The sequence below is a fragment of the Candoia aspera genome, chromosome 2, assembly GCF_035149785.1.
Source record: "Candoia aspera isolate rCanAsp1 chromosome 2, rCanAsp1.hap2, whole genome shotgun sequence".
In the NCBI taxonomy this organism is placed as follows: domain Eukaryota; kingdom Metazoa; phylum Chordata; class Lepidosauria; order Squamata; family Boidae; genus Candoia; species Candoia aspera.
Genome location: NC_086154.1, coordinates 134,805,746 through 134,866,693, shown reverse-complemented (window position 1 = coordinate 134,866,693; position 60,948 = coordinate 134,805,746). Strand labels below are relative to the sequence as shown.

The 60,948-nt window shown below is 41.6% G+C and overlaps 3 protein-coding genes across 3 annotated transcripts; 1 reads left to right on the top strand and 2 right to left on the bottom strand.

The window, feature by feature from the left end:
• Positions 1–7,649: 7,649 nt before the first annotated feature.
• Positions 7,650–18,986, top strand: ETAA1 (ETAA1 activator of ATR kinase). The gene is made up of 6 exons (XM_063293757.1): positions 7,650–7,889; positions 9,315–9,452; positions 11,760–11,836; positions 14,084–14,202; positions 15,442–17,333; positions 18,211–18,986. Exons 1-6 carry the CDS (start codon positions 7,742–7,744, stop codon positions 18,318–18,320), a joined length of 2,484 nt encoding a protein of 827 aa, XP_063149827.1. The 5' UTR covers positions 7,650–7,741; the 3' UTR covers positions 18,321–18,986.
• Positions 18,987–20,981: 1,995 nt separating this feature from the next.
• Positions 20,982–28,370, bottom strand: LOC134490080 (keratin, type II cytoskeletal 5-like). The gene is made up of 9 exons (XM_063292964.1): positions 27,846–28,370; positions 25,929–26,143; positions 25,341–25,401; positions 25,034–25,129; positions 23,439–23,603; positions 22,765–22,890; positions 21,674–21,894; positions 21,300–21,334; positions 20,982–21,178 (listed from the first exon to the last, which is right to left on the bottom strand). Exons 1-9 carry the CDS (start codon positions 28,359–28,361, stop codon positions 20,982–20,984), a joined length of 1,632 nt encoding a protein of 543 aa, XP_063149034.1. The 5' UTR covers positions 28,362–28,370.
• Positions 28,371–48,169: 19,799 nt separating this feature from the next.
• Positions 48,170–59,841, bottom strand: LOC134490603 (keratin, type II cytoskeletal 5-like). Its single transcript, XM_063293758.1, has 9 exons — positions 59,178–59,841; positions 57,692–57,906; positions 55,095–55,155; positions 54,877–54,972; positions 54,039–54,203; positions 52,659–52,784; positions 50,740–50,960; positions 49,678–49,709; positions 48,170–49,561 (listed from the first exon to the last, which is right to left on the bottom strand). Exons 1-9 carry the CDS (start codon positions 59,736–59,738, stop codon positions 49,254–49,256), a joined length of 1,785 nt encoding a protein of 594 aa, XP_063149828.1. The 5' UTR covers positions 59,739–59,841; the 3' UTR covers positions 48,170–49,253.
• Positions 59,842–60,948: the final 1,107 nt, after the last annotated feature.

The following is a 60,948-nucleotide window of genomic DNA, read 5'->3' as shown; positions in this document are numbered from 1 at the left end:
CTTGGATGAGAATGCTGACATTTCCTGAGATTGCACGATGAAGTTGCTGAAATCTTGTGAGATTAAGGCCATTTTCTTTCTACAAAATCACATTTTGGGGGTCCTACAGCTGCCATCTGAGATTGTCACAGATGACACAGAATTTTCATCTACCTGATATGAACACATATTGTAGTGGGGAGCAGCTGTCCCCTCAGAGAACAAACCAGCCTTATATGCCCAGAGGGAGTCACCTGACCCCTGAGAGCCAATCAGGGAAAAGAAGGGGGCCCTGTTGGGTGGGAAGAGATTTTGTGCGTGGGGGAGTTGCCTGGGGACCTGGATGAGGGGGTGACCTCAGGCAAGGCTGGAAGATGAGTTGTTTAGCTATAGCTGGAATCGCGTTAGGAGTGCATTTCATCTTTTTTTTAGAACTGTGCATTAGGTGTAACACCTGATCTTCTTTTGGAACCTTCAATAAAGTTGATTCTTGGTTAACTCCTGGAGTTGACTGGTGGCCTTCTGGCACCCGCCTCAGCTATTGATTCCCTGAAGTTTGGTTTGGTTCCCCTTCCCATAATTTAGCCAGACCCAAGGGGGTGGGTGAGGATTTCAGCCTCCTCCTAATGCCCCGGAGGGCTGGTGGGGGAGGGAGAAGCTGCCTTATTACAAAGGGGGTGGGGGTGGGGGGTGGCAGCCAGGGGACCTTTCCAGGCACTCTTCCTCCCCGGGTGGGGGTCGCCTCAGAGCCGGAGGGCCTCAGAGGAGGGGCTGGTTCGGGCCTGAGGGCACCTTTCCCCTCATTACACATGTAATGCTCAATTGTTAAGGGAAGTATATAGTTTGCGGCCCTATTTCTGTGCAGAAAAAAAGTTAATTTGGTTGTGACGACTTCTTCTTCTTCTTCTTCTTCTTCTTCTTCTTCTTCTTTTCCCACCTTTTTAATCTCTCTCCCTCTCTCTAAAGGCAGTGAACATACCTAATACTGTTGGGCAGTGTTCAGCTTCAGGGTTTACTGACTACGGTCTAGACAGCAGATTTCTAGACAGATACCAGCCATGGAAGCCTATACCAGTATACTTAATAATCCTCCCTTCTATTTTCCCCACAACAATGTATACAAAGGTAAGCAGATTATATAATTTATATTTATCTTATTCAAAATCATTGTTGCATGCAACCTGGAAAGAAGATTTTTACCCATCAGGCACTTATGTAACAAATTCAAAATCTGCCATTTTTCTTTAACTCCTATTTTTGGGGGCCCAATACACCCTATTTCCAATCTATAAATACTGGAGGGAAACATAACCAGAATATTTCTCAAAATCATATCTAAGCTTATCATATGTTTTAAAATCTTGTTTAATAGATCACAGAGTTAGAATAAACATTTGTTCCCATCCTGAAAAATCACTAACAACTTTAGCTGCTGTTAAATTCTATAGAATAATTCAGAAAATTTATGGGTTACAGAGTCCAGTATTAGTCTACATGTATACAACACTTCACCTCATAAAACAACTAATTGCCTAATAAAAATTATGCATCTTCTTTTCTGTCACAATAACACTTCTTCTAATTCAGAAACAAACAAATCGCAGTTTCTGGTTCATACATTGTAATAAACCCTTGGACACAGAATCTTCCAGGGTGACTTTCCCTCTCAGCCCAACCTACTACACAGTTGCTGAGGGGGGGGGGGGGAAATGGAGGCAGAAACGCTACATATGCACCCCTGAGCTCCTGAATGAAAGGCAGGATATAAATCTAATAAAGAAATCATAATTTGAATTAATTGGATTGAGCCCGTTGGCATGAGTAGCAAAGCAGAAACAATTCAGAAGGGTTCCCGAGCAGGTTGGGGCTCCCCAGTATGGAAGGAGGAGTTCCTCAACAGTCTTGCATACTGTTGCATTAGTTTCTATAGCAATACAAGGGTTATGATGCTCTCCAAAGGCATCATTTTAACTTTACTTCAGTTTTATTTTGAAGGTGCAGCCTATCTGTCTCTCATAAGAAAGAGTTTGGGGGCACGTGATAGGTTAACAAAATAAGCATTCATGGGCCACAGTTCATTTCATCAGATGCACAGAGTGGACTTTTTCTTGAAAAATCTAACATTTGAAAAAGAAACGGCAATGCTGTCAGATAGGAGAACTACAACTACCACACTATCTTTAAAATATGATCTTAATAAGCCTTTCGGAAATACACTTAATAAAACAGGATTATTTCTACTTTTGTATTGGGGGGGGCAGGTGGAATAGGAACACCTCAGACTTCATAATTGCATAGAGAGATAGCCTTAGTAGCTAGATGGCATACTGCAACTGAGAAAAAGTATAGAAAAGGAGAGCTTCAGATTAATATGTACGCCTAGCCCTCTCAGAATCCATAAAAGAGCACAACTATTTCAATAGCATCATTCTTTGGCTGAGAAGGTTTAAACCTTCCATATGAAAATGAGATGAGGCAAGGGCTCATCTAAGAGTTTGTGGCATAAGTGAAGATAGTTTCACAGTGTTGGCATCATGTTCTACAGAGAAACCTTTTGTTGCTGTTGCAGTTATCCAAGTCTCTTCCTCCTGTATCACACATCTTGTGCAGACATTTCAGCCATGTTTTACATCCCATGACATAGCAGTGTGTATGAGAGAGGGATATACAGGCAGTCCTTGCTTATCGACCACAATTGGGACCGGCAACTTCGTCACTAAGTGATGCAGACGTTAAGCGAGACATCACAAGACCACGACTTGTGATTTTATTGCTGGCTTCTCCATTGACTCTGCTTGTCAGAATCTGGCTGTGAAGCATGCAAATGGTGATCATGTGACTGCGGGATGTTGCAACGGTCGTTAACGCCCACTGATTGTGAAGCGCCTGAATCTCAATCACATGACTGAGGATGCTGTGACATTCATAAGTGCGAGGATCAGTTGTCAAGTTACTTTTTCAGGACTGTAACTTTGGTCACTAAACAGGACAGTTATTAAGTGAGGACTACCTGTATACACATACACCCCACCCCCCAAAGGGCAATCTGTAAACCTTAACTGCCTCCTCTCACAGTTAACAGCTATCATATAATAGTGCCATTATTAGAATGTTATAGACTGGTAATAAACATAATGATAGGGGATCATTTATGAACTAAGTTAAAAATGCTTCCCATTTGGAATTTTTCAGGCAGGATGATGTTCAGAGATCAAGGATCACAATCCAATACTTGAAATCCAGCAACAGCTCCTCCTACAGCAGCATCTGTGCATTCCTCACATGTCATTCATATGTCCTGGAACTTCACTATTCACCATCCTGAGACAACACAGGCATTGTTGGGACTAGATCAGGTTTACTAATTTGTCTTTTGTCCATCCTGAATCTCCTACAAGGTAGCATAAAACCACTTCCCTTCTGTGCTTTTATTGTAGCTGAATTCTGGGTAACTCACTGGAATATGCCATCTTGGGGAGTGGGGGGGAGGGAGGTACTTCTAATAATTTTTAAGATAGATAATTTAAGCAAGGGAGAAAATCGAATGTGCTGTCCTTTTCTCCCTGTACTCTGTGTGGAAAAGCACCTTATCTCTCAGTGTTAGTTAAAAGCTACTCCCATCTACATAGCATGAGAGAAAACTCAGAAAAGGGCCCTAGCTGATAGAATAAACTCACTGGAAAAAGATGAACAATAGGGAATCAAGAAGGCTAATAACTATGAGGGCAATATTGCATAAACTTCATTGCCAGTGGTTGCTATTTAAATTAATTGTACTTTTGAGGAAATATGCATAGAAAGGATTTTTGGGTTAAAATCCTGTGTAGAGTTGTGATTACTTAACTGTGCAATTCCATATAAGGTAATTCAGATATTAAGCCCTATTAATTTCACTGAAATACAAACTGAATCAAATCTCTTGGAAGTGTAATATCCACTCTAGCATTTATACGATACCTAATCTGGAACTCTTCAGCAAAGGATCGTTACCTTGTCGTGGTGCTGGAGCTTGAGCACCTCAATGACGCCATGAGCTAAACCGTGAAGGGCCACCCAAGACGGGAAGGTCATGACAGAGAGGTCAGACTAAATGCGATCCCTGGGGAAGGTAATGGCAACCCACCCCAGTATTCTTGCCGTGAAAACTAAATGGATCAGCACAACCAGAGATATGTCGGTATACCATCGGAAGATGAGACCCCCAGGTCGGAAGATGGTCAAAATGCTACTGGGGAGGAACAGAGGATGAGTTCAACTAGCCCCAGATGTGATGACGCAGCTAGCTCAAAGCCGAAAGGACGGCTAGCGGCCGACGGTGCTGGTGGTGAACGGCGAATCCGATGTTCTAAGGATCAACACACCACTGGAACCTGGAATGTAAGATCTATGAGCCAGGGCAAATTGGATGTGGTTATTGGTGAGATGTCAAGATTAAAGATAGACATTTTGGGCGTCAGTGAACTGAAATGGACTGGAATGGGCCACTTCACATCAAATGACCACCAGATCTACTACTGTGGACAAGAGGGCCACAGAAGAAATGGAGTAGCCTTCATAATTAATAGTAAAGTGGCTAAAGCAGTGCTTGGATACAATCCCAAAAACAATAGAATGATCTCAATTCGAATTCAGGGCAAGCCATTTAACATCACAGTGATCCAAATATACGCCCCAACCACAGATGCTGAAGAAGCTGAAGTAGAGCAGTTCTATGAGGATCTGCAGCATCTACTGGACAATACGCCTAAAAGAGATGTTGTTTTCATCACAGGAGACTGGAATGCTAAGGTGGGCAGTTAGATGACACCTGGAATTACAGGTAAGCATGGCCTGGGAGAACAAAACGAAGCAGGGCATAGGCTGATAGAATTTTGCCAAGACAACTCACTCTGCATAACAAACACTCTCTTCCAACAACCTAAGAGATGGCTTTATACATGGACTTCCCCAGATGGACAACACCGAAATCAGACTGACTACATCCTTTGCAGCCAAAGGTGGTGGACATCTATACAGTCGGTAAAAACAAGACCTGGAGCTGACTGTAGTTCTGATCACGAACTTCTTCTTGCACAATTTAGGATCAGACTAAAGAGATTAGGGAAGACCCACAGATCAGCTAGATATGAGCTCACTAATATTCCTAAGGAATATGCAGTGGAGGTGAAGAATTGATTTAAGGGACTGGACTTAGTAGATAGGGTCCCAGAAGAACTATGGAGAGAAGTCCGCAACATTGTTCAAGAGGTGGCAACAAAATACATCCCAAAGAAAGAGAAAACCAAGAAGGCAAAATGGCTGTCTGCTGAGACACTAGAAGTAGCCCAAGAAAGAATGAAAGCAAAAGGCAACAGTGAAAGGGGGATATATGCCCAATTAAATGCAAACTTCCAGAGGCTAGCCAGAAGAGATAAGGAATTATTTTTAAACAAGCAATGCGTGGAAGTGGAAGAAGACAATAGAATAGGAAGGACAAGAGATCTCTTCCAGAAAATTAGAAACATCGGAGGTAAATTCCAGGCCAAAATGGGTATGATCAAAAACAAAGATGGCAAGGACCTAACAGAAGAAGAAGAGATCAAGAAAAGGTGGCAAGAATATACGGAAGACCTGTATAGGAAGGATAACAATATCGGGGATAGCTTTGATGGTGTGGTCAGTGAGCTAGAGCCAGACATCCTGAAGAGTGAGGTTGAATGGGCCTTAAGAAGCATTGCTAATAACAAGGCAGCATGAGACGACGGCATCCCAGCTGAACTGTTCAAAATCTTGCAAGATGATGCTGTCAAGGTAATGCATGCTATATGCCAGCAAATTTGGAAAACACAAGAATGGCCATCCGATTGGAAAAAATCAACTTATATTCCCATATCAAAAAAGGGGAACACTAAAGAATGTTCAAACTATCGAACAGTGGCACTCATTTCACATGCCAGTAAGGCGATGCTCAAGATCCTGCAAGGTAGACTTCAGCAATTCATGGAGCGAGAATTGCCAGATGCACAAGTTGGGTTTAGAAAAGGCAGAGGAACTAGGGACCAAATTGCCAATATCCGCTGGATAATGGAAAAGGCCAGGGAGTTTCAGAAAAACATCTATTTCTGTTTTATTGACTATTCTAAAGCCTTTGACTGTGTGGACCATAACAAATTGTGGCAAGTTCTTAGCGGTATGGGGATACCAAGTCATCTTGTCTGCCTCCTGAAGAATCTGTATAACGACCAAGTAGCAACAGTAAGAACAGACCACGGAACAACGGACTGGTTTAAGATTGGGAAAGGAGTACGGCAGGGCTGTATACTCTCACCCTACCTATTCAACTTGTACGCAGAACACATCATGCGACATGCTGGGCTTGAGAAATCCAAGACTGGAGTTAAAATCGCTGGAAGAAACATTAACAATCTCAGACATGCAGATGAGACCACTTTGATGGCTGAAAGCGAAGAGGAACTGAGGAGCCTTATGATGAAGGTGAAAGAAGAAAGTGCAAAAGCTGGCTTGCAGCTAAACCTCAAAAAAACCAAGATTGTGGCAACCAGCCTGATTGATAACTGGCAAATAGAGGGAGAAAATGTAGAAGCAGTGAAAGACTTTGTATTCCTAGGTGCAAAGATTACTGCAGATGCTGACTGCAGTCAGGAAATCAGAAGACGCTTAATCCTCGGGAGAAGAGCAATGACAAATCTCGATAAAATAGTTAAGAGCAGAGACATCACACTGGCAACAAAGGCCCGCATAGTTAAAGCAATGGTGTTCCCCGTAGTAACATATGGCTGTGAGAGCTGGACCATGAGGAAGGCTGGGAGAAGGAAGATCGATGCTTTTGAACTGTGGTGTTGGAGGAAAATTCTGAGAGTGCCTTGGACTGCAGGAAGATCAAACCAGTCCATACTCCAGGGAATAAAGCCAGACTGCTCACTTGAGGGAATGATATTAAAGGCAAAACTGAAATACTTTGGCCACATCATGAGAAGCCAGGACACCCTGGAGAAGATGCTGATGCTGGGGAGAGTGGAGGGCAAAAGGAAGAGGGTCCGACCAAAGGCAAGGTGGATGGATGATATTCTAGAGGTGACGGACTCGTCCCTGGGGGAGCTGGGGGTGTTGACGACCGACAGGAAGCTCTGGCGTGGGCTGGTCCATGAAGTCACGAAGAGTCGGAAGTGACTAAACAAATAAACAACAAAAAAACTGGAACTACGGTAATATAAATCCTGTTAATTAAAGATATGTCACCATAACAATGGTTGGATGGTGCTTACAAAAGTTCATCCGTGGTGCATCCTTCTAGTCCAGCAACCAGTTTTCAAACTATGGCTGGGGCTTTACAGCAGCACACGCTCAGTCTGAGCATGAAGGATGTTGCCTTCCTGTTACTTTTCTCACGTAACAAGATATTCTAACCATGCAAGTCCCAAAGGCTTAAACGCGAAGTTTTCGCGGCTGACAAGCAGTTCCATCTGCAGTTGATTTGACCAAGTTTCTGTTAAAGCCCCGAATTACTCTCACAGAATTCTCTAAGGGAGCATCATCTCCTCCACCAACGTGGAAAACCAGAGCCGGAACTTTAGTTAAAACCGAACCGTGCGTTTATAAGGCCACGCCCCCTTTCTTTTTTCTTCCTCTTAAAGTGAGCGCGGCCAATCACCGCTACCTCAGGACCAGATTCGGCCAATCAGAGACCGTTTCTTCGTTCTGAGAAAGATGGCGACCTTGCGAGTGGGTTAGAGGGTGATGGACGCTGCGGCTGGACCCCGCCATGGCGAGCAAACAGCGGCAAGCCGCGTCGGGAACGAGAGCTAAAAAGCTGCTCCTAACGAGCCCGGCGAGGCGGGGCAATAGACGAAGAGCTGCTGTTGAGGGTGGCCAACATGGCGAGAGTCCCTGCAGCGAAAACAGAGCGGAGGGTGAGCAGCCTGCGGAGCTCCCTGTTTCTCCTTGGTATTTGCCTCTTTCTGCCCAGCCTTGGGCAGTGTGGCTCGCCTCCCTGCGCATCACTTTAGCTTCATCCGGTGCAAAAATAATTTGTCCTGGATTCCCTGAGGTTTATTCCCAAGGAATGATAGCGAGCTTGGAATACAGCTCCCACCATCCTATGCCGGCTGGGACTGATGGGAACTGTAGTCAGAAGCATCTGGATCTAACCGAAGGGTTGGCGGGTCGGGTACCATATTATTAAAATTCAGACTTCCCGCCCCACCTCTTGGTAATACACGTTAGAAGATCCTTTCCCTAATTTATAATGCTTGTTTCCCATTAGGTGTTTTCTAGGATCTTGCTACGTTTTCCTAGTGAATTTTTAGTGAATTCCAGATAAGTAAATGCATTGCACTTAAACACTGATGAATTTATTATAGCTTCTGATAAAATAAACTTCTTATCCTGTGGGTCTGTAAGGATCTCCAAGAATATTATATCTTTGTATGAACTAAAAGCTGAAGGTTTTTTTCTTCTCAAAAAAAAAAAAAAAAAAGCTCCCATCCCTAACATACAAGCATTTCAGAATACTCATAATTCAAACGAATTTTTTAGGTCATACTTTGCAGTTATCCCAAAGCTATCTTGTAATCCTGCAGATGTCTCTCTGAATCAGATCCAGGTTGAGATGAAGATAAACCTAGTTAACTGTTACATATTTTATGAATGATACTGATACAAAACAGTTTTAACCAATTTGTTTTTATTATGAGAACCATTTCCAGTGAAATCTTAGAAGGCAGACTAAGAGAAAATTAAAATATAAACTGAACTTCTCATCTACCACTTTATTTTTTACAGAGTTTATGAAAGAAATATACATAGGAGTTCTTGAACAAACACAAATGAAGGGAAAATTGACAATATATTGCCTCAGAAACAACAAAGACTTCTACATGTTTAGGGCTGAACCAAGACATTTTGCTTCCTGAGGTGTGCCAGCAAATGATCCCCCACTCTTTTTGTTGTTGTTGTTGTTATCTTGAACTCCTTACTGGTCCTCAGTGTAATTTACATAACTGGACTGTTGTGGGGATAAAAGAGGAGGGCCTTTCACCAACCAGGAAGGGTAGGGATCCAGACTGCAGGTGGGGGAGCTGATGTTACAGAGAACCTATCTACTTCAACTCATCCTAGGTAACCAGGCAAGCCTTTCTCATTGGAACTTGCCCAGCTGGCATCCAACTCCAAACAGGTGTGAGCAGTTTTGATCATCAGTTGCCTAGATAATGCCTCAGTTTCCTCTTAACAGTTTCATTTTACCAAAGCTCATCAAGTCGGTATAAATGTCCATTTTGGGTAGGACTTCTGCTTTTTTGATAATATGATCTTGGTTTTTTTATCTGCTTCTATAGAAAGGTCTTTGTATAAGACACCAAAGAGAACTCAGGTGAGCAGATCTCGGTTGCCTACCTTCAGTTCTCCTGCAAATGAAATTGACATGCAGCAAGAGATCTTTTGGGATCCTCAATCACCTACAACATATAAACTAGGTAACTATTGTTACTCATATTTAAAATGTTTTCTAAGCAGTAACTTATCTTTCAAAATGTGTGTTAACAAGCCCTAGAACATCCTGACTCTATGCATGTTGCTGAACTATAGCACCCAGTATCCATTAAAAATAGCTGCTCAGGAGGTAGTTATTTATTTATGAATACTAGGAGCAGGCTGTCCAAAAAACTGTGCAACTAAATATGCTTGTGTAGTCTTTTAAAGACTTTACTGCTTTACTCTTGAGCTCCCACCTTCCAGGGTGAAGTGAGTCAACTCTGTGGAGGAATCTAATTACAGAGCAATCTCTCCAGCTTGTCCTGCCAGGAACTTAGCTTGTTAAGTTTGCCAGATAGAAACAAACCTCTCTTTCCTTTTGGATGTTTGCTGTCTTTGTGCTGTTTTGTTTTTCTCCTTTGTCTAATAGGTTTGTAATGGTAGGTGAGATTTCTGTGTTGTATTGATTTTTTATTGGTTTAATTTATATAGCTGCCCATCTCATATTTGTGACTCTGAGTGGCACACACAATTAAAATAACAAAAACCAAAAAAACTCTGGGTTGATTTGTTTGATCAGTTTGTTTTCTTGGCTGTCCATGATATTCTCAGGAGTTCTTCAACATCAAAGTTCAAAGACATCAATACTCTTCCTGTCCTGCTCCTTCTTTCGCTTTCCAATTTTCGCTTCCATAGAGTTTCACAGGGAATACCATGGCTTGCACTATTCTGATCTTTGTAGGCATAGACATATCATGGCTTCTGGATATCTTTTCCAAGGCCTTCATGGCTACTCTACCTTGTGCTAGTCTGCAGCATATTTCTTGACTGCTTGTTCCTTTACTGTTGATGGTTGATCCTAAAAGGTAGAAGGTATCTGCTACTTTGATGTCCTCATTATCAGTTCTAAGACTGGTTGTTGTACCTGTTGTCATCAGTTTGGTTGTGCTTATATTTATTTTTTTACTATACTCCTTGACTTTTATTACTAAACCTTGCAGATCCTCTGCATTTTCAGTTATTAGAGTACTGGCCCAATAGAAACACCCGTAAAATTCCTGGGAAATCCCCAAGCACCATCAGGAAATCTGCTGGATCTATCAGATATTTGGGGCGGACCATATTAAGAGGTTCCTCTTCTCTGCAGATTGGTGGTTTGAGTTAATCCTATTGTCACAAAGAAATGACCTGTCCATGATAATGGACTGATAGAACCAGATCACAGCACATCTGCTCCAAGGTGAATACCAAATCTAAAGAGTGGCTAGCCACACAAATTGAGCCAGTGATGATCTAGGACAAGCCTGTGGTTGGCAGAGTGGCCATGAACTCCTGAACCATCTTTGATCCCATATTGGGAGGTTGAAATCACCCAGTACTAGCATTCTAACCACAACTACCCCTGCAGTGAAATTGAGCAGCTTGGTGAAAGATGCTACTTTGTAGTAGCAGCATCCTAAGTTTGCTTTTTTGATACTGCATCACAAGCAAGGCCTCACATCTGGCCATCTGCATAACAGAAATTCTTGTAGCAGCTGTGGGTACAATTGCCACACCACCTACCCTACCCTACAAGATATGAAACCCAGCTGCACAGATATCCACGAGGGGGCACCCCCCCCTTCATCCAAGTCTCAGCCAAGCCCCAATAATATGTGCCAAGTCTGTGAAAGGCTGGCAGCAGACCTGGATTCAGTAGCATCACCCCAAGCCCAGAGTGCCCAGTAATCTGGTTACCTGGTTGCTGAGTAACAATTGTGGGATTGGAAGTAAAGATGGGAATCAAATTTCTAATCTCTCTTCCCCTGGAACAGGAAAATATGTCACTTAAAAAGATGGGATAGAAATGTTTTTAGTAATTTATTTTTAATGTATCCGTTCTGTAGTAGATATTTCAGTTTTCAGTCAGTTTATATGGTATACCTGTTTACTTATAACCACTGTTTCCAGTCCCTGAACAAGATGATTAGAATGCACAGCTGTCTGGAGTTTGTTTTAAGCTTACTGTATCATCTGCAGAGTAGTTTTAGGCACAACTGAAAGAGTGTTTCATTTGTTACTTGTGGATTGTTTACGGTAGTCCTGAAAATACTCTGAGACAATTAGCAAGCTAAAAATATCCAGGTTTTGGGGAGGAAAAGTCAGCAAGTCTATTCACTGATAAGCCAGAATTAGGGCTTATGATGATGATGTTAATGCACTCCTACATTGGGAAACACTATGCTTGCACATTTGCCAATCTTGGCCTGCTTTTAAAGTTGAGAAGCCCTCATTCTTATTCCAATTCAGCATTTTCTTCTTCTTTTTAGGCAACAGTCAAAAGAAACTGACAGTTGGTGGACATACAGTTGAGATCTCAGAAATTGTTAATCGAATTGCTCCTCAGGTAATGATCTTCCTAAGATGCAACAGTATAAGTTTGGCATTTTGTACTTTCTTTAACAGAAGGTTGTTTATGATTGCTTATAATTCCAGTAATAAATAAATAAATAAGTACTTCCTCAAAATAGGCTGTTTATCTTGATCAGTGGTTCTTAAACTGTTTGACCCAATTACCCCTTTTCACAGAGTCAAATAATGTCATTCAAGCAGACTCTGTTGTTTTACACAAGCTTCTCGGCAGCGGAAGTCCCAAACCGGATTCTTGACTCAAACAATTAGAAATTGCTTCCTTAACCCAAGGATATGCCCAAACTACTGATTTAGATTATCAGATGACATTAACATCCTGATTGTCCTGAATGTGAGGTACTTGATTTTACCCTAAGATGAAAAAGCTTCACTTGAACACATTGGAACTTAATTTCCACTATATGAATACAGAAAATAGGCCATACCAATCCAGGATAGTAGTACAAATGTGCTTGCCATGTTCCTCTTCTCCCAGTCTGTGCTACCATTAAAAAATGGAGTGCTCGTTGGATAATGCTGTTCCAGCATGGCAGTGGACCTTTCCATGCTGCTGTGGACCTTAGCAGTGGCCCAGCTGTGCCTGTTTTGACACACTGTGTTCAGCAACAGGGAATACCAGTTGCCCTTTTCATCTGAATTATGGGATGTGGAACTAGAAGAGGGCTTTTTGATACTGTGGCTGGAGGATTGTTTCTGCCATAGGACTGGATAGCTGTGGCTGGTGGAACCATTTTCTTCTCTGTTCCCCAAAGACAGTAGAGTCCAACATCCCAGTTGTTTGATGCTGCCTTCTCCAGTAAGCAGGTCGCTACAGGAACTTCTAGCTAACTCTGCCTTTATTTGTTCCTTTTCCTTTCTTTTACCCAACCATCATTCATTGTGAGAAGTCGCTCTTTGTCCCTGGACACATCAGGAGACTTTTTGGCTGGCTGTGTCTGCCATTTTATGGCCTCTGCCCATTGAGTATGGGCCTCCCCAGGAAGTACAACTGGGGAGCTCTGTTCCCCCCTGATCTCAGGGGACAGAGACTGACTGTGCCCCTTCCACGGAGGTAGAAAAGTCATCCCCTGTGCCTTTGGGACCAAGGACCACTGGCTTGGAGAAGATGAAACAGAAGGATGGAAGATTTGTTTTCCTTTTTCCCAGTGACCCATGGGCCATTTTCCGTGTGGTGTTTTGTCAGTGGATAAGGCAAACACCCCTGCTAAGCTCTCCCCCTCAGATCCTAGTGCTTCTTTAATCACCTGGGGCCCTGAAAGGTAACTCTGTGCCCCAGGAAAGCTGGCCAGATGGTCAAGCACACTTTGGCTGCGATCATGGAGAGCTTCAAGAGATAAAAATATGTTCCATCTATATGAGGGGCTTCCAGAAGCACCTCCCGTGAAAATGCTGGCACTCCTCCTCTGGATTTTCATTCTTATTCCCAGAATGGATTGCTCAATACGCATGGTCAGTTGCAATGGGGAGGGATATCTCCTTGGACATGAGGCACAGGTTCCCTGGTCACTGGCTTTTCCCACGGCTCTCTTTCCCCCAGACCTTTAAACTGGTGGAAGGGAGAGCCATTGGAGGAGGAAGATTGTGAAGTGGTCCTTTGAAATGATTCCTCTCCTAGCCAAGAAGATCTGTAAGACCTTTGTCCCCAAGGAGGTGCAGGGCCAGTCCCTCATTGTTGGACCAGGATAGCCCAAGTATTCCCAGAAGCTTCAGACCTGGTGGCAAGTATTTCCATCCCAGATGCACAGAACAAAGTCATCCAAGAAAGTAGCTGAACCTTTGTACAAAAGCTCTGTCCTCTGTACTTGGCTGTCCTTCATCTTTTTTCACATTGTCTAAATAGTAGCATTTGAATAATATTACAGCTAATAATGCATAATAATATCACTAATTGCTCAGCCTACTCCAAGATTAGGTTTGACAGAAAATCAGGAATATAAATGTTTGAAAACAGCAGTATCCAAAACAACACGATGACACCACACATGCAGAGATATCACTGCATAAATGCCATGATTATGTACCCCAACCAGAATTGTTTGGTAATGTCATGATGCATATTTTGTCATTTGCCCTTCTGAGGACATTCTCACCACGTTAGAAAATTTAAAAGGTAGTTTTAGAATTCATAACACTAAGGTAAATTAGGTAGGTGTGTCCATTTAATCAAATTCTATGATTCTGTAATTCTGTGAAATTGATAATGTTTATTCTTATTGTTTAGGATGAAAAACCTGCCTGTTACGAAGGATCTCTTCTTGGGGTATGGATTGGTGAGGATGCAATTCCTTGTACACCTGGAATAACAAAAGTACGATCTAGAACAAAAATAAATACTGCAAGGTATGTTGGGAAACTTCTGTTTGGTTTTCAGAATCATCAGAAACTTCTAGATACTATTTTCTATGTAGGAAAACTAGAGAACAGTTTAGTGTAGTGGCAAAGGTGCTGAGCTAGAAACCAGAAGGCTGAGTTCTAGTCCACCTTTAGGCATGAAAGTCAACTGGGTAACCTTGGGCCAGTCACCCTCTCTCAACCTAACTGTGGTTTTTGTGGGGAAAATAGGAGGCAGGACCTTTAGGTATGTACATTGCTTTTTGTTGACCAAAGTAAAGGTGGGATAAAAATCAAATAAAATAAAACCTCTGTGTTCAGTGCTATCAATTATATACACACAACCAGCTTCCTGATACAAACTCGAAAGTGTTTACTGCAGTCATAAATCCTGAACTGTAGTAACAGCAGCATATTGAAAACTGCAAACTTTCTGCTTAAAAGTTAAATAGAAAAGCTTACTTTTCAGATAGTCCAGAGAGACAAAACACCAGACATGATTTAAGAGTGCTCCGGTTGCAGATCCAGAGTTAACTGGGTAATCCCAAAAATCCAAAGCAGTTGATGATGTGGTGAGTGGAACGCTGATTCCCAGAAAGAGCCACTCAAGCCACCATTTCCCTTGTACAGCCCTTGTTACCAGCTTGACTAATTTGCTGTGTCTCACTTCTCACTTAAGTAGATGGCCTGATTTCCATTGCTCTTTTAATTTGTGACATGTTGCTGGGCTTGGGATTTTGCCAAGTTTAGGCTCTGGATCAGCTGAGTCAGTTGGCCTTGTGTCTCCTCAGGTGTGCTCTCTTCTGCTAATTCCTTTGGTGCAGGCTGGTCAAGCTCTTCAGCTTCTGAATCTGAAGACTCAGACTGATCCTAATTCTGGGCAATGCTAAATGTCATAATTTAGAAAAGCATTAAAATCTTTCTGTTTCAGACAGCTTTTTAGAATATGTTGTAGGCTTTAAGTTATATTGTTAGCATTTAAACTTTGGTTGTTTATTTTTTAAAAAAATGCTTTGATTTATTTTAAATATTTTGTATTTAAGCATAAATTTTTTCGTATAATTCGGATATTTATATGTAAAATGCTTTGCATGCTCTTTGTAGAAAAGTGAAGAACTATTTTAAAAGGTTAAACTTTTGCTGGAGTTGAATCTTACTGTGAAATGATTGATCTGTCTTCCAAGAAGTATAAGCCATTTCCAAATACCTTATGTTGGTGATATTTTTTTCTGCTGCTTGTCCATATAGAGATAATCAATTAAATCATGGAGAAGAGGAACTTATGAAGTTAGCAAAGCAATTTGATAAAAATCTGATTGAAGCAGTTCAGGAACGATACATTCTGCAGCCAAATACTGTCCATGTTTCATCGGCAGCAAAACTGTCAACTGACCATCATATCAAGGTCCAGACAGAAGATCAGTGGCAATTGCTGAATGAACATCCTACAATTAGCACTATTTTGTCCCTTGGAACGTTTAAGGAGAATGCTAGGACAGCTGAAAATCTTAAGAGCAGCAGTCAGAAATCCATAGATCTAGATGCTGAAGGAGCACTTAATGACCTTTTTGATTGCTCTACCCAAAAGTGTAGTGGTCAGCTGAGCCAAGATCTGTTAAACCGTTCCTTGATTTCTGTGGTACAGGATAAGGGTACTTTGCTGAAGGCAGGGCAGACTTTGGTTAGGGATGGACCTCAGGGGCAAAGTGCCATGCTTCTTAAACAGCATTCAGAACTCCTTCCAGCTGAAAAAGCTAAAACAACTTCTGTACAAACAGTTTCAGGTGTAGAGCTTTCTAATAATAATCCTGACAAGGCTATCAGTGATGACAACTATGATTGGGGTGCTGATTTGTTTCCTGATGATTCACTTCTCATGCAAATTACTCAGGAGCCTGAATTGATGAAGAGTGCAGAAGATGCTTGTATTTCTGAGGGAAAGGGAAAATCAAAAAAAAGAACTGTAAGTTCCAAGAAGCCATCTGTTGCCCAGGGTGGAGTTTTTAATTCTTCCAGTACTGTACCAGTATCATGTGTTTCCGTGCCAAACCAAAACGTTTGGACAGAAAAAGCCAAGGTTATTCCTTCATATTCCTATGAAGATAGCTTGTTAAAAACCAGCAAGGTGGACTTGTCTTCTAAAAACAGGCAAAACAACACTCTGGACTATAATTTTATTGCAATGAAATCTGAAAATAAGAATATGCCATGTGGCCTTACCCAACTTAAAAGTGCAACTAATACTAGTTCTCCCGAAAAAAGAACTGCTTCTGTTTCATTATATTCTGATCTAGCTAAACTACCTACTGGGAAATTCAAAAGCCATGTGCATGGCACAAGCCATCAGGCATCAGTTGTGTCTACCAATAAAAAGCCTCATGATCTAAAGACAGCAGATAGCCAAGGAAGCTCTGGTTTTCCAAAACAGACATCCATGGCAAAGAAAGGCACGTTTTCATTTGATGATTGGAGCGAGCCCAAGTTTTCAGATGAAGTTCTAGAGTTGTTTTGTGAATCTTGGGGCACCAACTGTGATGATGATGACTTGCTTTATCAAGTTTGTGATGATGTAGAAAGAAAAACACTGAGCCAAATGGGTATGAAAGAGACTGGAAAAGCTAAATCAACAGCGAGGAGTACTTCCAATTTGGAGCAGAGCCTTTGTCAGCCAGGGCCCAATCAAGGGTTTTCCATTTGCCCACCGGCTAAGAAGAATCATGCAGGCAGGAAGACTTTTTCATTGGATCCACCTGTTGCAACAAGGAAGAATGAGAATTCTGAAAATATGGCTGCAGTGTGTGAAGGCAGCTTTGCATCTGGAACTGGCACAGCTACTGCCTCCAGTGTGCAGCAAAATATTAATAATAGGCAATGGCAGAATGGCCATGATGTGGGCAAGATACAAACTAACTGCAATCAGTTATCCTTATCTGAAAAATCAAAGTATATGTTCAAGAAGACCAATAGTTCTCAAGCCCTTGCTTTGGACGATAAAAATGTAAATGTAGGCAGTCTTTCTGGAACTAACATCGGGTTGTGGGAAAGCAAGAATGCACCAAATATTCCATTTCAGAAAGTCATGAATGGCAAGCCAGTTTTTAAGAGACACCTCTCCATTGATTTTGCACCATCTGAAAAAGGTAGGTGTTGCTCCTCCTCAAAATAATATGGTTCTTATAAGTAAGCCATCTTCACCTACGGAATCATTCTTTGGGAATCTCTGGATCTTAGTAGAATGCACTCTGGCACTGCAGTGTTAGTTAAGCCTGGAAGTTTGTTCTGTCACAGATAAGGTACTACATCTGGCAAAATAGTATGTTAGATGAGATTAAGGATGCCTTTCATCCATCTTTCTATTCTTAATACTGATCAGTTAGACTCCCTGGGGGACCCACCACTGGGGCATGAATACAGTGATTTTTTTACAAGGGAAGGGCGCTTGGTATCTGTTATGCTTTACATTTTAAAAAAAAATCCTTGACAACAGAATATAGGAATTCTGGAGCAGAACTATGCCGGGTCAAATTTATTTGTGCTGCGTGGGCCAATACCTCCCTATAGCCCGTTTGCTTTCTTAATAGTGTATTTTTCTTTTGTGATTTCTCTGCCTGACATTAATGCCACTTGTTCTGATCTTTGGATCTGCCTAGAGATAGTTTCATTTTGCCTTTTTTTATCAGTCTCAGGATTGTATCAGTTATTTAACAAGACTGCCAAAATCCATGTTTAGAAATGAGACTATGCAAATTGTACTTACAATTAATAGTTGTAGTTTTAACTAATTGTTCTTCCTATTCCACTTCCTTAGATTCTATAAGTTGGTTCTTGAAAAGGGCAAAATTTTAAAGCACCCCTGATAAAAATGACTCCCTCCCCTTTACTTGGTGGACATTTTTGCAAGAATTAGATGGCAAGACTTACTCTAACGTATTATTACTAAAGTTCCTCTCCTGATCAGTAGAATGTAATGTACCAGATAAATCTGGCTACGTCAAACTGTTTGTCTTCTCTTTGCAGAACATAAAAGTAGATGTTCTCAAGAAGAAATTGCAAGGAAAAAGCAAGAAGCTCTTGAGCGAAGAAAGTGTAAAATAGAAGCATTGTTCAAAAATGCTGTACCTACTTGAGTATATTTCAGTACAGACAAATTACTGATAGGTGGGCAGTGGAATCATTGTCATTGTAAAATATATATCTATATTGTACAGTACTGCCAACTCCTTCACCTATATTCTATTTATTTTTCTGCGGAATACCAGTATTAATTGCTTTTGTTTGAGTTTCCTTCCTTCTGTCCTTTTTTGGAAACACTATTGATTACAACTGTGAATTTTTATAAATTGCTTACCTAGTCTTGGGGTATTAGATCAGCAGCTGTTTTACTGATACCAATTCTTTTCTGATTAAAGTATGCAACTGGCATCTGTTATTCCCCATGAAACGTAATGATGTGTCAATTCTTACTTTGGACTATTGAGAAGACAGATATCTCAGTTTAATGCTATATTCGTCATTTAGTCCATTTTCCTATATAACATGATTCTTTAAAATTTGCAACATACTGTTTATTCCAAGGTCATGAATAACATTTCAAGCTTTAAAGTGTGTACCTATAGAATGAATGTAAAACTTCAGTTGTGAGCCTTGAATGTAAGTCATAGCTTGGCCCCATTTTAATTTTGATTTACAAGGACCAATTCTGTCGCAAAAATGTGAAAGTTTCCTATCATTTATTTATCATTGTAAATTATGTACATGCTGTAAATTCTGATTAAACTGATAGCATTCTCTGATTATGCGCTTTTCTTACCTGTAATTAGAACGTAACTAAAGTAGGATTCTTACCTCTTCACTTAAGTGAAAGGGATCTGCTCTCTGCTGGAAGTATGCATCAATGTGTTGGTGACTTTTCAAGCTATTTCTGTGCAGATTCCATTCTGTAACTCAATATAATAAACAGTCGGGAAGATGATAGCTGTTCTGTAGTACTAAAGTTATGGGGCCTACTCATCTTCAGTAAGAAGAAATTGTTATAGTCTTATCTCTGCATCATGAGCCACAGAGTTGAGGACTGGATGTCATGCACTATTGACTTGGAAGCAATGCACGTCTTCTGATAGATTTTTAAAAAATAACTCTTGCTTCTCACGCTGTAGGATTTTATTGTGAGGAGGTGTTACGAGGAACCTCATTCCTCTAGATTCCGATGTGATTGCAGCAAGTAATATGTCTTATACTATACAGAATACAAAATACATTTTCCCATGGGAGTCTAGATAAATAGCGGGATGAAACGTTTCAAGTTAAAAAGTGGCAATGCTAGTCTTCTAACAACCAAGAGTTGGCCTAGTACAAGACCCTCATTCAGATCTTCCCAAAAGTCATTGCCTTGAAGAAATCACTTATTTTTGAACTTCTTCAAACAGAACAAAATTATGTTACAGAATTCATTATATAATGGACTTTTAAAAGGGGATTAGACAAATCCACAGAGTACAAAGGTATCAGTGGTTATTGGTGGTGTAACTTAGCTCCAAAATCAGAGGCAATAAATTTTTGCTGGGAAATATTTATGCTCTGCAGGCATCCCAGAGGAATTTGATCAGTTACTGTCAGAAAAGAAAACTGAATCCATATAGTGTCTTGTGCTTGTTACAACCAATATTGACACTACATTGTTTGAAACCTTACTATTTATAAGCTTCCTCCATGGAGAATCTGGAACGGTTTGCCTAAAAAGGTTAGCGACTGCACAGAAACAGCTTAGGAAGCCACCAACACACTGATGCGTTCTTCCAACAGCAGATCCCTTTCACTTATTTAACGTATTCCATGCTCCAGAAAGATGTACATCTTCTGATAGACTTGCAAGAAGTAGCAGAAGCTTCTCACAATGTAAGATGTTTATGTGGGGAGGTGTTATGAGAAACTTGATTCCTCCAGATTCTTATGTAGTTGCAGTAAGTCATATATCTTACATATAAAGCAAAATATTTTGCCCCAGGTGATTCTAGGTAAACAGTTGACTAAATTTTTAAGTTTAAAAACCAGCAATGCTTGTCTTCTAACAGCCAGTTTGGTGTAGTGGTTAAGGCAGAAGGCTAGACGATGGGAGACTAAATTCTAGTCCTGCCTTAGGCACGAAGCCAGTTCAGTGACCTTGGCCAGTCACTCTCAGCCTTGGGAAGGAGACAAGGGCAAACTACTTCTGAAATCTTGCCAAGAAAACTGCAGGGACTTCTCTAGGCAGTCACCAGGAGTCCAGACTGACTTGAAGAGACCATAAAAAAAAGTCTAATGACCATGAATTGGCCAAGTCTGGGAAGACCCTTCTTCAGGTCTTCCCAAAACATATTACCTTGAAGATCATAGGTGTCAGAACTCACCCATCTGCATTATCATAATTCTGGCCTGCTTCCTGACAATATGGCAATAGTGCTAAGACTAATTGTTTAATGAATTGCCTCATATTCATGTTTATATTAGGTATATAAAAGAGCTATATATTTTCATAAATCACAACATGCATTTTATTGGATACACACACTGAAAAGTAAAGCCGGGATTCAAACTATAGATTTCAAGCACAAAAAATAGGAACACACGCCCGTGTTCTATAAAGTTTGGATCATTTGAAAAGCAGAGTGCTCTCTACATACAATCAAAGAAATGGCCTGTTTTACAAAAGCTGAATACAGAGCGAAAGAGATGTATGAGTACTGCGTGGAGAGGTCCAGGCAGGACACGGTTCACATGTTTCATTTTCAAAACAGTGAGGGATTGGAGCTTTAACTTATGGAACTTGTCTGAGGAGAGGAGACCATCTTCACGCTAGAGCAGCTGTCATCTCCAAGGTCCACACTTCCGGTGCTGCCGCCGCCGCCTCCCACTGCAAAACAGCTACTTCCACCCAGGCTAAGGCCACTTCCGTAGCCAAGTCCGCTGCCAGCAGCAGATCCTCGTGAAATGTTTGAAGAGATAACAGCTGCAAAAAGAAGAGATGGGCTTAGAGAAGGCCCTAGACAGTTTGTCCAAAGAAAAGCAGCTATCATCCAGAAGCTGGTAGAAGGTGGTCCTATAATACGAACATTCTTCACTATACTTACAGATGTTCACTGCATCTGCTGCATCATTAGCCAACCTATCAAGAAACAAAACACAGGTAAGAATTCAAGCACATGCTAAGCATCTGGAGCTGACTGAAAGAAGACCATTGTTGTATGACTATTGTTGTGATTGCAAAGTCCCCAGGAAACCTGAAGAAACATTTCCCCAGGAAGTCACAGAAATAGATGTTGATGGGCCTGGACTTTTTGAGGGAGTTTGAGGGCTGATCTTCTGGAGGCCACAGGAGGTGTATCCTGCATATTAGTTCACTATTCAAGTAATAGTAATAAAAGGATAGACTCTGAGTACAAAGGACTTGCACAGAGATAAGGGTGAGATCTGTGCAAGTCCACCTAGATAGGTTGTCACTGACCGATGCTCTTCTCCTTCCAGAAGCTTTCTGTAGGTGACAATCTCAATATCCAGCTTGATCTTCAGATTCAGCAGTTCCTGGTACTCCTTGAGTTGCCTGGCCATATCTATCTTGGCTTTCTGAAGGGCATCCTCAAGTTCACCCAGTTTCTGCCTTGCGTCTTTGAGTGCCAGTTCACCGCGGTCTTCTGCTTCAGCAACAGCTGCCTGTAGTTTGGCACACTAGGAGGAGGAAGGAAAGAGAAATTAGCATAGAAGGGCTTCCCCTTAGAACAGAGCAAAATCTCTTTGGTTAAAGTCTCCCATAAGCAGAGTTAGAAAACTTATGTTGGGCCAAGAGCCATCTCTGGCCTTTTGCAGGATCTCAGAGGCCAAAGTCAAGGTGTCAAGAACCACATGCTACAAAGGTTTTAGGAACAGATGGTGTTATAGAAATAATATGACTATGTGCAAAATATTCCAACTTGGGAAGTGCCATTTCAAGAATTCAAGCTTGCAATGAAATAGGGCATTTTCAGTGTCCTGTGTGCAGCAACTGGTCTGTTGTTTCATGACTAGTGACAGGATTGCCTTTTCCCCAACATTTTCCAGACTAGTTAGTGCAGTAGTAGGATCAGCCATGTTGCTGCTGCTCTTTGCTTTGACAGGATGGGGTGTGGTGTAAATGGAAAACTAAAAGGAAAGGAGAAGTGCACAGACCAGGGAGAAGAGGACTGCTTGCTGTTGTATGCTAGCGAGGCCAGTTACAGCTGTTTGTAAAAGAATAACTGGTTCTGGAAAAGTTAGGTAGATGAGCAACACAGATGCTGTGCTATACTTTGTTTTGCAGGCAGGTAATGTAAAGAGATAGATTGTGAGTGTGTATTACTGTGTTCCACATACAGGTATTGCTAATATTGAGGTTAAATACACAGTATGTAAAAAGTAGCATGATATTCAGGACAAAAAGTAAAGTATTTCAACTGGGAAATAATCTGCACTACAGAAAAGAATGGGAATGTAAGATCATAACACTGATGTTCTTTCAGGCCAGAAACGTGGCTAAACAGTACCACAGTATGATGATAACCTTGGGAGAATTCAATAACCTACCTGCTTTTTCACACCTTCAATTTCAGCCTTCAGTCTCTGGAGTTGTCGGTTAAGTTCTGAAATCTCATGCTTGGTGTTGCGAAGTTCATCACTGTGTCTTCCAGCAGCATCCTGGAGTTCTTCATACTAAAAAAGTGGAAAGCAGCTACTGCAATTTAATTATTATTTGTCTGAGTGAACCAGTTTTATTAATTTGTGAGTGGGTATATATCAGTTTGTCTACCACCCTTCCCCAATTTGATGCTTCAAGGTGCTTTGGACTGCAAATCTTATAATTCCCAGCCCACAGGTCAGTGGGAATGCTAGCTGAGAAGTAGGGAGGTTGCACTTGAAGACACCAGGCTGGGAAAGCTGCAGTATACGCTTCTACTATAATCCCCTTTGGGGAAAGTACATTTCCCAAAGTGCAGCAGCCATGTAAGCACTGCAGCAAATTGAAAAGGAAATAGTGGGGAATCTGATTTTTCTCCCTTCTGTTCTGCAAGGCCAGGGTGGGATTTCCAATAAACGATTGGTGGGACAATCAGAATGGAAAAGAGGTAATGTCCCCCCCAACTCACTGACTTGGCTTTGCTAATTCCAATTTTGGAAGAAACAACTGGGCCTCCTCTTACAGTTAGCCCAGTGTAAGCCAGCAATAGCTCACCCACTCAACTTTCTCAGTGATGAATTACCTTGCTTTGGTACCATGCTTCAACCTCAGCCCTGCTTCTCTTTGCAGTCTCTTCATACTGGCCTTTGACTTCCGCAATGATGCTGTCGAGGTCCAGGTTGCGATTGTTGTCCATGGACAAAATCACAGAAGTATCAGAGATTTGTGTCTGTAGCTCTGTGAGTTCCTGCACATGATACAGCAATAGTCCACTCAGAAAATATATTATACCGGCAGTCTGCATTTAGCAGCCACAATTGGGACTGGCAACTCAGTCATTAAGAGAAGCGGTCATTAAGTGAAACCATGACTGTGCTTATGATCTTACTTCAGCTTTCCTTTGCTTTACAGATCTGAAAAGGTCCTAAATGCAAGGATTGATTGCAAAGTTACTTTTTCATCACTGTCGTAATTGCGAACAGTCACTGTATGAGGTAGTCACTAAATGAGGACTACCTGTACATGAAATAATCCTTGGCAAGTGCCCAATTCAAAATTTATAGCATGCAAATCTTTCTATTAGGTAAATATGGAAATTGGCAGGGTTGTTCATTCTGCATAATTTCTTTATCAGATTTTTGCTTCCCATATTGTTTTCAACTTTTTTAATAATAATTTTATTAAACATTATAGTTAATAAGACAAGAACTAATTCAAAAAGTGCAGAAAAGAAGGGGAGAAAAGAAAAATAAGAATATAATAAAGAATAGAGAGTCCCTCTTCTGGGGGAAGATGGGCAGTGGCAAAATTCAAAAAATAAATAAAGAATAAAGAAATGACTTCCCCCTTCATCACAACAAGTATAAATAATTTTAGTAACTTGTCACCTCTTAAAATCCAACAAATGATCTCTTCTTCCCGTATCCCATCTCTTATCTATAAACAAATGTTTAAAGCCTCGTCGTTCAATCCTGATCAGCAAAAGTCTATTAAGGGTTACCAGAGATAACCAATATAAACCAACTTTATATTCCTTCTAACAATCTTAAGCTTTAGTCCCTTCAAATAATGTCCCTGAACTTGTTTTCTCACAAAATTCTTCAAAACTCTAACAAGTCTCTTTTGTAAATCCAGTATCGGAAAATTATCCAGGTCACTCTTTTGGTTTGTTATTTGTATATCCCTTTTAATTGTTAAGACATCAGCTGGTTTCATTTGGATATCCATTGTAGCATCCTTTTTCCATATCATTCTTGTAGCCTGTCTTTTTAAAATCCAGTTTCAAATCAGTCTGTCTTGTCTGGTAAAACTTGTTCCTCTTCCATAACATCTTTTAAACACAGTCTATCTATAATGGCAGACACTCTTAAAAGTTAATTTCTGGGTCCATTCTTCACAAATATCTTTCAATACATTTCAACTTTTTTTTTAAGGGTCATGGACATTGTTTGAAAATACAACTGAACCTTCCTTCCGTCCTTCCTTCCTTCCCATTTTAGAACAAAATATGCTACAAAATTCTGTTTTGCTTCATTGTGGCATTATGTTATCCGGTGGGTGGGGAGGGTCTTCTCACATTGAAACTACTTCAGGAAGGTAGATGAATAGCTCTCTCTCTGGCAGTATATCTGTTTGTATGGTAGAACATAATTCAAAGAAAATAATATTGAGTATTACCATATCATATAGGACTTTGAGGAAATTGATCTCATCAATCAAAAGTTGTACTGCACTTTCCCGGTCTGCATTGGTAATGTAAGCAGCATCCACTTCCTAAAACAGAGACACTGAATTTAATGGTGAGAAGTTAAAGGACTGCAGGGTTATTAATCAGTTACTAATTTCTGATTATTTTATTTGGTATTAAAATGCTTATATAAACCCCATCTGAGGTATATGTACTTGTTTCTGGGATGGTCCCACCTTTTAACATCATAGCAAGGGCTGCCGTTCTGCAGGGTAGCTACACTGAATACAGACTCACCTTCTTGAGGATTACAAAGTCATTCTCTGCTCCGGTACGCTTATTGATCTCATCTTCATACCTATTTGGGCCAGGGGAGGAGAAAAATAACAGAGAAATCTACTAAAGATGCTGAACTGCTTAAAGGCTTTTAAAATGATCCTGACAATGTCCCAGAGATGATTCTCAGATGTGGCTGGCCAATTGCAAGCCAATTGCAACAAAACGGTCAGAGAAAATTTGCTCCATTCTGGGACAGGACCCAAAGGAGGACAGGCAGGCAAGAGACAGACAAAGTTTTGAGCATCTTTACACAATTTTTTTCGCTGCCAGAATTCTCTAGTCGGGGTGGCTTAGGGCTGCCATACCTGGCCTGGACAAGGCTGAATGATCACTCAATGACAGCTAAGAGTTAGCAGTTCTGTGATTCTCTGAGCCAATCTAATGGTCATCTGGATTTGTGCAACTCAGGTTGCAAACCACTTCTGAAAAACCTTGCCAGGAAAACTGCAGGGACCATCCAGGCAGTTGCCAGGAGTAAAAAAACCTGACTTGATGGCACACACATACATCAAAGAGGGAGCAAAGGTGATGGTCTGGGAGTCTTACTTGCTCTTGTAGTCCTCCACAAGGTTTTGGGTGTTATTTAGTTCTCCATCCAGCCTTGCTTTCTCATTCTCCAGGTCATTCAGCTGTTTCCTAAGACTGTTAATGTGAGCATCAAAAAGTGGCTCAATGTTACTCTTCACAGTTTTCTGTCCCTGTTCCTGGAGCAGAGCCCATTTAGTTTCCAGCACTTTATTCTGTTGCTCAAGGAAACGCACCTGGAAGCAGAAAGACCCAGATGTGGGGGGGAAATTTTTTTTAAAGACAAATCTTTTTAAAATTCCTGACATGTTTCTCAAATTATCTTGACTTGTTCTTGAGCAGATTGTACAATAAAGGCTACTTTTTCTTGCTTTCATATCCAGCATCTTCCTCCCTCCCTCCCTCTCTCTCTGAAAGCTAATCTTCCTGTACCTAGTACCCTGTACATACGACAGAGCTTCCATTCCAGAATTTTCAGCAACTTTGCTCTAACCCTACTCAAGCATCATCTTGCATGCACTTTGAGTGTGCTATTTATTTTATTTATCATATTGTTATCACCGCCCATCTCCCCCACATGGGTTTGCCTCTTCCATATCCCATATTACTCCTCATGACCCAGTTCTTCCTCCAACTCTGCTTTGTCCATCCAAAGTAAAGCCCTCTGAGCAGGAGCTACATCATATCTACATACTGCTTCCGGGTCCAATTCAAGGTGTTGGTCATCACCTGTAAAGCCCTACGTAGCATGGGTCCAGGTTACCTGAGGGACTGTCTCACCCGTTACATCGACCCGTCCCACCCGGTCAGGCAAAGAGGGCATATTGAGGGTCCTGTTGCTGAAAGAATGTCATCTGGTGGGTCCCAGGAAGAGGGTCTTCTCTCCTGTTGCCCCCGCCTTATGGAATTTATTTATTTTTATTTATTTATTTGATTTCTATAGCCGCCCATCTCAGCAAGTGACTGAATATTCTTCCCCCAGAGGTGCGGCAGGCTCCCACCCTCCTGGCCTTCCAGAAAGGAGTAAAGACCTGGCCCTGCCATGTCATGGGGGTGAAGAGGGGTGGCCAGCCCTGCGGGTGGCTGGCACCTTAAGTCACTCCCCGGAATTTAAATCAAGAACTTTTTATTAGCTGTCTTTTTGGAACTTATTATTTATTAAGAATTTATTGTGCCATTTTTACTGTTTTGCTGTTTTATTGTATTTTAATTAATGTTTTACTTTTGTTTTAGTAACCACCCAGAGTCGCTATCCTGAGTGAGATGGGCAGGAATAAAAATTTGATATATAAATAAATACAAATATTCTATATTTCTAGGCTAAAGGATCATAGTCATGTGTGTCAAAGCAGTTTGAGTCATGGTTATTAGCCAGGAAAACAGTTCTGTGGTTCCCACTTCAAATTCCCTTTAAAAATACAATTTATGCATAAAGGATAAAGGGGACCCCGGAGGTGTGCCTTCTCGGTGGCTGCCCCAGCCCTTCGGAACAGCCTCCCACCTGAGATCCGAGAGATCCCTACCCTTTCAGCACTGGGCTTGGATGGGGGTTGAGCTGTTTGGATGGTTGATCTGGCCCATTCTGATCTGATTAGTTCTCATTTTTCACACCACTATTATATCGTGAGAAACTATTGACCTACTGAAATTCATTTCAGAGAAAATATGATCTTAACTTTAGAAACTGCTCCAATCTCTGTTTCTGCAACAATCCCTACAGTGTTTCTCTTGTCAGGTTGCTATTGCAAGCACAGAAGCAAGACCAGGCAAAAGTTGGCAGCTGTGTAATCTTCAGCCAGCTGCTGCCAACCAGTGGTAAAGAGCAACCATGATGACATGAGGGAGAATTGCAAGAGAAGCTAGAGGAAGGCTCCTGAGCTCTTTCCCCAGTTCATCACAGCCTGAAATAATAAGAGAAAGGATTTACTATATTCTCACCTTATCAATGAAGGAGGCAAACTTGTTGTTGAGTTGCTTGATCTGCTCTCCCTCGTCTTTACGGACTTTCTCTATGGTGGGGTCAATCTCCAGGTTGAGAGGTGCCAGCAGGTGGGGATTGATAGTTACTTTTTTGATTCCAGCAGGTGGGCAAACAGGAAAGCCAGGACCACCTCTCCCACCACCAAAACCAGCTCCAACTAGCCCATAGCCTCCACCAACACCACCACCGACAGCATAGCCATTATAGGCTCCGCCACCATACCCATAGCCACCACCGATGCCACTGCCATAACTGCCTCCAACTGAGATCCCCCTGAATCCACCAAGGCCATAAAGGCTTCGGCTGCCGAAACCGGCACCGCCGTCCCGTCCCCAACCAGCACCGCCGATGCCACAGCTGCCACCTCTGCATGCACTTTGAGAGCTCCAGTTGGTGTGACCCCAGTTAGGTAGGATGGCAGACGAGTTACTGAAGCCTCTCCTCTGAATCTTGATGTTGGCTCGGTGAGACATTTTAGTTGGCGTGGAGCTGAAGAACAGATGTGCAGAAAGAGGCACAGAAAGGAAGCGAGAGGACACAGTCTGTGAAGCAGAGGTAGGTGTAGCTTGTGTTCTCCAGGTTTTAAGGTTTATTCTTTTATTTATATTCTCAAGGAAGTGGGATTGGTTGTGATTGCAGTTGATCATCCTCCTGATTAATGTTGCTGGGCATGCCCTAAGGCTTTTTTGAATGGTGACATCACTCTGTTTTGCCATACACACCCACACAAAGGCTAAATGGCAGTGCAGCCATCTAAGATATGCTTGCTTATCATTTGGGAATAACAATTTCTTTCCTCAGATTTTGCACTAGATGATGGAGATGAGCCAGGCAAATGAGTTCAATTTGGGCTCGAACTGGGGAACAAGGAGACAAAAAGCTGGTAAGAGCTGGAATCATTCTGTGGAATCATTCTATCCCCCCAGAAATTGTTATGGCTCCCACCCTATTGAAGTTCTGGAAGTCTTTAAAAACATGGTTGTTCTCCAGGTCCTTGGATAAGGTGGTTGTGTAGCCCTATTGGTGTTTTGTTAGTGGGATATTGTTGTCCAGGCACTCTAGCTTTATTTCTTATTTATTTATTAAACAAATTTATAAGGCCACCCAACTCACGCACGGTGACTCTGGGCGGCTTACAGAATAGTTCCTTTTTTTTGTTCTTCTGATTTAAATTGTAAGCTGTCCAGAGTCATTGTGGAGTCCACTAAATAATCCACTAAATCCATCCATACCCCAGAGTCAGAGATCAATTAAAAATAATAATAATTTCAGTAGAATCCTGGCAACCCTGCATAAGGTTGCCACACATCCAGGCATTTGTGAAATCATTTTTAAAAAGCCACTCCACAGCAGAAATTGTGTTGGAAGTGGCCTGATGCCACCACTCTTGCAGCATGTGAAGCAATTCCACCGTCAAAAAATAAACACTGCAATCATCTGTGTGTTTACTGGGAGTTTTGGGGTGGGGGCTTCATGTCAGTCCTGACTCCTGGCATGTTTATGGACAGCTCCATGCCATTTTCTGGCATGTCTACAGAAGTTGTTTGCCATTATTTTGGGGGATTTTTTTTTCACTTCCCAGTCTAGGGCTGAGAGAGAATGACTGGCCGAAAGCCACTCAACTGGCCTCCATGGCTAACACGGGTCTCTCTGCTCTCAGCCCATCACCTGGACCATTGTCCCATGCTGGATCTCTTACTTGGGAATAGTTTCCTTTTAACATTTATCCCTGAGTTAGCCCTACATAGCAGACTGCATGGTGAGGCTTCAGATAGATATTTACTTCTGAGTACCCATGGAATATACATAGAACCTGTATGTATGTGTGTATGTATGTGTCAGATTCCACAATCAAATGATTGCTGAATCATCTGATCATGTTCGTCTGCCATGATGAGTCAATGCGTGTCAAGAGAAGGATGGGAGGGGGGAGTTGCAAGGAGTGTGAATCTCTGTTGTTTGGGCTGGAAGCGGGGAGTCAAGGTCGTCCTGCCAGAGACCGCTGCGACTGGTATGGCTGACGGTTAGAGGTTGGGTGAGAAAGAGATAGGAGGGGAAAGTGGGTTGCTGGAAAGTTTTAATGAGTGAGTTTAGGTGGGAATCTTTTAATCACAGCTTTCTTCTGTTCTGTACACTGGTTCTCAATAAACCTGAATTCTGCATATTCCAATGGGGAGTAAGTTGGGTCAACGTTGGTGTCAGTTCTTACATTATGTTACAGGGACATGAAGCCATCTGAAAAAATATATATTTTATTTAGGGATGAAATTAAGTTGTTCCCCCGCTTCCCCCAAATTATCCTCAGTTACTTTACATAGTCTAACCCATCCACCCCCAGCTTCTTTTTTCCTGACTGGCCAGATATTTCTCATCCAGCAAGATCCAATGAATTCTCAGTAGCTGCTTATGCTTGGTTTTTGTTTTGTTTTATTTGGCTGGTTTTGTTTAGGGTGCAAACAACCCAATTCGGCTATAGTCAATGAATCAAGGTTAAACCATAGCTTAGCATGATGCATGAATTCAGCCAATATTTAATAGTGAGCAGTAAGGTTGCACCTGCTTAATACTTGAATCAGAGGCCATTAGTAGGTATCAGGGCTATAGACTGATCTGGGATGTAGAAAAAAATAAAAAAGCCTCCCCAAAGGCAAGGGCAAGCTACTCCTTCCTTGCTGCCAAGCAACCTACATGGCTATGATCATGTAAAGTCCCTGGGAACTGAACTTGGCTCAAGGGAATTTTTATCTTCTTAACAGGTAGCAGCAGTCAGAATTTGACAGTCTTTGTCACCTTATGTCTAAATCCAGTTAGGGAAGTTGTACATATTCAGCCAAAAGGCACAATCCCTTGAGGGGCTGATTTTAAAAAAAAATAGCTTACAGTAACTAGCAACCTTGGTTGATCCTGAAACATGGTAAACTGGCTTGGACACCTGGTTAGTACATGGAGGTATCTATGAAACCACCAAAAGTGAAGCTCAACTGGATGGAGCCTTTACTTTTAGGTCAAATGCCTGTACTGAACTTTATTTCTGGTATTAAATATTTGAACTAAAAAATTAAAAGTTCTCCGAAATCTGAAGGTTGCCATTTCATCCCATTTCAGTTCTGAACTGCATCAACCTGCAGAAACTATTTGGAGTGGAGAACTGAGTTTTTGTCATGCCCCGTTCTAAGGCATGCATGCCTCACAACCTGATCATGCCTTCCTATTGGAAGGGAGGGGCAGAAAGGATGCATAGGCTTGTCCCCTCAAGAACAGATTGCATGGGTGACTTGCCCAAGGCCAGGCGGCCATCAACATAATCACCGGCCACTCCAAAGGGCCCCAGGGTGTTCACCTGGGACACACACAGGAGGAGGAGAATGGCAGTTGGACGGCACCTGCCCGAATCACCCATCAAGGCTATTCTCTCACCAGGATCACCCATCAAGAGGGCCGGGAATGGACACACGGACGGGGGGGCGGGAAGGGGCAAGGCTGACACACGTGTATATAAAGGGAAGGAGCCCAACACGTGCTCATTCCCGTCTTTCTCTAGTGACCGTATCCTTCTCAATAAACCAGCTTTCCTTAGCCAGTCTAAGTTCGAGCCTGCGCCTTATTGGGGAGAAGCTACGCATCACAGTTTTATCAGTTCAGTGTTTGGATTTGTAGCTATCAGCTCATAATCTAAGAATTGTAGTTATTCAGTGGAAAAACAAAAAAGAAAAAAAAATGTCCCTGTATTCTGATTATGCCTCTTCACAAGAGGTTAAATTTAGAGAGGAAAGTGATTTACTGTATCTTTAGGATGCTGATCTCCAGTCTTCATCCAACAGTTTACCAGTCTTAAGAGAACGTTCTTCATATGAGATGTCACTCATTTTGAGTATTTGCGGACTGGATGGCAGTCCTTGCCCAAAGTTCACACAAAGCTTTTGCTTTTCCAAAGCCATGGGTAGCTAAAGAAGCCGCAATGGGAATCGGTTTGCTTATTTTGCTAAACAGCAGTTTGTTGATTCCCCATATTTCATTGAATTAACCACAGCTGGCCGGCATCACTCAGAAGATCAGTCATGGCTAAAAGGACCTCAACCTATTTTCAATCAATTAAACTAATAAAGAAGCCGACACGGCAGCCCCAGTCCTTAGGCGGTGGGCAGTGAGTTGTTTTTCCAGGCAAACAGTGCAAATCACACACTTCTTGATGGGCACGGCTTTGTCCTTCTTAGCATTAATCTGCTTAGAACTCTTCTATACCTTCTCACTGGGCAATTTGGAAATTGAAATTCATAATGGGCAGATCATCAAGAACATGTCTGGTGTATGCTTGAAGCAGAGGGTGAGAGGAAAGAGGGAAACCTTTATTGTCTGGGTTGCAATATGCAGCTTTCCAGATTATGCCAAGGTGATTTATGACTGAATCGGTTTATGCAAGCAAGTCTCCCAGACACATAGCACAAGGCAAGCCCCGTAGTTCACTTCAGGAGTGTCTGCAGGTTGCAAGATTGGGATGGTGCAACAGTAAAGATCTTGTTTTCTCTGTCTCCTAGTCCTTGAAGATTTTGGCCTAGCCCGTGAGACTATCTCATCCCTAGCTAAACAACCTAGATGCACGTTGCAGCAATTCTTCCTAGCCATCCTGAGCTATCCTTTCCCTCTACTATTGTACCGGCTTGTAAGCAACTTAAACCACAGATCTTTTTTTTAAAGATCTATGGTGTCCAGTACAGTGATGATGCTGGTGAGTCCTCTTAGAATTCCCAGGCAACACAGCCACTATCTTCAAAAAAACAAAACAAAAACAAAAATCCAGTGAATTGTCCAAAGGCTGGTCCCTATATTGCTGTTGCCATATGGATGCCATTTTGAGTCCTTCCTTGTGCTGAGTGGACCATGAGATTAAGCCATTCAGGTCCTAGAATTCACCAGGTGGATTGACTAGTTTCGCCACACAGTTCTAGGATCTTTGTTTAGCCATCATATCTGTATGACAAGCCTCACCTCATGGATGGTTGTCATTGTATGGGCTAGGACTACAGTGATAGGTGGTATGAAGTTTCTGTCCATAGCAGTGGCTAATCATGCCTTCTCTCCCCGCTTTTGCATTTTGGAACGTAAATTAAATCACCTCTTAGAGATTTGAATTCAGCAGGAGCCCTTGTTGAAAGTATATGCTTCTGAACATATTTATTTTATTTTTTATTTATATTTATCCCGCCTTTATTATTTTTATAAATAACTCAAGGCAGGGAACAGACCTAATACCCCTTCCTCCTCCTATTTTCCCCACAACAGCAACCCTGTGAGGTGAGCTGGGCTGACAGAGGGGGACTGGCCCAAGGTCACCCAGCTGGCTTTCATGCCTAAAGTGGGACTAGAACTCTCCTACTCCTCCTGATTGGCTCTTGGGCTGAGAGAGAGGGACTGGCCCAAGGTCACCCAGCCAGCTTTCATGCCTAAAGCGGGACTAGAACTCTCCTACTCCTCCTGATTGGCTCTTGGGCTGAGAGAGAGGGACTGGCCCAAGGTCACCCAGCCGGCTTTCATGCCTAAAGCGGGACTAGAACTCTCCTACTCCTCCTGATTGGCTCTTGGGCTGAGAGAGAGGGACTGGCCCAAGGTCACCCAGCCGGCTTTCATGCCTAAGGCAGGACTAGAACTCTCAGTCTCCTGGTTTCTAGCCCGTTGCCTTAACCACTAGACCAAACTAGCTCTCAAATTGGCTTCTGAACATAAGCAGAGTGCTGAAAGAATACTAAGTAGCTGAATGTCCCATTTAGAAAAAGGGCTCATAATATATTTGTCAGGGATGCAGAGTGAATGCTTACAGATATTTGAAACAAACAGACTTATTAATGTATCCAAATAGAAAATCAAACTAAGCAATATCTCGAAGAAAGGGAAACACTGGAGAAAAAGAGACAGGCAGACAGACAGTTCCCTTTATCTTTTAAACTTGGAGACTCATTTATCCAACAATAGGCCAGTTGAGAAACAGATACAAGGACAATGTCTGAAGACCTTTCCCTCACCTATCTCTGCCATTTGCCCTAGTGGTCAAAGTAAGTTCATAGGTGCAAAGAAATGATGCAGTTCCCAACATCATCCCATTGCAATACATCATCCCACTTTTGCTCTGTTTTAGCTGCCACAAGTTCAGTGGTGCTTAAAAGTTTGTGAACCCTTCTGAATTTTCAATATTTTTGCATAAATATGACCGAAAACATGATCTGTTCTCCACAAAGCCCTAAAACTAGATAAAGAGAGCCCAACTTAACCAACGAGTCAAAAACATTATACTTGTTCATTTCTTTATTGAGGAAAATGGCCCAAAGCTACTGTACATATTTGTGTGTGGCAAAAGTACTGGAGGCTAACAAACAGTAAGATCACATCTGCAATCAAGAATTATTATTACCTGTAACTGGAAGGGGAAAAATATGTAATGAAAACAAGAGAAGAATTAGAAAAGGAAGGACACCTTTGCCATTGGTGTACCTATATACAACTAAAGGAATAGTTTAAACTAGATAAGAAGAAGTACAAATTCATAAAAGATTCAACATGGTGGGATAGTCAACTTTGTTCTGATGCTGATCATATTATAGCTAAGATATATAAAATGTTACTACAATTAAAATGGGAAAACGGGCAAATTAAAGAATGTATGACTAAATGGGCAAACAATTTTGGGTATAACATTATGTATGATCAGTGGGAAAGGATGTAGACTAGAGGATTAAAATTTACATTGAATTATAATCTGAGGGAGAATTTCTACAAAATGATGTATAGATGGTATATAACTCCGGATGAAATATCAAGAATGTTTAAAAATACATCAGATACTTGCTGGAAATGTAGAAGTGAAATAGGTACGTTTTATCCCATGTGGTGGTCTTGTAAAAAAGCAAAAAAATTCTGGGCATCAATACACAATGTTATTCAAAAAATGTTGGCAATGGACATAACCAAAAAACCGGAACTATACTTATTGGGCCTAATGGAAGAAGAATTAGAAAAAAAACATGGAAAGCTCCTATTGTACCTGATTACTGCTGCACAAATTATTTATGCCTCAAGGTGGAAAGAAGAGTCTACCCCATCAGTAGAAGAATGGACAATTAAGATAATGGACCTGGCCCAGATGGCAAAACTAACAGATCTGTTAAATGATAAAAATATGGACGATATTAAGAATGAATGGCGACTTTTTCTCGATTATATAAGGACAACGCAAAAAATAACACTATGTACATAGTATTTAGTAATTAAATAATCAAATAGAAATAGGGGTGACATAGATTGGGAATAGAGAAGAAGTTAAGATAACATAACTATAGATCTAAAATCACAGTTTAGATAGTCGGAAACCACTTTTTAATAAGCTTTGTTGTTTTCTTCTCTTTTTGTTCTTTTTGTTCTTCTTTTCTTTTCTGTTTGTTCATTGTTATATGTATTTTTGTGTATTATGTCGACTGTCCTGTCCAGGGCCGCAACTAGGGTCTGTGTCACCCGGGGCAAAAATGGGTTCCGCGCCCATTTTGGTGCCCCCCCCAGTGCTCATTTTGGTGCCCCCCCCAGCACGGCGCCCGGGGCACATGCCCCACTTTCCCCCCCCCCCCCAGTTGCGGTCCTGGTCCTGTCCATGGGTTGTTATTTTTTTTTTAAACTAATAAAGTTTATTTTTTAAAAAAATTATTATTACCTGTGAGGAAGAGATGACCTGGGATTCCTATTTACAGAGTATTCTGTGTGTGCACTACATCAACCATCCTCCAAGGCCTTCTCACTTTCCTTCAACTGAGTTCTTCAAATAGTTTGGCTCCTGTAACCCATTACTATTGTTCTATCGTGTATCTTTGATTAGAAATTAACCATGGAAAACACTACATGACATTTAAGTACGTTAAATTGTTTTAAGAAGGTAACTAAGAATTTAAATCTCTGAGCTAAGTGCCCAAATCCCACTATTTGTTGTTTGAAAGTTTTTGATGAACGTGAGGCCAGCAATTTCTCACTGGATGGTGCTGTTAAAGGCCCATATTTCCAGAACAGATGCTTTGAGGTCTGCCATAGAGAGTCCTGGGTGGTTGAAATGCTCTGGTATTACTTTGTCCTTGTTTTGAGGAAGGAGAATACAGGAATCATTTGAATGCCAGGACTTGTGATCAAACTGGTTCATTTTGCATTTTTCTTATTTCTCATCTTAATGAGTTTTAAGGACAAAATGGGGGCAATTGTCCAAAAAGGTGATGTGCCAGGGCAAGTTGGTGATGATAGAATTACAAGCATTATTGTGTGGAGGCTTTGCAACAGTTCTGGTGCTGAATACTATTTATTCCTTTATTTGTCCCCCATCAATTCTTTTTGCCCCATTATTTTGTAGTCTATGAATCTTGTTATTAGATCACCAGTAGTCTATGAATTATGTTATTAGCTGGGTCAAAAATTAAAATAAAGTGCTCAGCCAGGTTCACAGACTGCACTAAAGCATAGCGTCCTTTGCTGAATTTTGGCTTTGCCTCTCATGGGCATCCATCCATTATGGTTTACCAATCATAGGCTATAGCTTAGTATATTGCCTGAACCCAGCCTACTTTGGTGTATTAAGAAAAACAAGTCTAAGCATGACACCACATGTAACGCCAATATTCCTCTCAAACAGAAGACGTATGCAGATCACTCAGGGATGGGGCAGACAGTCATTAATGAACGACAAAATTCCTGGTGTTGTGATGGATGCATTGTTGTGAAAGCAAGGGCTGCATTTGCAAAGGCACACTCCGTGGGCTTCTTCCAAGCGGAGAACCATTTCAGAACCAGTGGCTGCTCCTCTCTGTCATGGCAACCCCTTCTTGAGAGAGAAATGCAGGATCCACCAAAGGAGTACGAAAATCGTTGAAGGTGGCTTTTAGGGACAGGGCTTTCAAATAAATATGCTCTCCTTTGACCCTTGAGTCTGTCAGATTATGTTAAAAAGGAGAATGTCCCACTAAAGAGATAAGTCATCTTGGCAAGAGATGTTTCTGTCCTTTGCTCTGCCCCTCCCCAACAGGCAAGCCAGGCACGCCATCCTCAGCTGAGGAAATGTAGGTGGCCCTTCCTTTTCTCCTCCAGTAATGCGCTCTGCAGCTTCCCTGCTGGCCCTGTTTGCTGAGGGACCATCCTCCACTAGGGAAGGGAGCTGCGGGTTCAAGGGCAGCCCCTTTGGGGTTTTACAGGCCTGAGTCCATCCACAGGTCCAAAGAGTGTCTTCCCCCTTTTGCTTCCTGTTTGATGTCAGCTTGGGTGACCCTTCCTTCCTTCCTTCCTTCCTTCCTTCCTTCCCAGGCACTAGTCTGATGACAGGGCTGGGGTGAGCAAGAATAAAACTTTCCTAATATGAGGTAACTATATATATGGCTGTATCTATATCAATGCGTGTATAGAGTATGGAGGCGATATTTTGTAATACCACACCATTCAGTTAAATGGATTAAGTGTTAAAGGGTTAACTCAGTTAAACATACAGACTATTAAGCACCTTGTGCAAGACTGCCTGTGACGTGCGTTCCCCGGCTCCGTAGAAGATCTGCACGAAGCAACACCAGAAGCGATCGCCTGGATGGCTGAACTGGGCATACCCAGCTATGAGGCTACTGCTGTATCCCTGAAGAAGTTTTGTATATCGTTGTGTGGACTGTGTGGTTGTATTTGCCTTTTCTCTTGTCATGTACTCATCATACTGTACATACACACACACACACACGCACACACACACACTCGGTTAAAGTAAGTCCTATACTAAACCATTTCAAATGGCAAATGGTATGCTTAAGCAATAACATTTTCCACAAGCCTTACTCCCAAGGAGTCTGAGGTTTTCCCTTCAGCACACCCTGGTTAACTCTACAGTGTGGCATCTGTGGTTGTGTGTGTGCGCCGAAAGAGGCAAGATGGTGTCCAGGATCCTGCGATCTAAGCCCTGCCCTTTGGGAGGTGTTTTGTAGCTGGTTCACACATAATGCAAAGTATAAAGTGATTTGATCCACTTTGGCTTAGACAGAGAAGTGACCTTAGCCATTGCATCTTGTTGAACAAATCATGGTTAAATCAAATCATTGGTTAATATAATACCATGCTATTCCCACAATTGAAAGCTGTAGCAACCAATCAATATGTTTTGATCTTAATTTCTTTTATTAGCATTCAAGACATACTACTGTAGTGTAGTAGAGAACCAGTGAGGTGTAGTTCAGGTGTTGACTAGGACCAGGGACACCCAGGTTCAAGCCCACACTCAGCAACAAAAACTGATGTGGGGCCTGTCACTCTCAGCCCAGCCTACCTCGCAGGGTTGCTGTTTGGGGGATAAAATAAAGGGACATACCTTTGTAATCTGCCTTGAGCTCTTGGAGAAAGGTGGGGTAGAATTCGAACAAAGAATAACTCATCATCTGTTAAATGATGGTTTGGATGAATTACCATTTACCTCAAATCCAGAAAAGAGGGAACTGAACAAAACAGAGAAGGAAAAAAAGGCAACCCTGAAACTCAGCATGCATGGGTCCAGGTTTTTCATTTTTTAGGGATAATGATAATGGTGTTACATCTAAACTACTGCTGTGGAGCCACCTAGTTCAAAGAATATCAGTGATGTAAAAAAATGTACCCAGCAGGGAACAAGCTGTTTTCCAAGCAACAGACTGGCAATTAAAATTGGAATTTTTATTTAGCTTTGGAGTATTTCTGAGAATAATCACCAAGACAGGCTAATAGCGAACTTGCCTGGATTCATACATCTTGCTAAGCCCAAACCAACCATACTATGGCTTAGTGACAGAATATCTGAACCCAGCTCTTGTCTAAGCAGGAATCATTTTCTAGCAAGAATAATGGTGTCCACTTCCAATGTAGAGGTGGGAGAAGAATCATCTTCTTATTTTCAGAAGTTCAAAACTATTTTTTTTTTTTTGGTGGGGTGGGAAGGAACCTAAAATTATTTATAGAGATCCAAGACAATCCTTCAGATCCAAGACAAACCGCTTCGGCGGGAAGGTAACGGCGTTCCGTGAGTCATACTGGCCACATGACCCGGAAGTGTCTATGACAACGCCGGCTCCAAGGCTTTGAAACGGAGATGAGCACCGCCCCCTAGAGTCGGACACGACTGGACTTTACGTCAAGGGAAACCTTTACCTTTACCAAGACAATCCTTTAAGGCCCAAGTTTGCTGACTGTTACTGACTGTTGGAATTAGAAAATGGGAGGGGAAATAAGTGTGGAATGGAGGAAATTGGCTCCATGGGTGGGAGACTGGGACACTGGGCCCTTCATGCTGCAATGTTTGGTGAAATTGCTATTCAAAATCTCTTGGTAGCATTGAAAGTGGCATGAATTAACTACTAGAAAGTACTCATTGATCCACATTTAGGGAATCATTGCAGTTTGGAAACTCTTGGAATACATTGATTGGTGAGTATATCAAAATAAATGGTGGGGTTTTGCTCCCCAGGAAAATTAACTTCTGGTATTATCTATGAGTCGGGATGTTTTGTTATCGGCACGAATGACTAGAAGTGCATTTTTCTGTAAGCTATTATATGCTACAGTAAGTTGGGGGAGAGGACAGTAAGGAGGATAATTTGTTTGATTTATATTTAAAATGTAAAGCCAACTTTGCCTTTAACAATTAATGGACAGAAGGCCTGGCCTGAGTCTTATTAATCCAAAAGGAATAGTAATGAAAAACTTACAAGAAAAGGCAAAATATATACTAGCTGTATTTACAACTAGTAGTCTGATGACTACTATATGTGACTGATGATAAGGATAGAGTTACCACATGGATTGTTTTAGAAACTATTTGTTTCCTAACACTGAACTGTTGGTTCCTTTCAACATGCTGCAGAGCTGAAGGAGAAGAGAAATTGAACATCTGAGAAACCAGTTGCCTCGGGCTTTTGTTGATTGCCATCCTGGCGGCAGCCATTTCAACATACTGTCTGAACTGTTTTCATAAGAACTGATATCTTAGTGTGATTTCATCCCCATCCCTTGCCAAGGCTTTGAGATTATAAGCCTGAGATCATGGGCCGTCTCCACACTGACATGGTTTCACTTTAGGAAAGGTTTCATGGACCCAGATTTTTCAACTATAAGCACCAAAGTATTTGTTGCACTGCTGAAACATGCCTTTGGCTGTCCAAGATTTATTTAAAATAAAATAATTTTAAAATGCAAAAGTCTGAAATCTCTTGAGATGGTCAAATCTCATGAGAGTTCAGCAGTTTTGCAGGACAGTCCTGGAATTCAGCAAGAGCAGTCATAAAATTTTATGGTTCTTGCACGAGACTGTGAGACCTTGCAAAATGTGAATTGTGGATTTTGGAGTGTCTAGATCATCATGCAAAATCATATGATAACAGATCTTCAGAGAATGCTGACTCCTCAAGGAGCATGGTGGCTGAAGAGATGTCTAAATGAACTACTACATCTGGTTGCTTCAACTTTCAAATGCAGAGGCTCTCAAAAAATTCAGAGCTTATTGCATCCTTAAAGATAAATAAGATATTGTAATGCCAAAGACCTCTAACAAGTATTCTGCAGGCATGTTTGCCCTCTCATGGTATTTAAGAAGCTATAACCATTCCCTATGATAGGACAGATTACCCCTGTGGCCCCTCACCTGCAGTTTGCAGCACATTCAGTTTTCCATCATTCTTTTCTACTTCTGGAATACTGTCCCTGTCCCCTGTGCACCTCTATTGATTGATTGATTGATTGATTGATAATTTATATGGTCACCCATCTTAAAATGCAACTCTGGGTGATTCACAGCAATAATAAAACTACAAACCATAAAATAAAAACCAAAAACTAAAAAACCCAGCGCCTCAGTCATCCCTGGGATGCCCCAACAGTCATCCATAGGCTTCCATCACTTTACTCCAGTGCCTGGGTGAAGAGCCAGGTCTTGATGGCCTTGTGGAAGGCTAAAAGGGTGGAAGAGAACCAGTTGGGAGTAGTGGTTAAGGCATGAGGCTAGAAACCTGGAGACTGTGAGCTCTAGTCCTGACTTAGGCAAGAAGCCAGCTGGGTGACCCAGAGCCAGTCTCCCTCTCTCAGCCCTCGGAAGCAGGCAAGGGCAAACCACTTCTGCAATCTTGCCAAGAAAACTGCAGGGACATGTCCAGGAAGTCGCCAGGAGTCAACACGGACTTGATGGCACCAAAAAGGGTTGATGGGGGCTTGCTGGATCACTGGGGGTTGTTCCACAAGTAGGGGCAGCTACGGAAAAGGTACACTTCCTAGGTCCCACTAGACCGCAAAATTTCAGGGGAGGGACCTGAAGCTCACCTACCCTATCCAATCTGGTGGGATGGGCAGATACTGTCAGGGAGAGGCAGTCCCACAAATCACCTCTGTTCTCCACTACCACCCAACTTGGGGCAAGGGATGGGGGTGGAGGAAGATGTCAAGGTAGAGGGTATTTTGACTTTCTGTACAAGAGAGGGAGACTTGGTTCATTGGGTGGGCTACCCAGACACAGAATGTTCTTGGGAGGTGGCAGATAACCCACACACACCCTGCCTGCTTTGAGAGTTATATTTGCAGTACCCATCCAAGCCCAAGTGGTTGAACAAAAAAAGTATCTGCCCCTGCCAGATGTTCTGACACTGAAGGGATGGGGGACTTGATTGTGGGAGGTAACAGCTGCATGACTGTCAAGCAAATAACAGAGACTGCCCCATGAAAATGAGTGCTGAAATGGGGGTAGGGGGATCCTGAAACTCCCTCCCATTCTGCTGCCCCAATTAGGAAGAGGAAGAAGTGAGGAGTTCTTGTGGGGGGGAGTTCCAGAGGAGGAAGAACTGGTGACAGAAGGAGAAGGACAACCTCTTGCTAGCTGCCCAAAAGCAAGAGGGGGGGCTGTGAGAAGCACCTAACTCTCCTTCAGTCAGAGGGGGAGGGAAGAGGGAAAACGTAGGAATTGGGATGGACAAGGCAGAACCCACAGTTCCCAGGCCTGAGTTGGCCATTATGTAAATGTGCAGCAATTGCTCAGCTTTGAGGCCACCAAGCACCATGCCAAGCATCTGTTAATTTTGAACGTTGGGAGGAAGAAGCCCTTAAACCCATGAAAGTATAAATGCCACCTCCTGTTGGCACTGGCTGTGGGTAGTCAGTTGTTTTGCATGGCTTCATACTTGTCTGAAATAAAGATTTTAGTCTCGTCAAGATGCATCAGGCGGTTTTCCGCCTAGTCAAGCCAAGAAGATGAGCTACTCTCTGAAGTGTCAGGAGAGGAGATTTGTGACTTACTGCCAAGTCCCAGCTGGGACAGCCTCATTCTCCTTAAACTTTCAGTAGAAGATAAGGTTGCCTTGTTACCAGACGCTGCTGAAGGTGCAGCGCCATTGCCAGGCTTGAGAGTTGCTAAAGGAGACGCTAGTAACAAATTAAATTGGCTAAGCATTTTGCATTGAAACAAAACATTGGTTCACCATTGCTCTGGGGGAATTTAAATGGCTCCATTATAGCGGTGTATCATCAACCTCCCATTCACTTTGCAGCAAGTTGAAACTGAGGTTAGATTCTTGGTTCTTGCATCACAGGAAAGTTTAGTCTCTTGGGCTCACCCTCCCCTCATCTGCCTCCTCTTGATTGCTGTTGATTTTCTGGAACACCACTGTTTCGGGCTGTAAGTGAATAAATTCTATGGTCAGTGGGCCTTGCAGGAAAGGAGCTTTGTCTGAAAAGTGGCCCTAGCATAATATTGAAACCCTGCTCCCAAATTTGGAAAGAGATTTCCCACCGTAGGGGATGAGAATCCAAAGTCAGGAATCTTTGTCCATCTCAATCCCTCTCCTGAAGTTCGTTTGCCTGATGCTGGACACTTGAGCATGTGAAGGCAAAAAAGAGGTGTCTAAGGGACTGGTCAGGGAAACTGTTGCACACGCTCCCAGTTTGGCTTATGGTCACTCACTCACACACTCACAGTCTGCTGAGGATTTTAACTCATGGAGTTAAAAGACATGGATGGACACACAGATCGGATCTTTTAACCCCCCGCTTGCTTTCTACCTGGGCTTTCCAGATGGGTGTGGCTAGAGCAGACAAGACCCACAGCCCTGGTCAACAGCCGGGAAATAATTAGGGGCACACACAGATCACTTCCAACCAAACACTGAAGCACAACAGGTTCTTTGGAATACACGGAGAGCCAGTGAATTTAAGATAACAGCAGAACTTTACTAATTGCAATGTACATTTGCTCTTTCTCATGCTCACACACACTCATCCACGCTTACCCACATCCTTCTCAGCTAGGCTGTAAGGCACTAGCTAGAGGGACGGAAGCTGCCAAGTCTGGATCCAAAGTGACTCAAGGAGTGGGCAGGCGTCAGGACCCCTTTTATCTCCAAAAGTTCTTGTTTTGTTGATTAGCTGGGGTTGGGTTTTTTTCCATGTGCTCAGGCCCAACTTCCTTTGTCTGGTTCAGGTGACTTTTTTCCCCTTTGTTTCCTTAACAACTTGTTTCCTTCTTATCTATCTCCCTGAAAGGATGTTTTAGACGAGGTACCTGGCTTTTTGTCCTCTCTTGCTTCATCTTTAGTTATGGCAGCTTCAGCCTAGTCTCACAAAACAACTGCACCAGAAAATTAGACTATCTGTTGATTTAGATTAATTTTTGCCATAAGAGCTTCTCAATGCTATCCTGGAGTAGAAAGAATCTACTCCTGGATAGCATTGAAATGTCTGCTATGTTCAAACAATGAAGCTCAGAGAACACCAAGAACTCCACATAAAAATATTTCCCCCTCTTTATGACTATAGCAACAAGATCCTTAGAAATCTTGAAGCCTTTGATGTTGAGAGTATCAAGGAAGTAGTTAGGACTGGTCTGCTTGGGTACTGAAGATCAGACATGAAGCTTGGTGAAGGTGTGGCCCATACTCCATTTTTTTTTCATAATATTATATTTCAGGAGAAATGGGGATGGAGGCAAATAGTTTCATTTATTTGCAAAGAACCACTGTGTCTTGACAGTAAGAGGCTTGGATGAATGTTCAAAGGAGGTTTGTTATTTTTTTGTAATACAGAGGGTAGGTTTTGATTTATTTGGCCATGAAAAGATTCCCCACTCCCTTTGGCATCAAAACAAAGAACTTAACAGAACCTTGTACCAGGTTTTTGAAAATATTTTAAATGAAGGTGTGTTTTTTGTTTTTCTTTTTTGCTGCTTTTTCCTGTTTGTCATTCAGCAATCGTACTTCCCTCAGTACTTGTTCTAGCAATATTCTGAAGCCAAAACAAGTAACAGTTACATCTGCTAAAAATCCAGGGCAAAGAGGCCCTTCCTGTGGAATTCCTTGGAGAGTTACATTTTTCAGCCATGCTTTTGCAGTTCAGTAACACTTGTTGCTGTTCTCTATACTTCTTTCAGAATTTTTGAGGACAGTATCAGACCTAAGTAAATGCCCAACATATCCTGTAGCTATTGTTTTAACTTTTGTGTCTAGTTTATTTAGAATTCATTGATATTTGCATTTTATACATGCTTTATTATCACTGAGTTTGAGCATAAAATATATTTTAAAATAGGCTTCCCTGTTAGCCCTTTGAGATAGGCCAGGTCAGGAAATAGATGCCACAAAAAATACTAGCATTCTACTGTATTGATATAGGCCAGCGTTTCTCAGCCAGGGTTCCATGGAACCCTTGGGTTCAGCGAGAGGTCACTAGGGGTTCCTTGGGAGATCAGGATTTATTTAAAAAATTATTTCAAATTTGGGCAACTTCACATTAAAGAGGTCAGTTTCATTCTTTGTTTTTAGTTTAAGAACATGATTAATGCATATATACAGGCCTACACTTGAAACGAACATAACCATTTTGTAACTTCTGGCCTGTCTTTGAACCTGAAAGTGCAGGGGTTCTCTGAGGCCTGAAAAATATTTCAAGGGTTCCTCCAGGGTCAAAAGGTTGAGAAAGGCTGGTACAGGCTATAATAACAGGATCATGAAAGCCTGACAGTGCTTATACCAAAGAGAGTCTAGGTGAAAACTTTGTTTCTTTCTAACACTTTCTTCCCTTCCTGGGGTGAGTTCATGTTTTGCTAATAGGCTTCACATACTTTCTCCAAAGACATCTTGGTGGTCTTTGGAGAAAGAAACAAACCTCCTTTGAACATTCTTCCATCCTTCTCCTAATTAGAAGTGGGGTCGAGACTGCAGTTTTGTACTTTCTTAAAAGGATTTGGCCATTTTTAACTTAATGGGATTTTGCTTCTGTATTGGAAACATTGTCAAACAACAATTACTGAATTCGTAGCTCTAAATTTAATTATTATTAGTCTCTTTTCTTCCCCATAATGTTATCCTGTGAAGTATTATTTTCATAGGTTATAAAAGCCTTAATCACATATTCCTGATTAAGAGTCAAGATTTTAATGTATGTCTGTTAAACTTAAAACTACCCAAATATCTGTTTCATAGGGCACTGAGATTTTACTACAATGCTGGTATTATTTGCAAAGAACTTTAAGTATAATTAATTTTTTATTGATTGTTCAACACTTTCTCTCTGCATGAATCAGGATGGAAAGTGAGAGGCCGTACAGAATGCTCCTTCCCAAGCTAGGCACTTTATACTCAGTGGACTTCAATTCCCAGAATTCTTAGCAATGGCTACTTTGGCAGTAGAATTCTGGGAACTGAAGTCCACACAGGTGGAGATTTCCCAGCTAGTGAAGGCAAGCCTAGAATATTTTTGGTTCAGTCCCTGGCATTTCTGGGTAGGGCTGAAGATGTTTCCTTTGAAGGCACGGGAGTCAGTACTGGATCAGCCAGAATTCCAACCAAATGTAAAGAGGGCAGGGCTCCTGTATTTGCAGAACAAACTGTTCTTGCTAAAATTATCTCTCCTACATACCTTTCATATACCTAATAACAGGCACAAGTGTTTTCTCCTACTTTGCATCTGTTTACCTGATAGCTATACTGTATCCACATCTCACCCCATGAATCACTTTGCTAAAAAATACACAGAGCTGAATGTTGCAAAGAGACAGAGCATTTGAGATCAACTATAAAAGATGTCCCATATTAATGCCATTCATATTTGCATGTCTACAAAACAGATAAAGTTGATTATTGTTCAAAATAAGGACAGGCGATCTACATTATAGCCTATAAATTCAATTTAACTTCATGCTAGTGTTGTTGGTTTCCTAGTGTTTGACCTGCATGATGGCAGGATCTGCTTGTTTTTGTTTCTATTGTCAGATCAACAGAGCGAAGCTATCAGTGCATGTTATGATGGAGTGTGTGTGGGTGTATGTCTCTGCGTGTATGTCTGTTAGCCAGCTTGTCACTGGAGTGGGTGGCCAAAGAGCACTCTGCTGGCGTCCATTCCTGAGAATGGAGTCTAGAACGTTGGTGTCCCCACTTCTGGTACAGCACCTTAACCACTACACCACACTGCCTCTCATACCTTCATATCAGCAGAGATCGTAATACTGTTTCCTAGTTTTCACATAAGGAAAAACAAATCCTAATCCTATTCAATGGACCTTGGGCATGCCACCATGCTGAAAATAGGTCCTTAAGGAGCCACGTGGAAGGAGACTAGAAATGTCTTTGATCTTTAGTTAATCTGGGAATGTATAATGCATATTTTGCCTGGGATATTAAGGGTATGATAATTAAATAGGGAGAAATGCAGCAAAATAGGAGGAAGGAGTATTAGGTATGTTCGCTGCCTTGAGTTATTTATAAAAAAATTATAATGGGATAAAAAAAATCTTTAAAAACGGTGTAGTTTTCTAGAATAGACTTGCAATGATAGAACCACTAACCTGTCATATGTGTTTGAAGCCATTAAATGCACAGCCTATACTGTATAATTCATAACTCAATTTTGCCATTGTCCCATTTATGTACCCTTAAGTCATTCCCACAAATATAATAGTTTAAATACCTCCATAGGCACAGTAAAGATTAGGGCTGGGCATGCTTTGAAAATAATTTAGAAGTACTTCAGACCTTATATAAGCACAGCATCTCTTTATTCATTAATTCAGCCTGACTTTGTTCAGGCTTCCTTGGAGTTTGGGGGAAAAAAATGTTGCACTTTTAATGAATCTATTGCTTCAAGCAGCATTATCTTTTGTAAGAATAGTGCCCTGTTGGAAGGAAATCTTACCAAAAGTCTGTTCTGAGCCAGGAATGAAGAAACGCAGGCAATTGCTTGAACAGAGGTAATTGCTTTATTGTCCAAGAGCATGAAATACCAGAAAAAATCAGCTGTCGGAGGTGGCCACGCATGTAGTTCCCCCACCACCCCCTTATACAGAAATGTGGGTTTTGTGTTAGAAAAAGGATGTGAAGGATGGTGTTTGTCTCGGCTAGATCGCGCTTAATCAGTTCTTGGAAGGGATTTTCTAAGAATTCTAAGAGAGCGTTAATTGATCAAAGAGCAGAGGCATTCCTGTGGTTGCGCCCCCTATTGTTTTGTGGTTTCCTTGCTCTTTGGTCAATTAAGCAGTCTACAAGGCTGTGGCTTCCACCTGTTGGGTTTGGATTAGTGTTATTCTAAGGGAAGCCCTTTTCTCCTTTTCTTGTGCTAAGGTGTTGGCTTTCTGCTTTTGTTCTTTCCGTTTCTTGACCTGATTGGCTTGCAGGGGAATTTGATTGAGTTATCAGGATGTTCCTTTATGGGCACATGTTGGCATTCTTCTTATTATCCTGTTGTGATCTTTTAGGTTTTGAGTTGTTTCCCTTCTTATTCTAATCTTAGCCTTTGGCCCTGGGGTTTCCAGCTTCTTACTCAATTTTGGGGAAGCATTTGGGCAGGAAACATCTATGAAGGGGGAAGACGTGGTTTGAAAAGGGAAAAATGGCAGTTTGCAAAGGAAAAATATAGAAGCGGGGTGGGCTTGCTTAAATCCTTCCAACAGCCCTAATCTGAAAAAGGATGAGTGCTTTAAGGAATAACAGAGAGGTGCCATGCTTGCTTGAGATCGCTTTCAAATCACATTTCACATGAGTGCCCATTAAAGATTTTGAAAAAATCCATTTTTAAGTCAGAGATTTGAATGGGGCGGAATTAATGGAGATTACAGCACCATTCCTGAAGAAATTACGCTTTACCACTTGCTATCTTTGGAATGGTAGGATTGGCCCTAGATCAAGTATACTAAAAAGGAATGTTTGATTTTGAAAAAAAAGATAAATACCGTGTGGAAATACCTCTAGCAGATTGGGAACTATTTTGATTTTCGGAGAAAAAGATGACGGAGAACAGCACATTTAAAAATTAAAATTGCTCTTTATTTGCCATGCAGACTTGCATAGGTTCATAGGCATCAGAATCAAGCGTTACAATTCATAAAACAGCAGCAGCAGCAGCAGAAACAATCACCTTTTCCAACATTGCTTTCACTTTAAAGAAAGGAAGCACAGAGGCTTTGTGGCAAAGAGAGAAAGAATGAGAATTGGAACCATATGTGGGAACGTAAGGTTGGAAGGGAACAGATCTTGTCATTTGTGTCTCAAAGCTAATTTCCTGTAGAAGAGGGCATGGTTAAAATGGTCTGCCGCTTTATATTGTCTCCATCTGAAAATTCAAAGAATATGCTCAAAAAGGAGAAAAGAGTTCAGATATTGTGTTTGGAATGAGACAAGTCCATGAAGTTTGCCAATCTAGAAACCCCCATCCTATCTGCTTTATATCAATGCTATCACCTTGTATCAAAGAAACCAAGAAGGTGTTTAAAATTACTGGCTTCTGCACGTCTTTCTCTAAAACCAATTTATTTTGCACATGTCCAGGAGTACAGTCACTCGCAAACTGGAATGTCTCTTGCACAAAATAAGGATACTGATGCGGCTGAATATGTCTAGGTTGCAGAAACTGATTTTGTTAGAAAAACGTTCAGCGCCATGTTTGTCCTCCATTAGGTGTCTAATAGTCATAGAATGGCTGATGCGGCAATCATGGAATTGATGTTCATAGACGTTCTTTTCCATATATGCTTCCACTGATCTCCACAGAGACTTTCTTGCTCTGGGACCCTTCCTTAAACGATTATACAAATGGTTCATTTACTGTGGTTGCATTTCCCTCTGTAAACCAACCCGTTGCCTTCCTGCTACAGCTCTTCTAGGTGGAGGAACTCTGACAGATCAAGTTCCAGTAGGGGAACAGATAAAATGTGCTGGATTTGGGTGCAACTGTCCAGATTAAGGTTAGAGCTAGACCTTTATGGAAAAGGTGAAAGTGTCAGAGAGGAAAAGCGCTTTTCCCCCCCTTTGCATTATTTACACAATGGGGTTGTCGAGCTTCAACTTGCATCTGGTCCTGCAAATTGTCGTTCAGGAGGAGGCCCAACTTTAATAGGCAGTTTTCCTGCTTGTACTGGTCTTTGATACAATCTTCACGCTGGAACCCCCTCCTCCACCCGAGGAAAGGCGGCTTCCTCCAGAACTGTAACTACTACCACCTCCAGTGCTGATCATTGAACCAAACCCACTTCCCCCATAGTTGCTCCCAGAACCAATGGCATAGCCACCACCACCACCACCGACTCCAACTCCAAATCCTCCTCCGAGTCCTCCAGCAGATCCTCCTCCGAGTCCTCCTCCCAACGCAAGGCCACCTCCGGCACTGTATCCGGTGGTGGCAGTGTTGCTGACTACAGCTGGAAAACAGAGGGAAAAGGAAGTTAAGTTCCTTCCGTGACTTCTAAAGAAAAACTCAGGTCAGGGTCCCTTTAAGAAATATGCGCACAAATGTATAAATAGAGATGATACTTACAATAGCTCACATTTCCAATGCCTTCTGCCAGCCTAAGAAGCAATATCATAATATTGGAGTTAATGCCCAAAGCCTACAGTGAAATCACCACATTTTAATATAAGGAGGAGTGTTCTGATGGCAGAAATGTAAAGTCAAAATGTGTCAACAGGGTCGGGGGCAAGTGATGACATCATAACATCATGGCACAAACATCACGACTGACAGATCAGTGTCAGATGTTGGGACAGAAGTTTGCATTGTGAGGTCATCTCATGTATATCTTTTTTTTTTTTGTCATCGTGGCTAGCTACAGATGCCTATGGAAGTCTTAATGCATCTATTTCCCATCTTATCTCCCAACTGGAGAAAGAATAGGCCAAAAAAGTGCCACCAGATGTCATGAGCACTGATGGTGAGCAGGAGGGGGCCTCTATCCAGGGAGGAAAACGCATGCGTAGTTTAGAGGCTTTGAACTTTCCTTCAAAGAAACTCAGAGCAGACCTGCCTTGACTTTTGGGGTTTATCTGTCTGGGTTTTCCCACGCTTCTTCAGTTTGTTAGGATTTTCGGTCTAATGTAGCAGTAATAAAACACTAGAGACCTATTCCTCGTCTCGGCGTGGTTCCTGCTTGTCAGGACACCAGATTTGTGCTCTGTGGCCCTAACCCTTGAAAACCAAATTAAAAAAATGAATTACAGCAATGTGTCTCCTTTTGGAAATTTGAAAATTGCTCTTAATGTTGCAGAAACGTGCAGTTTCCATCATCTTCCCATCAGTGAGACTAGTCTAGAAAAACAGCATTCTGGTCAGTTTGGTTTAACACTGCTATTCACAAACATGATTTTTAAAAAGCGAAGACCTTAATTACTGTGGATAGACCACGAGGAACTTTTACAAAGGCCTTTCTCAGTATAACTGTCTCATTTCAAGGTGCAAGCCGTTCAGACGAAACATCTGAGGGACTGCTCTTTTTTTATTTGTGGAAAGTCAAAAGGAAGGCTGATGAAAAAAGGCAGATGAGCTCTGGGTTTAGTAATCAGTTAAAAGTGTTATATTAGTGCGATGTTTCTCCCAACTGACCTGATTTCTTCTCCTTCTAGCAACTTCCTGTAGGTGGCAATCTCGATGTCGAGGGCCAGCTTGACATTCATGAGCTCCTGGTATTCCTTGAGTTGTCGGGCTAGTTCTTGCTTGGCTCTCTGTAAAGCTTCCTCCAATTCATTCAGCTTTTGTCTAGCATCCTTGAGAGCAAGTTCACCACGATCCTCAGCCTCAGCAATGGCTGCCTGAAGGTTGGCACACTGGGAATGGGTATAACAATTATTATTGTTGTTGTTGTTATTGGAGTTCAGTCATGTGAAAACTCTTACAAGACCAAAAATGCTTCTATGCAACAAGACAATTGTATACTACCAATATTAGTATATAAGACACATAGGAGCTGAGTACGTATCTGCATCTAAATCAAGAAATGCTTGTGGTCCAATGCACCAAAATCGCATTAATATTTCCTGTAGATGGGGCCAAGTGACTCCATTAGCTCAGGTCCAGATTGGTCAGTTTCTTCATTTTCTCCAATACTGGAAACAAACTATATATAAGGTTGGGTACACTAAGCCATAATATGGGTTGTTCAGTTTTGACCTAATGTGTTGTGTAACCTGAACAAATCTAAGTTTATGCCTTGGCATAATGTGCAGAATCAGACAGTTATGGCTTAAAACCATGGTTAAACAATTATGGCAAAGCAGAACATATGAACCCAGCCACTGTGACAGCAGATCTGTCCCATGCAATTGAACTGAGCAGAATTCTACAAAGCTTCATTTGTAGCATCTTATGCTTGCACTAAATTCTCTGCAACTGCATGATAATTTATGTATTTATTTACAAAGTTTCTATCCCTTTGTTATTTATCAGAAACTGGGCAGCTCATAAAGTACATTAATTCCTCCAAATAGACAGAAATGGAATAATTCCAAAGGCAGCTGTGGAAACTGATGATCTATGTCATTGATTTTCTTTAGATTGATGATAAGGGAACAGAAATATTTTAATGATACGGAAAGGCTGGCTCACTGTAGTTGCCTGGCTGTCTTCCTTAGAACACTTCAGGGTGCGGAACGATTTATATAACAACCTGCCTGTCTGCCTGCTTGTCTATGCCATAGTAAGATGAGGGAGGAGATTCCTGATTTAATTTGCAATGCCTAAGAGCTACTGCAGAGGAATTAACTGCGACTTGTTGAACTTGATTGCGTCGATACCTTGCAGCATTTGTACAGTGAGAAATGTATTATCTGTGGATTCATTAGCAAGATCCCACAGACTAGAAGAAACAATAAGATGTGGTTATGGTTAGAATTATGTAATGCTTAAAGAAATTTTGAGTGTGTGAGTTTTCGGCATGTATAACGGCACTCTGGGAAGGATGTGGAATGGGGTCAAAGAAGTATTTAAAGCCAGATTTCGAGAAACGTGATTGGAATATGTTTCCTGCAGCGCACCAGCTTTTAAGCTGAGCAAGGTAGGATCTGGTTAGTATTTTGGAAGGAGACTACTAGACAATCTTAGGGTTGAAGGCTTTGAGTAATTGAAAAAATATCACAGAAGAATACAGTGGCAATCTACTTCTGTGCTGTTGCCAAGTGACCTGGACATATTCATGAACTAACCAGGAGTTCAGCTTGGCTTGAAAGAGACTTCTCCTTTATATACAGTTATCAAAATTCTTTCTTTCTCTCTGTTTCAGGATATACTACTTCAGGAAAGCTTCCTCATGATAAAGTCACTATGTATCATGGAAAATAATTCAAAGTAGTTTTCTCCCTAATGCATTTCTTTTCTATAGGCAAGGAATGTACTACATTAGTGCTTGGAAGACTGTTGAGTCACCCCCTACAAATGAGAATCAGTGGTACAGATCTGCTCTGGCAAAGTGAAGGGCAACTATTCTTTAGTCTGTCCTACAAGCTAAACAAGGTCCATTAAAATGTCACCTGTTTCTTCAAGGCATCAATTTCACCTCGCAGTCTCTGGATCACCCGGTTAAGCTCAGAAATTTCTGTCTTCGTGTTGCGAAGGTCATCGCCATGGCGCCCAGCAGACACCTGCAGTTCTTCATACTGACATTCAGAAATAAACAAAGGTATCATCAAAATAGAGGAGATGGGAAATGGCACCCAGCACAGAGGCTGGGGAAGACTTCTATGATGTGGGGGCAAGAGGTTTTTCAAGGACTCTTTGTAGGTTGAGGAAATGTAGCCACTAGAGTCAGGCTCAGAGTCTAATGCCCGAGGCTTGCAGTCTGGGGGCATATGTGCAGAAAGGGAGCCATGCTACTGGTAGGGTTTTGCTGGCTAAAAGTGATTGTGTCCCATCATTCCTATGTTGATTCCTGCACCATTTGCAGTTCTTTATGTAGAGAGTCTGTGTGTGTGTGTGTGTGTGTGTGTGTGTGTGAGAGAGAGAGAGAGAGAGAGAGAGAACCAAATTTATGTCCAATGTTGCTCTGATGGACATCTCACAAAGACAGGGTCAGGGAGGAGGAAGCAGACTTCTCCTCTGCCTCCTGCTTCATCATGCATCCCTCCTCTGTACCTGTGATAGGTCAGTTATGCAACAGGTAGGGAGAAGCAAGGGAGGTGCCCCCTCTGCTCTTTGGACCCATCCTCTGTGTCCTGCTCACAAGTCATAGGCCCAGAGGAGGGTTGGTGAAGAGCATTGGAGTGAAGAGCATTGGAGTCTACTTCACCCAGGTCTCTCCAGGCCTGTGCCCTGTCAGTACAGTTATTTTTAGACAAGGTCTCCTCTTTCCCTTTCTCTCTCTCTCTCTCCTCTCTCTCATTTCCCCCCACCCAACTCCAACACACACACTGCCTTCCTGCAGAAGGACTTCCAAAAATACTAAAACCAAAAAGAAGAAACAGAAATAGCCTGTCTGACAGCTCACATGCGTGTGCCTGTGACTTGTCCCTCAGGCAACTTGAAAGGGGACTAAGCCCTTTGTCTCAGACACCTGTCTATGCTCACCCAATCCTGCGCCACCAGCATTCAGGAGAGTGATGGCTGATTTTCCCACCAGCAGGAGACACCCAGGGTGGAGCAATGCACCCAGGGGAGTGCATCAGTCTCTTTCCTTAACTCATTCCCCCATTAAAGCTGGAAGGACAGCGCCCCTCGCTGGCCCTAAGGCAGAACAGGGTTCAGTGCAATTGATGCTGGCATAATTTTCTCAAGGGTGGGAAGATAGCACTTTTATAACCTGCTGCCCTCTGGTGCAGGAAATCCTGGGAATTGTAGTCCAACCAATCTGGAGACGACCTGGTTATGAAAAGTTGCTCTGGGCCTTTAATGAATTTATTATTCTAGCTACTCACCTTGCTTTGATACCATGATTCGGCCTCAGTCCGGCTCCTGTTGGCAATATCTTCATACTGCGCCTTGACCTCAGCAATTATGCTGTTCAAGTCAAGGTTTCTGTTGTTGTCCATGGACAATATGACAGAGGTATCCGATACCTGCTGCTGCATTTGAGCTAGTTCCTGCAAGAAAGTTAAAAAAACTGTGTCACCTGGATATATGGGGCAAAGAAAGTATGGCTGTTTTGAAGCAGATAAGGAAAAATGGATTAGTACATAACAGTGCTAGAGAAAAATTCAGCAAATCCTAATTCAAGTTTGTTTGAAGCTTTTCAATTTATATTCCAATTTGGATGCACCCCTTCAGTTCTCCTTGTAATGCATTTTGTTAGAGTTAGGAATTCTAGTGAAAGAAATTATTATTCTCAATAACTGGAATCCAAGTTGAATCAAATATGTTCCATAACACATAAATGTTTCCCAATCAAAGTGATTAATTTCACTTGGAAAAGCTGCCAAGGAAGGGGGTGGATTTTTTCCATTGCTTGCTAGCATCAAGTCTAGACTAGACAACCTTGCAGTGTGGAGATACCTTATTTAAATATAGTTCTTCTGTCTTGATCCAGCAATAGCTGGAGGAAATTGCGGCTATGTTGCACAAGATGTGATAATTGATGTCATTAAGTCTCTGCTTGCCTTAATGTCTATTCAGCTCTTCAAACACATAACCAAGCAAGGAGGAACTGGTGAGGGGAAGATACGGGCTAAATTCTCTAGTGTTCTGATAGAATATAGACCTAAAACTCATTTTAAGTTTAGAAATAGAACCTCTGAGAGCTTAATTAAGGAAGCTTACTGTCTCATACAGTGCTTTCAAGAACTCAATTTCATCATTCAATGAGTCTGACTTGCCAGCAAGTTCAATCTTGTTCATATAGGCGGCATCCACATCCTGCACAAAACATAGGAAAATTCTGTTACATTTTGAGTAGAAAACAGACCTGCTCAGCTTAACAAATTCAAATGTTCTTTTTCATCTCATTGAGAACCCAACATTGTAGGCAAATCATTTACCTTCTTGAGCACCACAAATTCATTCTCTGCACCTGTTCGTTTGTTAATTTCATCTTCATATCTGTAGGACAAGGTGGAGATGGAATTAGCAATATGGATGGATTGCAATATGAGAACTGAGCATTGCTTTGGACAGACCATATATGAGTCAACTAAATCAACATCTTATAGGTGGATTCCAGAAACCTTCATGTTCCATGGCAACTGTCAATTGAATTATTCCGTTGAAAGTTAACCCGCTTTCTTTTGGGAAAATAAATCCTTGGAATTCCTCCTGTGATAGATCAGAATTTTCATAGGCAAGTACAAAGGATTTCATGTATACCTTGTTTTCCATTATAGTCAGTGACAGAAATGTGTACTTCAATAAGCACATCACTGTGAACCAGTAACTTGGCACAATCTTTAATTTTGATATGGCCTTAAAACACAATGGCAATTTTAAAACTTCATGAATCTGTCTTTGACTTGAGATTGAATAACACATTTTAGGTCAGGTCTTCACTACCACTTTAAACTGGTTTAATATCCCTTCTTCTAATGGGATCCCTGAAATGTAGTTCAGTGAACAGGCTATAGGGAAAATAGCAATATGCAGCCTATACTATAAATCCCAGCATTTTGTAGATAAGGTCACAATTACTATGGCTGCTGTAAAACTGAGATACATTGGTAGTGCAGTTTGCCCTTAAGTGTTCAACCACTTCCCCCAAATTTGATGCTTGTGGCTTGGCTTGGTAACTGGTGGTTTGAAGCAATATGTGCTGCAAGTGCTTTTCTGACAGAGTGCTTGATGCTGGTTTGCATGCTTTACACGCTTGGGGTATATATCTAACATTGTCTTAATTTTAGAAAAGTACAGCTGACATAAGATTTTAAAAAGCACATGTTTGGAGGGAAAATTCATCATATTCAACATTCTTATCAGATAGATGGGACCTCCCTGCTGAATGTTCACCCCAGTTAGCTAACTGGCACATAGTTTGTAGAATGCCCCTAAAAGGCTATAACAGAGACTGTTCTAAGAATATACAATTGTGCAAAAGTGAAAATGAAGTAATTACTTTGTAGTGGTACATAATTTAATTTGTGATCTGTTTGTGAGGGTTTGGCAAGAGAAGCTTGTAGACTGCAGGCATCCTTCTATGAAACTACATTACTTAAGGCCAGATCAACCTATTTAGGAGGAAAGGTGGGGCTGGAATCAACAAAAGAAGGATGGGAGGGTTTTGCAATTAGCAAATTAATTCTAACAGTTTGGTGCCAGACCATAGTCCTAATCTGTTCTGCCTTCAAGCATGTGGATTTCCAAACCTGAATTAGTTTGAAATACACAGAAAAGAAGGTTGGGTGGTTAAGGGGGAGTATGGAGAAATTAATCTTCGGTGTAGGATTGCAATCTGCTGAGCAGAATCTATTTTGTCACTTTTCTATTTCTGTTTGTTATTTAGTAATCCATTTGCATAATTGTGAAGTAGTTAGCATTTGTCAATCTCATTCTGACATAACGCTCACTAATGTTCACTGCCAGACCTTAGTCCGCAAAAACTTTTCTAGACTTCCAAGAACATAAATAGTTTGGTTAAGTATGAGGTTCATGGATAGGATTTACAGCTCCATGTAAGGCTTTATCAACCTGAATAAACAAGTTAATGATGTGGGTTTGGGAAGCATATGCCTTGGAACTTGCATTTGGTTCAAATCAAGCAGGTGAAACAAAGTTCTCAAATCTTTCAGGAAAGGAAAGCAGTGGTGCTGCCTGCCATTTGGCTATTTTATTTTATTAATAAAAAATTGTATAGCCACCCCATCTTACAGCCAAATTCTTGCTTTTTGGACAGGGATGCAGTGCAAATGCGCAGGATTCTTCCCAATAGAATGAGTTCATACCGCTCATTGGATGGTTTGAGGTGAATAGAGAATGCCTGCTAATATATGCATTCAGATTCTTAGTATCGAATCTAAACAATCTTCTTTGCATTTAATTAATTAATTAATTAATTTTTTTTTTTTATCCCGCCTTTATTATTTTTATAAATAACTCAAGGCGGGGAACAGACCTAATACTCCTTCCTCCTCCTATTTTCCCCACAACAACCACCCTGTGAGGTGAGTTGGGCAGAGAGAAAGCGACTGGATTTATCTAGAAGTAAGCGCCAATGAGCTGAATAGACACAACTTTGGAATGAATTGCATGGGATGAGGCTGTACATCCAGCAGGAAATATTGACCTTTTATGTGCATGTATAGATAAGACTTCACACCAGGCATGGCATTAACTCTTGGGCCTCCAGACATTCAGGAACTTGCTTACAGTGGAAGCTTCACAAATATGACACTGCTAGATAAATTACTTTATGCAGAATTCACACCTAGGCAGAACATAGAAATCAAGCCCTTCTTATGTGTCTGCTTTTCTCCTGCTTTTTTGAATCAATGGACTTTTGGCCATTGTTTTCCCAGCCTTGAGAGATGGAGATTCTGCTCAGTGTTTACATAACGGTTCTGTCTAGCCTAAGTAACTCTGGTCCCCACCTTGCCAGCTTCAGCCCTTTCAATATATTAGACTGAATGGAATAGAATGGAAAACTACTTACTTGTTCTTAAAGTCCTCCACCATGTCTTGCATATTCCTCAGTTCTAAGTCAAGTCTCCCCCGTTCATTTACTAGAGAATCTAGCTGCCTCCTGAGGTTATTTATATATCCCTCAAAAAGAGGCTCAAGATTCCGTCGTTGAACAGTGGTCCCCTGCTGTTGTAAGAGGTCCCATTTGGTCTCAAGGACTTTATTTTGCTGTTCCAAGAATCGGACCTGCAAGATGGAATAGATGAGGTGAAAATCAGGCATGTAAGCAAAGTAATGCTTCTGTGGAGAGAACTGCTCCAGGAAAGAGATGAATACCCTGCATGTTCGTGGAAGCCTTTTGGTTGACACTACAGCCCTTACTCCAGTTAAAACAAAACCTAAATGCCTCTTCCTCCTCTTTTTCCTCTCTTCTCCCTCACTGGGTAGATTGGAAGCACTTTGGAGCAGAAAACTGTATGTCATTTATGTAGCCCTGCAAAGTTCCACATATATAGGCGGTGTCAACAGTGAATGTTACGGAACAAATCAAAGACAACAACTCAGTAGGAAAGAAGAATAGCAAAGGAGGCTGAAAAAGAAAGAAACAAATGGAGGGTAAAGAGGGGGTTGTGAAAGCTAGCTGGGAACAGAGCTGCTGTTCCAAATGACATGAACAATATGTCCTTTTTTAAATATATACTTCTTAGAATTATTGTTTAGCAATTCTATTTTTATCCTCCATAACCTAGTCCCCAGAATCTGTAGCTTCAGTGAAACAGCACGCACTCTATAGTGTGTAGAAAGCCCCCAACTGCCAAAGTAGATGGCAAAGAGATTTGTTGCAATATCCAAAGTATTGACAAAATGGTACATGTTAGCATGCTCCACTCCCAAACAATACCAAACTGCAAGCTGGATTAATAAAGGTAATAGAAGGTAATAATAAAGGTCATATAATTCTGTTATCTGCAGTGAATATATGAAGCATCCTTTCTTGGCCTTAGCTCTTACTATATCTGTGTCTATATTTAAAACAAGATTTTGATAAATTGACCTCAGTCAGTGTTGGTATTCGTGGATTCCACAAAGGATTCAGACTAAGGATACAAACTAAGTACACAAATCAAGAAAAGCAGAGGAAATAACTGCTTTACTCTCACAATTGTAACATTTAAGATCTGACTTTGAAACTAAGATGGCCAAATTGTCTTTAACTGGGGTATTACTTTTTCACAGCAGATCATACACTAAAAGTCATTCAGTTATTTTACATGACCAGTCATCCTCAGAATAAAGAAGCCAATTGAATAATTTGATGGTTGTAATGACATTGGACAATATTAGAAATAGTTGCCCATTTTTGCACATATGCCTATAACAAATGTGACCTCATAAGAGAACATCCAAAGATGACTTTAAACTGCCATTGGATTGGGGACTTGAGTTTGTGAAGGGTTGCCTCAAATTTAGTGTCCCCAAAGCATGAATGGTCAAGTAGGATTAATCCCTGCTCTTACCTTGTCAATAAAGGAGGCAAATTTGTTGTTGAGTGTCTTGATCTGTTCTCTTTCTTGAGAACGCACTCGTTGAATCTCTGGGTCAATCTCAAGCTTGAGAGGTTGCAAGAGGTGTTGGTTGATGGTCACTTCTTGGATGCCACCAGGGGGGCAAACTGGAAAACCTGGACCACCCCTTACAAAACCTGGTCCACCTACCATAAAGCCAGCGCCAGGACCTCCACCCATACCATAGCCAGCTCCACCTGCACCCATGCCGTAACCAAAACCAGCTCCTCCACCAATGCCATATCCTCCACCATAACCAGATTTTAGACCTCCACCAAAGGCACTATAGGCAATTCGTTTGCTTCCACCCATGTTGTGCAGGCTTCGGCTGCCAAATCCACCAAGTCCATAGCTGCCACTCCCTCCAGCTCTTGCTCCTCCAATTCGAGAGACAGAGTAGGAGCTGAAACTGGTTCTCCCACCGCCACCGCCACCGCCACCAACAATGGCAGAGCCAGAGGTAAAACCTCTGTTGGCTCCTCCGGAGGATGCTCGATAGGAAACACGACTCATGATGGTTTGCTCGGAGAAAGAAGGTGAAGAAAGTTTTGGATGATAAGCAGCACTGCAGGGAAAGAGCAGAGAAAGGAGAAGGCAGAATCTCTCTGATATAAAGGAGCGGGAAACCTCCCCTTTTATCTGTTTGGGAAAGAACTTGGCACAGGATTCAAGGCAATCGGATACTCAGATGCTTGATGTGCCTTGCAGCAACTTGCCTCCTTCGACACACCCACTCCACAGAACTGGTGTAAGAGTTTGGGAGGGAGAGAGACCTTGAAGGGATCAACGGTCTTCTCTTTTTTATCTTTAGGAGACAGTTTCATTAGCAACAAAAAGCAAATCAAAGGAGAACGTAATAATCACAGTTCTGCATATTTACACTCCGGCTACTCAGCTGACTTAGCCAGATGTGAGGAAAAAAGCTACAACTCTGATCACTAGAAAAACGTGACCATACAGCTTTTGTCAATCGGTCAGGAGCTGCCTGTGGTCTTCACTGTGTTGGGCATCAGGAGCAAACTGTGCTTCACACAACTTGTGTCTGCAAAGTGGACCTCTCCTTGTTTGCCTTTCGCAAAGGGTTGGTTGTGCATAACTATCTATTCACTTTTGCATGGTGTCCCATGGACTGCCTCATAATGCACTTTTACATTCCTACATGGTTCACTACACAGAAAACCTGTGAGGTAGACCAGAGTAATATATGGACCCAAGTAAATTAACTACACCTTGGAGCCATTTATGGTCCTTTGTGAGCTGTACCAGTTCCTTGGAGCTAAAATCTTTGTTGTGGAGATTCAATGGATCAGAGCACAGATCTTCTGCCTGCAATGCATATGTTTTGCCACTGAGTGTGGTCAATAGTAAGGAATTGTAACTACAATAGTATGGAATAGTAACTATTCCATAGGGAAGTTGGTCTATATTGTGTTCAGTGGCATTATTCCCTGTGTGTTTTTCAGGACTGCAGCCTTAAAGCCCTCATCTGCTCCTCTAACAGCAGAGACACCTTTGGCACATTGCTAATGATTATCTATCTATCTATCTATCTATCTATCTATCTATCTATCTATCTATCTATCATCTATTTATTAACTAAACTTTATCACCGCGTAAGACTTCATCTGTTTCTTTGCAGGTGGCTGTGTGTGCCGGATACCTAAGCGCCATTGTAAAGATCTCCTGAGCACACTAGAACAAGCAAGTCGAAGAAGTACTAAAG

Excerpts from the sequence above, each read along its gene's own strand:
- ETAA1 (XM_063293757.1), top strand. The coding sequence starts at position 7,742 with ATGGCGAGCAAACAGCGGCAAGCCGCGTCGGGAACGAGAGCTAAAAAG. Across the intron at positions 7,890-9,314 it reads CAGCGAAAACAGAGCGGAGG|AAAGGTCTTTGTATAAGACA; the intron begins GTGAGCAGCCTG and ends CTGCTTCTATAG. Across the intron at positions 14,203-15,441 it reads ACAAAAATAAATACTGCAAG|AGATAATCAATTAAATCATG; the intron begins GTATGTTGGGAA and ends TTGTCCATATAG.
- LOC134490603 (XM_063293758.1), bottom strand. The coding sequence starts at position 59,738 with ATGAGTCGTGTTTCCTATCGAGCATCCTCCGGAGGAGCCAACAGAGGT. Across the intron at positions 55,156-57,691 it reads GTGGAGGACTTTAAGAACAA|ATATGAAGATGAAATTAACA; the intron begins GTAAGTAGTTTT and ends CTTGTCCTACAG. Across the intron at positions 50,961-52,658 it reads TTGATGCCTTGAAGAAACAG|TGTGCCAACCTTCAGGCAGC; the intron begins GTGACATTTTAA and ends ACCCATTCCCAG.
- LOC134490080 (XM_063292964.1), bottom strand. The coding sequence starts at position 28,361 with ATGTCTCACCGAGCCAACATCAAGATTCAGAGGAGAGGCTTCAGTAAC. Across the intron at positions 25,402-25,928 it reads GTGGAGGACTACAAGAGCAA|GTATGAAGATGAGATCAATA; the intron begins GTAAGACTCCCA and ends TGGCCCAAATAG. Across the intron at positions 21,895-22,764 it reads TTGAAGGTGTGAAAAAGCAG|TGTGCCAAACTACAGGCAGC; the intron begins GTAGGTTATTGA and ends TCCTCCTCCTAG.